Genomic DNA, 72,089 nt, shown 5'->3' with positions numbered 1-72,089 from the left:
GGAAATGGGTTTCAGCTCTGGGACATGTGCTGTGCCAGATGAGAAGGTAAATATGTAAAACGGCATTTGTTCAGGTTGCATCCCTTAGATGTTTGTCTAATCGGTTGATGTACTAATTGCAGAAGCATAGAGTTGAAGAGGTCTCTCAGTTTGATGGGAGATTTGAAGATGAATCTCAGTTTGATGCACCTGTGGATGGTACTGATGACGAGCCTTTCATAGACGAAGGTCCTGCACCTGAGATTATCCAGCCTACAGAAGGAGGCCGTGGACCGAGTACACAGCTTTGCGTTGAAGTGGATGCACGCCCGGAGATCATCAGGGGCGTCCGGGTAGTCTCAAGACCACCCAGCCCTGATGCACCTGTGGATGGTACTGATGACGAGCCTCTCATAGACGAAGGTCCTGCACCTGAGATTATCCAGCCTACAGAAGGAGGCCGTGGACCGAGTACACAGCTTTGCGTTGAAGAGGATGCACACCCGGAGATCATCAGGGGCGTCCCGGTAGTCTCAGGACCACCCAGCCCTGATGCAAAATGTTGAGCTACTTTATGATTCGTACTCTTATGTTCTGGTGCTGTAGTATGTTATGATTTGTACGCCTTTGGCGCTAGATTAAGCATTCAGTGGATGATCGCGTTGCAAAATTCGACACCCACACAATCAGTTCATCGTATGAGTAGTAGCACAATTACTTCTACAACGATTCCTGCCAGCGCATTAGTTGGTAGCATGAAACACTTTCAGGTACTCCCTCTGATTCATATTAATTGACTCAATTCTGTCTAGATATGGATGTATCTAGATGCATTTGTTAACTAGACTAACAAACTTGAGTCAGTTAATATGAATCCGTAAACTCCTTGATCCTCGAGCAGCTAGTTTATTGACTCTGGACTCCAAGCCTCTCGCGGCAAGCCATCGACGAAGCTTTGACCAGATCTTGGCCCGCAATTTTTTGTGTGTGGCGAATAGCAAAGCTTTGACCAGTTCCTCTCGGGATGCAGCACGCCGGTGAGCTTGCACGGTTGCCATGAGCACTTTCCGGCGGAACTTCCTCTTCAGCGCCCTCAAGCCGCTGCTGCGAGACAGCACGCAGTGCCTCGAGGTGGACGGAATTCTGGATCTCCGGGCGCGGGGGCCGCATCGTCCGGGAACGATCTCCAGCGGGTTAACGAGGACATGCATGGCGGCCAGGGGATTTGTTTTTTTTTTGGTTTGAGCTTGGGATTTGGGGTTTTTTCGGATAGGGGAGGAGGAACCGAGGAAGAGGAAGGAACAGCCGCGTGCTTGGCGCGTGGCGGTGTGCTTGAATTTCAAATTTTTGTGAAATGTTTCATTTCTCCGCTACAATTCGGGGGTTTCTTGACGCGCCAATGCGTCCCGCCGGGCAGCTTCAAGTGAATTTGGGGTGCCACGCTATGGGCCCTAGTTTCAGTGAGACATGTAATGACTATAGTCACATCAGTAAGTTCACTGTGTAATAAAATATGTTACCCCTCCCCTTTATGTAGCACCCCTTCTCTCCCGATCGAGTGCCGATTGCCGACGGATGCAAGCCGCTAGCTCGATCCCCTCCTTTCGCCTCCACCGTCCAGGCATCCAGCTTGGAGGGGCAAGCTGCATCTAGACCAAGCGGATTAGGTAGGACTAGTAATGTTCTTTCCTTTCTCGAGATCGGTTCTTTTTTCCTCTCCTCGATATCTTGCGCATCTCTTTCCTATTCTGGGTGAAGGGGTGTCTTTCTGGTCACCCTCGAGCTGGGAGTGATTGATGGGGGTGGGGGGCGGGGGCTACCTTTGCTTGGATTGGGGTGTTCTTCCTTTATTTGTCGACATTTGCAACCTTTGTAGTTTCTGCTGATCCTCACTGTATCTTTTGTCAGCTTGTACAGGAAAGGTAAGACCTCGGCGGTGGGGGCAATGGAGCGTAAGGCCACCACGCATGTGGGCAGTTGGCTGAGCCTGAGCTGCGTCCCCAGCCCCGCGAAGCAGGTACTCCGTTTGCTTATCCACTCTTTACCTTTTAAGTGTCTCTCTGCATCCTCAATCTGTTCCTGTTCTGGAATATGCTTAAAGTAGCACATGTCTTCAGGTGTTTGTGCGTAAAGCCTCTGTGACACCATGCTCTATATTCTCTGTATCAGGTTGGTACCTCCAGGTTCCGTGCTGAGGCTATGGGGAACGAGAATAGCGCGCCACCTGCTGCAGGAGCATGGCCCAATCTGCAGCACAAGAAGCGAAATGCCACTGCCGAGCTGGGCAGGGACCGCCCAGGGGTAATTTTTTAACCAACTTACCATGATGTAGTCTGAATCTGATACTCCCTCAGATCCAAATTAATTGACTCAACTATCTGTAGATACGGATGTATCTAGATGTGTTTTAGCTCTAGATACTACTGCCTCCATCCCAAAGCTTTGGGCTTATATTATTTTTAGAAAGTCAAACTATACCATGTTTGACTAAGCTTTTACCAAAAATCAGTAACATGCAAAATACAAAATTAATATCATTAAATAGATAATAAAATATATTTTCCTACGGTATCTACACAGTATTATATTTGTTGATAGAATGTTCTAAAATTTTGGTCAAACTTTGCTTGTTTTGATTTCTCAAAAATAAATAAGGCTTAAGCTTTTGGATGGTGGTAGTACATTCATATCTAGACAAAGCTGAGTTAACTAGTTTTTTGTCTGTCCATAGCTAGTGTTCACGCTGCAAAAGGCTAAGAGCATCCACTATATGCATCAGTCTATCTCATACAGTAATTCAATATCACTGCTGAGGTCTGCCTTTTGTTTTGCTATTCATATGCAGACTGAAACTTTAGGGCCTTTACTCAAAAGGAAGATCAAAACTGCGGCTGATCAGGCTGCCAGTATGTTGATGCCGCCCCCATCTTCTAAATGCCTCTACAAGCACAAGGCCACGCGCCAGCTGGGTGGTGATCTTTTAATGAATATGGTATATTTTCTTAATCCACAAAACATGCCTTGATTTTTCTCTGTTTATTATCGGTTTTTTCTATGCTTGCCAAAAGTTTACAACAACAACAACAACAACCAAGCCTTTCAGTCCCAAACAAGTTGGGGTAGGCTAGAGTTGAAACCCATAAGATCTCGAAGCCAAAAGTTTAGAAACACCAAATTCGTTTGCTTACAATCATCATACAGTAATGTTCATCTACTCCAGTTCCCCTAACCCAACAAAAAATTATGTTAATTACGATTTTTAGATTAAAAGAGCACCATTAGGCGCTGTTAATTACGACTTTGAGATTAAAATGTCATTTGCAATTGTTAATTACAATTTTGAGACAAATGGTTAGTTTAACCTCGATCTCTTCTGCTCTCCATTTATCCCAACCGAACAAAAATTTAACCATTCCATTCCTCTGAAATGGAACCATTCCATTCCATTCCACGTTGTTTCAGAACCGAACACACCCTTGCATTGTTGTGAACTGTTGTCCATACACGGCCATACCCTTCCACTTACATCCAGCACTATATGCATCAATCTGTCTCAGAGTCATTCAATATCACTGCTGAGATCTGTTCCCATTCTTATGCAGGCTGAAACTGCTGCGCCTTTACTCAAGTGGATGCAAAATGAGGCTAATGAGGCTGCTATGAGGACGATGGTGCCGGCACCATCTTCCGAAAACCTCTACAAGCACGAGGCCATGGGCCAGCTGGGTGGTGACCTTTTAATGAATCTGGTATATTTTCTTAATCCACATACATGATTTCATTATTATCTGTTTAATTACTATTGGCTTTGTCTAATGCTTACAAAAAGTTCAGAAACACTGCGTTTGCTTACAATCGTCATACACTAATTTTTCACTTTTCAGTCTGTCTCATCCAGTATATAAACTGTTGATTTCCATTGGCTTGTTTTGTAATCATTTGCATTGTTGTCGACTGTTCTCTATGCACAACCCTATTCTTCCACTTACACCCGCACTATTTGCATCAGTCTATCTCATAGATTTATTAAATATCAATGATGAGTTCTGTTGCTATTCATATGCAGGATGAAACTTCTGTGCCTCTACTCAAATGGATAAAAAATGATCCTGATGAGGCTGCTGTGAAGACGATGGTGCCGCCACCATCTTCTGAAAACCTCCTCAAGCACAAGGCCACGGGCCAGCTGGGTGGTACCCTTTTCAGTAAGCAGGTATATTTTCTTAATCCTCATACATGATTTGATTTTTGTCTGTTTATTGCCGGCTTTGTCTAATGCTTACCAATAGTTCAGAAACACACACACCTATTCTTACACTTACATCCGGCACTATATGCATCAGTGTCTCATAGATTCATTTTATTTATCACTGCTGATGTCCGTTGCTCTTCAATTTTCATATGCAGTGAAGCGCTAACCCTTCATTGGTCAAAAGGATTGCAAGCTGCTGCGATGAGGCATCTGCAGAGGCTGCCACCAAGTTCTTGTCAGCCCCACCTACGGATGCTTATATAAGCTCAAGTCCAAGGACCAGCCGGGCCGTAACCATCCAAGGGTTTGGGTATATTTTCTTAAGCCACATATACATGCCATGATTTATGTCTGATATTATCACCGGCTCTGTCTAATGCTTTTTGGAATTCGGAAACACCAAATTAGCATGCTTATATTCATCATACACTAATTTTTCACTGTTCAGGTTGTAACATAGTGTTATGCACTCGCTTGTCAACATTTGCATTGCTCTGAACTATGCACTTTACACAACCTAATTCTTCCACTTACATTCAGCGCTACGCACCAGTAGTACCTCCCATGTTTCCTTCACCATCCCGATGCCGAGTTTGCGGGAATATGGCGGGCCCATGTACATACCCCGCATATAACACCTCCTATGGCTCTATCTACCTTTCTAGTAGCTCCTTCACAGAGTTACAGGTATGTATTCTCGGTGGTTTAGCATGAATTGGCATATAGTAAAGTCTTGTTTTTAGTCTTCCTTGCTTCTTACATTTGTATCAATTTTCACATCCAGATTGTACCTTGTGAACTTCGTCCAATGATTAACCGGATGTGTCCGCATGAAGGGTCTTTCACTATGCATGGCAATGGCAAATTGATGAACACCTACACGGTCTATGAGGTGTATGTCTACAAGACGCAGTGCCATCACATATTTGTATGGACATGATTGGAGAAAGTTTGCTTTTGACTACGGTCTGAAGAAGGGCGACGAGTGAGGATCGAAACTCAAACGGGCAGATATACGTAATCGCTTACGTAGTTGGAGACACTTCCAAATATATAATATGTAACTTTTTTCTACTCATATCTTTTGATAACTGCTCTGAGCAGCTTGTTCTAAACCATTCCCTCTGTTCTAGCTTGCTGGGTTTAACATGATCAAAGCTGCAGATCCCCTGATGGAACATGAGCGGATGTCACAAAGGGCAACCACACCAGCACCGGCACCGGCTTCCCACTCTCCTGCATCAGCACCGGTTCCTGTACCAACTCCGTTTACTGCATCTACCCAGCAGTCCCCTACATCAGCATTGGTTCCTGTAGAGGCCCCATATACTACACCTGCCCAGCAGGCTCCTGCATCAGCACTGGTTCCTCTAGCTGCACCGTTCTTGCACCTGCCCAACGATCTCCTGCCATCAGCACCGGTTCCTCTAGAGGCACCATTTATCGCACCTGCCCAGCAGTCTCTGCACCGTTCTGCACCTGCCCAGCAGCTCTGCATCAAGATCGGTTCCTCTAGCTGCACCGTTCTGCACCTGCCCAACAGTCTCCTGCATCAGCACCGTTACCTCTAGAGGCACCATTTATCGCACCTGCCCAAAGAGTCTCTCGCATCGCACCAGCTCGTGTACCAGCCCAGGCTCGCACTGCCCCGGCCAGATCACCGAGGTCTCGGCTCATTGCTGTGGCCACCCGTGTGGTGACCAGGACGCATCACGAAGGCTATGTTCGTGAGTATATGACAAAGCATAATCTGCTCTTATCTTGATGTCTTCTCTGCTCAAAGTCTCACATGGTTCGGTGCATTGGTGCCATTGACTAATTTTTGGTGGTATCTCTTGCTTTGAATCAGAAATTGCCTAAAAGTATCTCCAAGGATCTCAATGCTGGCCGAAGGGGCAAGATATCCCTCGTCATGGAGAGTGAAGGTCTCACCGTGGAGGGACGGTACTCCGTCCGTCCCCGAGATGGCCGCTTGGCTGTTACTTCAGGTGGAAAAAGTTCATTGACGGTGCCAAACTTCGCATTGGATCAAAGTTGAAGGTCAAGATCTTTCGATGCCACTGTGACATGCTGGTCATAAAGTTCGCGGTTGTCTAGTTCTGTTGCCCCATGAGCCCTTAGCAAATGCATTTGTAGTTATACTTATATAAGGTTATCTTATCTGAACTGCTAATTAATTGTATGGGTGGTAAAACTCTGGCAAGCTTTTGCTCTTAGCAAGTATGTATGTATGATCAGCTATTATGATAACTAATGTTTGTGTTCATCTTAATTTGCATTTCCGTTTTAGAAAAAAACTTAATTTCTATTTTGGCTGACCTGTTAGAGAACTATCAGATTGAACCCACAACATGATTCAAATAGATTCATTACACCGAGCCACATGTCTTGACCTTGCTATACACTACTTCCATTAATCAGTGCAAGAAGGCTTACCTGAGCTGCTTGAACCATGGCAGATTCGAATCCACCTTATCTATCTAGAAATACAACCTTTGCGAAAGAGGATTTGCGGTATGGGGAGGCTGACATTGGGGACCCATGAGCCAGCAGCGTCGTCAACGTTTTAAAGGTGGCAGGAGATCGAAAGAAAAAATAAGCCAAAAATCAGTTGGTAAACAAATTCAAGAAAAGAAACATTTACCTTTCTGAGAGGATGACATGCGGGACCCATGAGGCAGCAGCATCCTCAACTATTTCAAGGCGGCAGGGGATCAAAAGAAAAAAGGAAATAGCCAGAAATTAATTAGGGTCAAAAATAAATCCATCAAAGGAAACTTTTATTGTTCATAGAGGATGACATGTGGGACCGACTTGCCAGTTGCGTCGTCATCGTTTCAAAGGGGGCAGGGGATCAAAAGAAAAACGCAAATAGCCAGAAATTAGGGGAAAAAAATAAATCCAACAAAGGAAACTTTTATTGTTCATAGAGGATGACATGCGGGACCCATGAGCCAGCAGCTTCCTCAACGTTTCAAAGTCGGCATGAGATTGAAAGAAAAAGGCAAGTGACATAATATCAGGAGCCAAAAATAATCCAAGAAAAGAAACTTTATTGTACATAGAGGATGACATGCGGGTCCCATTTTGTAGCAGCGGTCTCAACGCTTCCAAGGCGGCACAGGACCGAAAGAAAAATGAAGTAGCCAGAAATCAGGGTGTGAAAAAAAATCCAAGAAAAGAAAGATTTCAATTGGGCATGTATCCGGACATCTGGGCCTTGAACTATCCTGCTGGGCCTTTTGACTCGTACAATTTCAGCCCACTCCAAAACAGGAAAGGTCGGATTTTTCTCAAAAAAAAAAAACAGGAAAGTCCTATGCTTCGCAAAAACAAAAAACAAGGAGATTCAACATATAAGTTTGTTTATGTAGATATAAAGATTTAATTTATCCGTTTGCAATAGCTCAGAGCGAAATACAACGTTTATTGTCTGCAAAATAAAATATCACATGTTTCTTGTACGGGGAGGCTGACATCGGGGACCCATGAGCCAAAGACGTCGTCAACGTTTCAAAGGCGGCAGGAGACCGAAAATAAAAAAAAAGCCAAAAATCAGTTGGTAAAAAAATACAAGAAAAGAAAACATTTATCATTCTGAGAGGATGACATGCGGGACCCATGAGGCAGCAGCATCCTCAATGTTTCAAAGTCGGCATGAGATCGAAAGAAAAAGCCAAGTGACATAATATCAGGAGCCAAAAATAATCCAAGAAAAGAAACTTTATTGTACATAGAGGATGACATGCGGGTCCCATTTTGTAGCAGCGGTCTCAACGTTTCCAAGGCGGCACAGGACCAAAAGAAAAATGAGGCAGCAGCATTCTCAACAATTCCAAGGCGGCAGGGGATCAAAAGAAAAAAAGGAAATAGCCAGAAATTTATTAGGGGTCAAAAATAAATCCACCAAAGGAAACTTTTATTGTTCATAGAGGATGACATGTGGGACCGACCTGCCAACAGCGTCCTCATCGTTTCAGAGGGGGCAGGAGATCAAAAGAAAAAGGCAAATAGCCAGAAATTAGGGGTAAAAAATAACTCCAAGAAAGGAAACTTTTATTGTTCGTAGAGGATGACATGTGGGACCCATGAGCCAGCAGCTTACTCAATGTTTCAAAGGCGGCATGAGATCGAAAGAAAAAGGCAAGTGACAAAATATCAGGAGCCAAAGATAATCCAAGAAAAGAAACTTTATTGTACGTAGAGGATGACATGCGGGTCCCATTTAGCAGCAGCGGTCTCAACGTTTCAAATGCGGCTTGAGATCAAAAGAAAAAGAAAGTTGATTGTACATAGAGGATGACATGCGGGTCCCATGAGTCAGCAGCTTACCCAACGTTTCCAAGGCGGCAGGGGATCAAAAGAAAAAGGAAATAGCCAAAAATCAGAGGGTGAAAAAAATAAAGAAAATAAACTTTTATAGCACATAGAGGATGACATGCGGGTCCCATGAGCCAGGTTCCTCAACGTTTCAAACGTGGCATGAGATCGAAAGAAAAAGGCAAGTGACCAAATATGAGGAGCCAAAAATAATTCAAGAAAAGAAAGTTTTATAGTACATAGAGGATGACATGCGGGTCCCATTTAGCAGCAGCGGTATCACCGTTTGAGAGGCGGCAGGGGTTCAAAAGAAAAAAGAAATTGCCAAAAATCAGAGGGTGAAAAAAACCAAGAAAATGAACTTTTATAGTACATAGAGGATGACATGCGGGTCCCATGAGCCTGCAGGTTCCTCAACGTTTCAAACGTGGCATGAGATCGAAAGAAAAAGGCAAGTGCCCAAATATGAGGTGCCAAAAAAAACTCCAAGAAAAGAAAGTTGATTGCTCATAGAGGATGACATGCAGGTCCCATTTAGCTGCAGCGGTCTCACTGTTTGAGAGGCGGCAGGGGATCGAAAGAAAAAGGCAAGTGACCAAATATCAGGAGCCAAAAATAATTCAAGAAAAGAAAGTTTTATAGTCCATAGAGGATGACATGCGGGTCCCATTTAGCAGCAGCGGTATCACCGTTTGAGAGGCGGCAGGGGATCGAAAGAAAAAGGCAAGTGACCAAATATGAGGTGCCAAAAAAAAATCCAAGAAAAGAAAGTTTTATAGTACATAGAGGATGACATGCGGGTCCCATTTAGCAGCAGCGGTATCACCGTTTGAGAGGCGGTAGGGGATCGAAAGAAAAAGGCAAGTGACCAAATATGAGGTGCCAAAAAAATCCAAGAAAAGAAAGTTTTATAGTACATAGAGGATGACATGCGGGTCCCATTTAGCAGCAGCGGTATCACCGTTTGAGAGGCGGCAGGGGATCGAAAAAAAAGGCAAGTGACCAAATATGAGGTGCCAAAAAAAAATCCAAGAAAAGAAAGTTGATTGCACATAGAGGATGACATGCGGGTCCCATTTAGCAGCAGCGGTCTCAACGTTTCCAAGGCGGCAAGGGATCAAAAGAAAAAGGAAGTAGCCAGAAATCAGGGGGTCAAAAAAATCCAAGAATAGAAAGAATTTTGGTTCATAGAGGATGACATGCGGGACCCATGATCCTGCATCGTAAACGGCTCGATCGGAGAACGTTGAACGAGATGGCGCGATCGAGAAAAAAAACAATGCCAGAGAGGCTGCCATCTGGGCCCTACATCCCTCGGCGGTGCGGATTTGCGTTGACTCGGCCGGCGAACCCGAGATTTTGAGATGCACCACGTCCCGGGCCACCATACGCGACGTTTTGGCCGCTTTCGTCGGGCTAGGTGGCCTCAAAAACGAGAAAAAAAAAGTTTTGACATGCACCACGGAGGGACCCAAAATCGTCGGCCATGGTACACCAGCAACCACGGCGCGACTTCAACTTCGTCGGCCATGGCAACTTTTCTTGTAGTGCTATCTCTTCGCCGAACTAGTACACCTATTAGGTGTGTTGGGGACACAAGAGACTTCTTGCTTTGTGGTTGCAGGGTTGCATGAGAGGGATATCTTTGACCTCTTCCTCCCTGAGTTCGATAAACCTTGGGTGATCCACTTAAGGGAAAACTTGCTGCTGTTCTACAAACCTCTGCTCTTGGAGGCCCAACACTGTCTACAGGAAAAGGAGGGGGTGTAGACATCATGCATCTTCTTTATCGACACGCTCGGGGGCTTGCACCCAACAGCTACCATATATAAACTACCGACAAAATAGAACTTACAAAACAATAAATTTCGCTTTGGTGCAACACACCTCGCAAAACAATACAGACATACAGGAAGATCCAATAACAAGCTCGGGGGCTTGTTCAAACAAAAATAGCTCGGGATAGCGTCTATGTTGATTCCCTCATTATTTGCAGCGCCAGTGCTATGTTCAGCATAACTACCCCTGACAAAGAATTCTGCATCAAGCCGAAGCAGTTCGTCCACCATCTTTTCTGCTACAGGGCGCACAGTGTCGTCAATTTTATCAACGTTTCTCCTTCGCTTCCCCTGTTTGGCCAGACACTTGTCGACAATTTGAGTAAGATCTAACTTTGGGTAGCAGATCTGTATCATAATCATGGCGAATCTTGCCCCAGCTTCTAGTTGAGCCCGCACAAATTGATGAATACGAGGAGCATCTCGAAATTTCTCCATCAAAGCAGGAAGGGTGTCTGGGATTTTGTTGCGAGGAAACATGGTGCTGTAGACTAAGGACAAAGTTTTCGTACAGAAGTCGAGAAAGTCGGGGACCTGACTCGCGCGATCTTGAAATCTGACTATTTGGCGAGTTCGCTCAGGAGTGACCCAAAAATTGGCACCATGCTCACGGGCAAGCCTGACAAGCACGCTGGTTCGGGCTTCAACACGTTGATCTTCGGCAGCAGTATCCAAGAAAGAACCTGTTCCACCGGAAACTTCAGCAAGGAGTAAAAAATAGTAAGGTTAAACTAACATGACCAAGTTTTGCGGAGCATACCCGCCATATCCAAGCTAGCATCATTCATCAGCTCAAGCATATGATTTTTTCGGCGCGTAGCTTCGGCAGCCTCAGCAACTGCAGTTTCCTTCAACGCCATGGCTTCTTGAGCTTGTTGGATAGCTCGTTTCTCATTCTCAGATGATCTTCGAGACTGCTCCATGATCACGAGAATTTGTTTTTTCTTCGACTGAAGTTCTCGACGGAGTTCGTCCAAGTCCTCATTTTGTGCAACACTCGACAAACCTCCAATATATTCGACAGCGGAGGACCTTTTAGGGCAAGACGCCGCAGGCAGGGCAGCCGAGGAGTGAGGCCCAGTGGTATAGTTGTCAAAAATCAACTGGAGAGAAAATAATTCGACATCAATACCTCGGCAACATAGCTTTTTCATTAATAAAGACAGGTATTTACATGGCTATTACAAAGGAAAGTTCCTACTGAACTAATGGGGTAGTTGTCGCCAGAGCTACTATGGCGACAGCATCAAAAGAAAAGTACAGCGAAAAAAGAAAGACAAGGTGGTCTACTTGACCTCCGGCTTCGACGAACTAGGAGACGGAGTTGGCTTGAATCCAAGGAAAGCAAGGATCTTCTTCAAATTTGGCTTGGCAGCCTTAATCAAAGACTGCCATTTCTTCGTCTCCATATCCTTCACATCGCCAACTTTGGCCCAGTCGACATCTTGATGGCTGTTAGCAACCAAAGCTATGGTGCCTTCAACACCAATCTTCAAGCCTTCTTGTCGAAGACTGGGTCCAAGATCTTCCTTCGACTTGAAGCACTGGGCGAGGGCAGTAAAAGACTCGGGTTCTTCTTTCTTCGCGAAGTGGAAGGGAAAAAGCCGAGACAGAACTGTTCTTGCGTCAGTAAGACCTTGGCGTGCTTCATCTCCATGGATCTCAAGAAGGGAGAGCGCGTCGAGGAGGCGATCACCTTCAGGATTCTCTAGATCATAATCTTGCTGCGTCCTCCCTAATAAGGCAAAAATATAGTTCGTCAGGAAAAAAGCACGCCAAGAAAAGCATGGGTATTCGAAGAACAAGCAATGGTTAGACCACTTACTGACAAAACGTCGGCTCTGTGATTCTAATCGAGAGATAATCCCTTCCTCGCGGGCAGTTTGCTGAGTGATGTTTTCGCTCAAAGAATTTTCCGCGTTGTGAAGTCTCTTTCGAAGATCTTCAATAACAGCGGCATTTGATTCAGCCTTCTTGCGAGCATTTTCGCTTTGCTCCAATTGCAGAGCAAGAGCATCAGCACGTTTGTTAGCTTCCGCAAGATTGGCTGGCAAAACAATCGACAATAAACAAGTGTGATGACCCACAAGTATAGGGGATCGCAACAGTCTTCGAGGGAAGTAAAACCCAATTTATTGATTCGACACAAGGGGAGACAAAGAACACTTGGAAGCCTTAACAACGGAGTTGTCAATTCAGTTGCACCTGGAAACAGACTTGCTCGCAAGGGTTTATCAGTAGTAACAGGTTTATAGCGATAGCTGATAGTGAAATAACAGCAGCAGAGTAACAGAGACAGCAGTAGTGATTTTAGTAAACAGCAGGATTAAAATACTGTAGGCACGGGGACGGATGACGGGCGTTGCATGGATGAGAGAAACTCATGTAACAATCATAGCAGGGCATTTGCAGATAATAATAAAACGGTGTCCAAGTACAAAGCAATCAATAGGCATGTGTTCCATATATAGTCGTGCGTGCTCGCAATGAGAAACTTGCACAACATCTTTTGTCCTACCAGCCGGTGGCAGCCGGGCCTCAAGGGAAACTACTGGATATTAAGGTACTCCTTTTAATAGAGTACCGGAGCAAAGCATTAACACTCCGTGAACACATGTGATCCTCACATCGCTACCATTCCCTCCGGTTGTCCCGATTTCTGTCACTTCGGGGCCATCGGTTCCGGACAGCGACATGTGTATACAACTTATAGGTAAGACCATAAACAATGATTATCTTGATGAAACAATAACATGTTCAGATCTGAGATCATGGCACTCGGGCCCTAGTGACAAGCATTAAGCATAACAAGTTGCAACAATATCATCAAAGTACCAACTACGGACACTAGGCACTATGCCCTAACAATCTTATGCTATTACATGACCAATCTCATCCAATCCCTACCATCCCCTTCGGCCTACAGCGGGGGAATTACTCACACATGGATGGGGGAAACATGGCTGGTTGATGTAGAGGCGTTGGCGGTGATGGCGGCGATGATCTCCTCCAATTCCCCGTCCCGGCGGAGTGCCAGAACGGAGACTTCTGGCTCCCGCGACGGAGTTTCGCGATGTGGCGGCGTTCTGGAGGGTTTCTGGCGACTTCGACTTCTCCCCTGGCGTTTTTAGGTCGAGGCCGATAAATAGTCCGAAGGAGGGCGTCGGAGGCCGGCCGAGGGGGCCACACCACAGGGCCGCGCGGGCCCCCCTGGGCCGCGCCGCCCTATGGTGTGGGGCCCTCGGGCCTCCACTTCAATTGTCCTTCGGCTCCGTCATTATTCTCGGGAAAATAGGGCTTTCGCATAAATTCCGAGGATTTTCCCGAAAGTTGGATTTCTGCACAAAAACGAGACACCAGAGCAGTTCTGCTGAAAACAGCGTTAGTCCGTGTTAGTTGTATCCAAAATACACAAATTAGAGGCAAAACAATAGCAAAAGTGTTCGGGAAAGTAGATACGTTTTGGACGTATCAACTCCCCCCAAGCTTAGCTTATTGCTTGTCCTCAAGCAATTCAGTTAACAACTGAGCGATAAAAGAACTTTCACGAACACATTTGCTCATATGATGTATATATTCTCATGCTATGGCTAATACTCGAGCAGTTCATAATGAGATATATGCAAATAAGATCATCTAACAGCTATGTCAATCATGGAGAGGTACCAACAATTAATAAGAAGCATCATGAATCATGTATATAAGCAGAATTGTAATGTTCATAAGAGAGCATGATAAAGTGGTATCTCGCTTACCTGTATTTGGTTGGCAAAACATAAATGCCCGGGCACCTTTGGAGTTCATAGAAAGACTAGAAGTAGTGATTGTCAAAAGATAAATGCATCAAAGTTATACCACAATCAATCATATTTTGAGACAAGCATATTATACTAAGAATGACAGTTGTGCTCTCAAGATAGTGCTCAAAGAAATAATGGAGACACAACATAAAAGTAAAAGATTGACCCTTCGCAGAGGGAAGCGAGGGATTAACATGCGCTAGAGCTTTTCATTTTTATAAAGACAGGAGTAAAATTATTTTGAGAGGTGTTTGTTGTTGTCAACGAATGGTAATGGGTACACTAACTACCTCGCCAACCGGACTTTCAAGAGCGGCTCCCATGAATTATTGCATATTTATTTGGCACTCCTTCCAACCTTTCTTGCACAAACCATGGCTAACCGAATCCTCGGGTGCCTGCCAACAATCTCATACCATGAAGGAGTGCCTTTTTATTTTAGTTTTATTATGATGATGACACTCCCCCCAACCTTTGCTTACACAAGCCATGGCTAACCGAGTCCTTCGGGTGCCGTCCAACAATCACAAACCATGGAGGAGTGTCTATTTAAGTTAATTAATTCGGGACTGGGAATCCCATTGCCAGCTCTTTTTGCAAAATTATTGGATAAGCGGATGTGCCACTAGTCCATATGAGAGTCCGTCAAAAGTAAATGACAAGGTTGAAAGTTAAACACCACATACTTCCTCATGAGCTATGAAACATAAACACAAATTGAGAAGCATTTTGAAGGGTTTAAAGGTAGCGCATGAGAATTTACTTGGAATGGTTTGAAATGCCATGCATAGGTATTTATGGTGGACACTCTGGAATAACTTGGTTTTCATGTGTTTGGAAGTACGAGCAGCGTTCCCGCTCAGTACAAGTGAAGGCTAGCAATAGACTAGGGAGCGACAAATCAAGAGAGCAAAGATGCTGTCATAATCATGCTTGCGGCAAAATAAATTAACGGAGGCATAAAAGTGATACAAGAACTCTGAAGCAATATAATCATCGAGGCTTAATTGACTTTTTGTTCAGTCATATGCATGCGTGAGCATGTGCCAAGTCGATATAAATGAATTATTCAGAGGAGGATACCACAATGCCATACTTACTTATGAATAAAACAATGCAAACAAACATACATGACATGCTACTCATATTAATAAATTGGAGCTAAACATGAGAGGTCATGAACTACTAGACTTTCCCAAATAACATATACCTCACATGAACCAACTAAGCATGCTCACATGGATGAGTATATGTACAAAAATGAAAACAAATAGAGTTCATACCAGCCTCTCACCACAATCAGATTGTCGTAGATCGTCATTATTGCCTTTTCACTTGTGTAGCTTGGATAATATGAAATGAAAACCACGCTCCAGCCACCGAAGACCATTGAACTCATAAAGAACTTTACAAACCAGAGAAGAACAGCAAATATTTTTGGTGTTTTCAAATTGCAAATAAGAACAAGAGGAAACAAACAAACAAAGCAAAATCTTTTTGGGTTTTCTTATAGCAAACTAGCAATAGCAAATAAAGTGAAACAAATGCAAGAAACTAAAGCAAACAAATGGTGAAGAGAAATAACAGAAATATTTTTGGTCTTTTTGTGTTTTGGGAAGGAAACAAAGCGAAATCAAGAAATAGCAAACTAAAAGAAACACAGAAAAGCGAAATGGCAGAAATCTGCCAAAACCTGACAGCAGTACAGAAATCGATTTTAACAAAAATCTTACGATGCTCAGATCGAAAAGTGTTCAACTAATGAAAGTTAGAGAACAACCTGGGGAACCTGCACAAAAATTTGCAGCTCAAAATGACGCTCTGGCTATTTTTTGATGATTTTTACAGTAACGTTCCAGAATCTGTTTTCAGGCAGCACTTCCCCAAATATCATCTTCCTCTCATTAGAAAACCACTCAAACGAACAAAACAAGTATGTGCGAGTATCCAGCAACCATAATATGCAAAGAATGAGTGATGCCGGTATACCTCCCCCCAAGCTTAGGCTTTTGGCCTAAGTGGAGTTCAATCCCATCGATCCCATGAGGTAGTGTCTCCGTAATATGAAGATGGGTCGTATTCCGGGTATGTGCTAGAAGAAGCACCCGGATATGTGACGGTGTGGTCGTAGGAGGTCCCGACGTCCTCGGAGTTATGTTGCTGGTGGAAGTCTCTTATCTTCAAATGTTCATCCACCTCCTCCTTAGTGCACGACCATGACTGCCTGTCAATACTCAACAAACTAGGTTGGGGAAGAGGGATTTCCTTCTCCTCCCCATCAGAAAACAACATTCTATACACCATACTATCTAAAGTAGAGTCAGTAGTAACAAAATGATGACTCTTCATAGCAGTAATATCAAGTCTCCTAGGGGCCAATGGCACATCATTAGGATCAATAGGAAGATTAAGATATGTTAAAACGCGCAGTGCAATGGTTCCTCCAAAAATAGGCCCCCTGGTAGTCAGGCGGCGAGCAATAAGAGCACCAAGGTGATAGGAGGTTTGACCAGTAAGTGCAATATTCAGGAAAGCAAGATGGTAGCTAGAGATATTGCTAGTGTTCTCCCTACCAAGAATGCTAGTAGCAATGTAGTATGCAAAATATTTAATGGCGGGGAGTTGAATGTTCCTTATCTTGCCCCGCTGAATGGTGCGACAATCATCGTCGGTGATCCCACGGTAGAGCTCCAGCAAGTCCCGGGGGTTGTCATCAATCCTACTTGCTGTACCTACAGGGGCAATATCCAAGGCACAACAAAAATCCTTCAATGGCATAGTCACAGTATTACCATAAATCCTGAACGCAACTGTTGGCTCATAGTGTTTGTTGTTGAACTGGAAACTCTCGACGAAGATTTTGGTGAGCAAGTAGTATTGCTCCCTTTCATCGCCCATATAAGTGGTTAACCCTGCCCTGTTGACAAGGGTTAAGAAATCCTCCAGTATCCCTGCATTCCTTAGAAAATCATAACATGGAAAAGTAGAAGCATTAGGAGGACCGTTGTCCTCTTCAGGCGCGAAGCTAGGCGCGAGGATGTCTTCATTGTATGATTGCCTAATCCGGGTGGCGGCCCTAGAAGGCCTCCCGGTGCTGGTTGTCCCCTTCTTGAACAACTCTCCAAAGCTAAACTTCTTCATAGCTTCTCTGAAATTTTCAACAAATGACATAAAATTTTTGATTTGGTGACATATAATTGAGGGAAACTGCCATAGGAACTTGCTAGAGTACTAATCATGCATCAAAACTAGTTTCTACCACTTAGAACAAGCATGCAAGCTCACTAAACATGTTACCTACAGCAGCAAAATATTCAAGATATACTCAACCAAACGAAATTCTACTTGGATGGGTGGAGGAGTCACATACCGAAGAGCAAATGTGCCAAATTTCAGACAGAAATCTGGGCTGAGCAAAGAGATCGAAAAATCCGGAGCTCTGGAGCAAAAACGCGAGTGAGAGGAACTTGGTACGAGTTTTTTCGGGAGAGAGACTGTTCTGGGCGAAAGAGATGACAAAGTGGGGCAGAGGGGGACCCACACCACATGGTGGCGCGGCCACCTCCTTGGCCGCGCCGGCCTGTGGTCTGGCCCCCTCTGGTGCCCCACAGGTCATCCTCTGGTGCTCCCAGGTGCCTCGTCGAAAAATAGGACCAACGGTATAATTTTTGTGAATTTTTGAAAACTTTGAAAAACGCACATTTCTGGGTATTTAGTTTATTATTACTGGCCAGGAAAAATTTTGAAATCTCCAATTAACTAAGGAACTTTGCAAAAAATGCTACAGCAACTAGAGCAAGTGGAGGAAGAAAGAGATGTTGTTTACCTCCTCTATGCATATAAAAAGTATTTGTTAACAAGGTTGATCAAGTCTTGCCACCAAATAAATTTTACATAGCATAAGAAGAAATAAACCTCAAATCAATCATGTTACCTTGAAATGTATTGATATGGATCCGATCACGAGAGTTTGATATTCTTCTTTAGGTTCATATATAGGACAATCAATAGTTCCCACTTTGATAGTTCTCACATTAGAAATAGTATTAACTCCACACGCTTTCTCAATCCTCTTGGGAAAATAAACGGTATGCTCCCTATCATCAACATTGAAAGTAACCTTTCCTTTATTGCAATCAATAACAGCCCCTGCGGTGTTAAGAAAAGGTCTCCCAAGAATAATAGACATATTATCATCTTCAGGCATTTCCAACACAACAAAATCAGTTAATATCAAGCAGTTAGTAGTAACTTGAACAGGAACATCCTCACATATACCAACAGGAATAGCAGTAGATTTATCAGCCATTTGCAAAGATATATCAGTAGGTATCAACTTATCTAAGTAAAGTCTCTTATAAAGAGAAAAAGGCATAACACTAACACCGGCTCCCAAATCACATAGAGCAGTTTTAACATAATTATTCTTAATAGAACAAGGAATAGTAGGTATACCTGGATCGCCCAACTTCTTTGGAACTTTGCCATTGAAAGAGTAATTAGCAAGCATAGTGGAAATTTCCTCATTGGGGATTTTCCTTTTGTTAGTAACAATATCTTTCATATACTTTGAATAAGGAGGCAATTTAATAGCATCAGTCAAAGGGATTTGCAAGAATAAAGGTTTCATCCAATCACAAAATTTATTATAGTGTTCTTCTTCCTTTGATTTTAGTTTCTTAGCAGGAAAAGGCATTTGCTTTTGCACCCAAGGTTCTCTTTCATTACCATGTTTCTCAGCAATAAAATCTTCTTTAGTGTACTTTTTATTTTTAGCATGCTTTTCAGGTTCTTCTTCAACCTCCTCTTTATCAGGAGTATCATTCTTATCATTATCATTATCATTATCATGTTCATTACCACTTTCAGTTTCAGCATCAGAAATAGAAATACTATTAGGATCATTAACAAAGTTCGAGAGGATTCTACAACATTTTTATGTTTCTTCTTCTTTTTCTTCCTAGAATGAGCACTAGGTTCAATGCGTTGAGAATCTTGTTCAACTCTTTTGGGATGCCCTTCAGGATATAGAGGATCCTGGGTAGAGACACCACCTCTAGTTGTTACTTCATAAGCATGTTTCTCTTTAGAATTATTCCCTAACAAGTCATTTTGCACTTTAGTGAGTTGATCAGTTTGAGTTTGAATCATTTGAAAATGTTTAACAAGCATCTTAACATCATTGGAGGTTCTCTCCACAATATCATGCAATTCACTAATAGCTTGAGAATTTTCCATTAAATGATTCTCTACTCTCATATTAAAATTTTCTTGCTTAACAATATAATTATCAAACTCATCTAAGCATTGTGCAGGAGGTTTCGAATACGGAATATCTTCCCTAGTAAAGCGTTGAAGGGAGTTTACCTCAATCATGGATGAAGGGGGAATTATCTCACATATATCTTCAATAGGAGGTAGATTCTTCACATCTTCAGATTTAATACCTTTCTCCTTGAGAGACTTCTTGGCTTCCCTCATATCTTCATCATTCAATTTAATTAAACCCCTCTTCTTCAATATTGGAGTTGGAGTCGGTTCAGGCGTAGTCCATTCATCATGATTCCGGCTTATCTTAGCCAATAATTCTTCAGCGTCGTCTGGAGTTCTTTTCCTGAAAACACAACCAGCACAACTATCCAGGTATGCCCTAGACTCAATGGTTAGTCCACTATAAAATATATCAAGTAAATCATGCTTTTCCAGATCATGCTCAGGTCGAGCTCTAATAAGAGAGCAAAATCTCGACCAAGCCTCAGGCAATTTCTCTTCATCTTCCTGATTAAAATTATAAATTCTCTGCAAAGCAATATGTTGAGCACTAGCAGGAAAGTATTTGCGGAAGAAAACATCAAGCAATTCTTTCGGACTTTTAATAGAATTAGGTGGCAAATTATTATACCAAGTTTTAGCGTCATCCTTTAATGAGAATGGAAATATTTTAGCAACAAAGTAAGTACGCATCTTGACATCATCAGAAAACAAGCTACTAAGAGTAGATAATTCAGTCATGTGTTCAACAGCACTTTCTTTTTCAGTACCACAAAAGGGTGTTTTCTCAACAATAGCTATATGAGATAAATCAAGAGAAAAATCATAATCTTTATCCCTAATGTTTATAGGAGATGTGGCAAACTTAGGATCAGGAGACAGTTTATATCTAACAGCATGTTACGCAAGCACCTTTGTAATTTTGCTTGCATCAGTAGTCGCATTGCCTATTTCAAGAAAATCATCATTAAGCTCCCCATAAGCGTCCTCCGGATCATCACCAAAATAATCACGGTCAGGTGACCTAACAGGTGTAGTAGCATTAGGAGTTTGATATTTTCAATTTGTCTAGACCTAGCAATTGTAGCATCTAGAAAAGATCCCAATGAACCACTATCATCAAGCACAAAGAAACATTATCAATATTATGAGAGTGTTCAGATTCAGCAGATGTACCCGCATGCGAAGCATGTGGCGGTGAAACAAGTTTATCAATCACAGATGGTGAATCAAGAGCAGCGAGAGGTATTCAGAATTGTACCTTTTCTTGTAGTGGATGGTAATATGGCGATCTTAGTATCGCGAGGTTTACCCATGATGGAGAATTTGCAGCGAACAATATTAATCCAAGTGAACTTCCAAATAAAGCTATGCTCCCCGGCAACGGCGCCAGAAAATAGTCTTGATGACCCACAAGTATAGGGGATCGCAATAGTCTTCGAGGGAAGTAAAACCCAATTTATTGATTCGACACAAGGGGAGACAAAGAACACTTGGAAGCCTTAACAACGGAGTTGTCAATTCAGTTGCACCTGGAAACAGACTTGCTCGCAAGGGTTTATCGCAGGTAACAGGTTTATAGCGATAGCAGTAGTGAAATAACAGCAAAGAGAGTAACAGAGACAGCAGTAGTGATTTTAGTAAACAGCAGGATTAAAATACTGTAGGAACGGGGACGGATGACGGGCGTTGCATGGATGAGAGAAACTCATGTAACAATCATAGCAGGGCATTTGCAGATAATAATAAAACGGTGTCCAAGTACAAAGCAATCAATAGGCATGTGTTCCATATATAGTCGTGCGTGCTCGCAATGAGAAACTTGCACAACATCTTTTGTCCTACCAGCCGGTGGCAGCCGGGCCTCGAGGGAAACTATCGGATATTAAGGTACTCCTTTTAATAGAGTACCGGAGCAAAGCATTAACACTCCGTGAACACATGTGATCCTCACATCGCTACCATTCCCTCCGGTTGTCCCGATTTCTGTCACTTCGGGGCCATCGGTTCCGGACAGCGACATGTGTATACAACTTATAGGTAAGACCATAAACAATGATTATCTTGATGAAACAATAACATGTTCAGATCTGAGATCATGGCACTCGGGCCCTAGTGACAAGCATTAAGCATAACAAGTTGCAACAATATCATCAAAGTACCAACTACGGACACTAGGCACTATGCCCTAACAATCTTATGCTATTACATGACCAATCTCATCCAATCCCTACCATCCCCTTCGGCCTACAGCGGGGGAATTACTCACACATGGATGGGGGAAACATGGCTGGTTGATGTAGAGGCGTTGGCGGTGATGGCGGCGATGATCTCCTCCAATTCCCCGTCCCGGCGGAGTGCCAGAACGGAGACTTCTGGCTCCCGCGACGGAGTTTCGCGATGTGGCGGCGTTCTGGAGGGTTTCTGGCGACTTCGACTTCTCCCCTGGCGTTTTTAGGTCGAGGCCGATAAATAGTCCGAAGGAGGGCGTCGGAGGCCGGCCGAGGGGGCCACACCACAGGGCCGCGCGGGCCCCCCCTGGGCCGCGCCGCCCTATGGTGTGGGGCCCTCGGGCCTCCACTTCAATTGTCCTTCTGGCTCCGTCATTATTCTGGGAAAATAGGGCCTTCTGCATAAATTCCGAGGATTTTCCCGAAAGTTGGATTTCTGCACAAAAACGAGACACCAGAGCAGTTCTGCTGAAAACAGCATTAGTCCGTGTTAGTTGTATCCAAAATACACAAATTAGAGGCAAAACAATAGCAAAAGTGTTCGGGAAAGTAGATACGTTTTGGACGTATCAAAGTGTCATGGCAAAAAATGAAGGAGAAGCAGGAGAATTTATTTCATAAGAGAAATAAGAGAAGCAGCAAAACAAGTGTCAAGTACCTTCCAGCTCTTTGCAATGGTCACGATACCCGACGAATTGGGTACCGAGACGAAGAAACTCCTTCATCAAAGGCTGCAAAAGAAAAGTAGAGACAGAAAAATCAATATAGGAATTGAAAAATTCGACAGTAAGAAGCAAAAAAGAGGGGAGTCAACAGTATTGAAATCTTCGGGACGCAAAAAAGAGGGGAGTCGACAGAAGTGAACTTACATCATCCAGTGAAGGAGTTGTGGAACTGCCAATTAATTGGGAGAGTTCCTTGGCTGGCTCAACCCTAGCTCTCTTCGGTGAAGAGGCACGGGGGCTCTCAATTGGAGCAGTGAGCTCAATGTCCTGCTGAGGAGGCGAAGTTTCCTCTTCATCAGGTTGAGCTTCGGAGACGACTAAAGTATGCGACATACTCGTTCGAGCAGTCGCGTCAAGGGGTGGATTTTCATCCACGTCGCCACTACAATAAAAGGCAACAAAGTAAGAAACAACATAGACAAAATATCGAGAGCAGACAACAAAGAGCAACAGAGAACTTACGAGCTGACAAGGATCCTCGTAAGGGTTGAAAGTTGTCCTTTCTTCAGTAGGAACAACTTCTTCGGCAGGAGGTGCGCCGGTCTTGGAGGTGCCAGAATCGTCAACTTCGTCCCTTTTTCTCTTGTTTCTTGGAGAAACAGCGGAGGGGAGGGAGTGTGTCGATGCGGTAGCCTCAGAATCTTCTCTTTCAGAAGAAGCCGCGGATTTCTGAGAACCCGCGATTTCACTCTCAGGGCGAGAAGTACCCTGGTTGTCGTCAGTGACAACAGCCTGTTCTTCGACTTCCCCATCTTCAGGAAGAGGAGGAAGAGAAGCTAGAACTGGATGATTCTACAAACACAAAGGATATCGACAAAGAAGTTACGCAGGGGATGTCATCAAAATAGCAGTCGACAAATAGTAAAACATTCGAGAAGAAAGTACCTTGGGAAGAGGGTTGGAGACACTATATGGCTCCACACGGCAAGAAGATGGAATAGGATCTTTCTTGCTGAGTGATGAAATTCTTCGGATAAGTTTCTCCAAGTCCTTTACAGAAAGGTCCTTGGAGATCCTATTAGCATCTTTTTCGCCAGCATACGTCCAAAGGGGATTTTTGCGAGCCTGCAGAGGCTGCACCCTAATCCTAAGGAAGTAGGCTGTGATTTGGATACCCGACAGTTCCTTGCCGCGGGTATTCTGAAGCTCATGAATACGAGACATTAGCGCCTCTGTCGATGCTTTTTCTTCTTCGGTAGCTTCAGCGTCCCAGGAACGGCGGCGAAGAATCTTGGCGCTTCCGTTAAAAGGAGCTATGTTGTACTCCCCTGAGTTGGCGCTTTCTTCACGCACATAGAGCCACCTTCTGCGCCACCCTTGAACGGAGTCGGGGAATTTGACGTCAAAATATTCGACATCAGGGCGAACGCAAATAACAACACCGCCTATGTTGTAGGCGAAGTTGTGGGAGCCATTACGGCGGAGGTAGAAGATGCGCTTCCACAGAGCCCAGTTAGGAGGGACTCCGAGGAAGCATTCACAAAGAGTAATGAAAATGGCGATATGGAGGATGGAGTTGGGACTTAGCTGATGCAGCTGCACCCCATAAACAAAGAGAAGACCGCGGAGGAAATCGTGAATGGGGGTAGAAAGGCCGCGAATGAGGTGGTCGACGAAACTGACCCGATACTCAATTGGAGGCGAGGGGTAGCTTTCGTCGCTGGGGAAGCGCAGCGCGTCCTTCGTCTTCGTGAGCCCGAGTTTCTTCATCAAGTTCATGTCTTGGTGGGACATCTTGGATCTCTCCCACTCCAGATCTTCCGCCGCCATCTTGGATTCGGGAGTGGTGTGGCGAGTGAGCCGCGCGCGTGGTGGCATCAACAATGGTGAGGGCGCAGGCGTGCGAGTGTGGTTGAGCTCTGGGCGCAATGGGGATTTTTTTGCAGAGGAGAAGCAGAGGTGCGGCGCAAGTGAAAGTGTAAACGGAGGAAGAAGAAGATCTTATATAAGGAATTGGTGAAGCGGCGCACCGTTGGATGGAGTAATTTTGGCGGTGGATGTTGTACACGTGGCTAAGGGGTAAAAGAGTATTTTCACTGTGAAGGAATGGAACAGGCGTTACAGTGCGTGCGCCAGGAAAAGCGGAGGAGGTGGGTCCCCCACTTGCACAACGTGTAAACGTGGTGAGGATTCTGGGCCCGCAACAGAGAAAGAGCAGTACTCGCGTTTTTCCGATACACTGGTCGTGGTTATCGTCAGTAGTGACGATATTGACTAAAGGAAAATCTCGGCAGTGAGGAGTAAGGGAATTGGCGGTAGAGAAAAATTATCGATTATTTCGAGAGCCTTTGATCAAATACAAGTTTTTGCCCAAATGCTCGGGGGCTACTTCGGAAAAAAGAAAAGTTCGAGTATGACAAAATAGAAATGGCGAGAGCCTATGATCAAACGCAAGCATTTGTTCATAGCCTCGGGGGCTACTCCCATCGGGAGCGCTGGTCGCGCACCCGATAGACATAAAAAGCTCGAGAGAGATTGACAATATAGTGGCATAGGATGTTGAGCCTACAACCAAGCACAAGTCCTTGGCTGTAGCCTCGGGGACTACTCCCATCGGGAACGCTGTTCGCGTGCCCGATGAAATTATAAAAAATATAGAGAGAAAGAAGAAGTGAGCATATTTCGAGTTATACAAATAACTCGAAACATACTCCCATCGGGAAGGCAATATAAGTCATCCGTTGACTCAATAAAATGTGCTATTCCAACAGCCGAAAAAGCACTCGACAATATATTCTCAGAGCGCCAAAGTTGCGAATAATCTCTGAATGCCGCAAAACTCTGCGAAGGTAAGACCCCAGATCCGTTCTGAACGGCGTGGCACCGTCTCTGACGTCGGTTTGCTACTTTTTTCCCGTATCAACAGATACAAAGAAAAATCCTAACGGACGCGTTAGGTACCCGATAAAACATGACTGGGACTCGGCTGAATGGTAAGACCTTAAGCAGCACCTGTCGAAGTTTACACCAGTATCCCGAGATCATATCCAGGGACGTGATCTTGAAGTAGGTTTTTGCGGATTGCCACTAGAGCAGTTAACTAGTACCTGATCCGTCAGATGAACTAGCCCCAACTACCATTATCCCTGTACAATATATAATTGCGTATCCAAAAGATATGTGATAAATTTGATAGTTATTGAATGATTAAAGTTGGAGATTTTCCCTGATTCTTCGATTCAAGCAAAATCTCGGGGGCTACTGACATAGGCATCCCCAATGGGCCTGCCGAAGATGGTACCCGGGGTTTACTGAAGGCTCACGACTCGATGAGTATGGAGATTCGGAAGCCCAAGTTAGTATTAAGGAAAGCTAGAAAAACATACTTGTAAATCTTTCGGGATGAGTTAGAAACCTTCCCGGACTCTGTAATGTGTGTACTACGGATCCCTCGACTCCACCTCCTATATAAGGGGGAGTCGAGGGACAAAGAAAGGATCGATTCATTGTCTCACGCAACCTTAGTTTTTCACTTTTCCTAAGAAACAGCTAGCTGTTTTGCAATTGGTGAACAGCTATTTTTTGGAGCGTCCGATATGTGTCTTCTGTCACAAATCTCCGCGCGTTGTGTCTGTTTTTTTTTGTTTTTGGTTTGGGCTTAGTCAACGTACCTTTTTTGGGTCTTTTCTTTATTTCAGGAGAGAAGGGGAGCAAGCACGCGCCATGGCGGAGAGTTCAGCGGCAACCCCTCAGCCGGTGCGGCCAGCGACGTAGGGAGCGGTGCTTTCGCAGGCAGCCGCCACCGCCTTGGAAGGCACAGGTGTCTCCGCAGCCTGCTCGGGCGGCATCGGCAGGGGGCGTCGGGGAGCGCTGTGGGTCGGGAGGTTGTTCGATCCATGCCGGAGAGACCAGCGATTCGCGACCTTCGAAGACAGGGCTGCTGCTTGCGAGACGGGTACTCCCGATTCCTGCTTTTTGTTCTACATCGGTGTCCTCTGATTTCAGTTTATCTCTAGCTCGATCATACGCGCTTTCATTTTGGGCAGCCAGTGATAATTCAGTGCCTTGTGGGTAGCTCGATCCGTGCCTTGAAGGATAGAATTTTTGTGCCTTGTTGGCGCCAGATCTGCGTAGTCAGTGATAATTTTCTGCCTTGTGGGTAGCTCGAATTTTTGTATGAGGTAGCATTGATGCTGTAGTTGGAGACCCGATGCCGCCATTCGCTTCACCATCATGGTAAGCATGTAGAGTGATGTGTTAAAGGCGGAGGTTGCTGTGGGGAGTAGGACGCCAAGCTCTATGGTTTCGTGTTGAGGAGGTGACCGAGCTCGCTGAAGTTGGATTAGTGTTCATATTAGGGTCATCTGTTTTGTGTTCTCTGTTTGTGTGAGTTCCATCTGAACTTCAGATTTCAGGTATGGGTAAGATCGTCTCATTATATTAGGGTTTAGTTAATTTTCAGGGTATGTTATTGTTACTTTGCTTGAGCTAATTTTTCATGTCTTCTAGTGTGCTCACAGCTTGAATAAGTTAGGTTTTACTTCTGTGGTTTCAGCATAATTTTTTCGTGATGTATGTTTTTGTCACTTAGGCGATTGTTGTTGATTGTGGGTCAGTTCCACACGTTTATTATTATTGATATTTGTGTAGGTTGTGAGCATAGGTTGTCACTATTCAGCTACTAGATGCTCGTGTTGAGTATTTTGTTTCTTTTACAGGAGGATAGTGTTACCATTTTTTTTTTCCTTTTAGGAGTTTTAATGCTCAAGATCCTTGTTCTCCTTGGAACATTTTTTGATGAAGTATGCCTTATCGGTTCACAGAGGTTGTTAACAGTAACGCTGGAGAACTACTTTTGTTTATTCTTGTTGAGTATCTTGAAGAGCAGGTTGTCACTATTCAACAGTAAGTATATGATCACTATGAGGCAACATGGATCTTGTTTTTTAATCTTGTCACTATCTTGTAGGTGTTTTGGTGGTGCTTTGGCTGGTGCTCATGTTGTTTGTTGTCCATTTTTGTCACTGGTTTTGTTGAATTTTGGGTTTTTCCTGTGGGGTGCGGTAGATGATCTTTTAATTCACTGCAATTTATCGGTGCAGTTAGCTATGTGCTCCATTGTTTTCTCTCTTTTTTTTTCAGTCACTCTGTTATCTTCATTCTTCTGCTCATTAGTTATTCATTCCTGCAGTCCCTCTGACTCTCGGTTTAGCGGCGTCTTAGTTTCTCAATTAGCCTTTGTTTTTCAGCTATCAGTCCCTCTTTCTTTTGCTAGTTAGTTTGTCATTTGTTCAGTATTTTAGTATTGCTATCTTTAATTCCATTAGTCCTCAGTTTTGTGGTCTTTCGGTCCATCTTAATTAGCTCATTCAGTTTATTTGCTTAGGCCTCTCTCTTTCAGTCTATCTTATTAGCTCAGTCAAGTATTCTTTCAGTCCTCTTAATTACCTCTGTCATGCAATTTCTTAGTATATCTTATTATTTCAGTCTTGTAGTCTTTCAGTCAATCTTAATTAGCTCTGTCAATGTTCATTTCTCAGTTTTGCATTCTCTTAGTCCATCTTATTAGCTCAGTATGTTAGTCTTCCAATCTCAGTTTTTCCCCATTCTTTAGTCTTTCAGTTTGAATATCATTTCTGTTGTTCATTTCTTTTATTTTCTCTCAGTCATTCTTCAGTCCCGGTTCTTCTTTAGTTCCTGCTGATGTTCAGGTCCTTTTAGCAGTTCTCAATCCTATCCTTCATTATTTATTCTTCATTTTTCATTCTTTGATCATCCAGTTTGCAGCTGCCCAGTTCAGTTATTTTGTTCTTTCTCAGTCCTCTCAGTCTTCAGTCTTGTTCTTAAGAGTGTAGTGTAGTGTTGTTTCTTTTTTCTGTTGTTCTTAAGACTGTAGTCTTGTTCCTCTCTTTCTTGTTACTTTCTTCGGACTTTATTATCTACATGTTTTCCAGTCAATTTTCGTTAGTCATCTCTCAGTATCTTATTGCCTCAAAGTTCCTCAATTCTTCAGTCACTAAATCTTTGGCTTTTCTTTTTTCAGTCATATGTTGCTTTCTTCGGCCTTTGTCTTCGGCCTTTCTTTCTTCTTTCTTCAGCTGAAGTGTTCGGTCAAAATGTTGCTATATTTTCTTATTCTCTTATTTCTTCTTTCTTTCTGTTTTTCTACTCTTCGTTCAGTTCATTTTTTCATGATCATTTTGTAAGTTCATGTTCATGATTTGTTCGTCAGTTCGTTCACATTTTACATTTTTTCAGTTCCTAAATATTATTTTGCATTTTTTAGCTTGAATTCTCCACTTCTATTTCTTCAGTTTTGAGTTATATTTGTCCTCACTCTTCAGTTTTATCGTAGAACGGTATCCTTGTTTTACATGCAGGTTCATTACACAACGGGTAATCCACGGTGGATCGAGGTGGCTGGAGCAGTGTCTATAGTGTGTTTACGTTAGTCTGATTCTTCCTCTAGATTAGTGTCATTCTGTTAGGAAAAATAAGCCAAGCAGCCTGATGAATGTTTCCAGCTTGCTCGTTGTGTTTGTTTTCTGGTAGAATAGGATGTCACTGTGATCATGTTGTGTGATGGCATGAGACAACGGGATCATGGTGGCTTAGTAGTGCGACATATGATTGAATTTGTGATGGTATTGTCCACTAACTCAGTCCTGGCCTGTTGAATAAGTAGTTTTGTAGTTAAGTCTGTAATATCACATCAGTATTTATTCAGTTCAGCTAAGTTTGCAGTCGCCCTTACTCTTTCAGTTTGCATTACTTTCAGTAAGTCTCTGAACGATTTTATTTGTTTCTACCTGCAGGCTTTTTTTTTTTTGAACGTGTGCTTATATTGATTAAATAACATTGTTATGAATACAATCACGCTCGGAAAATTCCATCACACACGAAGGAACCGATCCAATCAGTACTTGCCCACCCAGCTCACTACGACCAATTCTAGCCAGAACATGTGCAACTTCATTGCAGGATCTGTGAACTTTTGAGAAAGCAAAATCTGGGAACAACCGTAGAAGATTTTTGATCTCATCCACATTATTAGCAATAGCAGACTTGCTCTTCTCCACCATCTTCACTTCAGACACCAGAGTAGCACAATCGTTTTCAACAAGAATTGGGCCACTGTAGTTAGGAATGACATACTGAAGAGCAAGAATACCAGCAGTAGCTTCAGCAATTTCAGCATTTTTACAATGGTTGATTTTTCCCCATGCAGAAAGGATAATACCTCCCTTGTTGTTTCGAAGAACTGCACCCCAGGAACCAGAGTTTGATTGTTCATTAAAACCTGCGTCAAAATTAAGTTTAGCCCATCCTTCAGGAGGTTTTGTCCACTGGTTTTGGGCCTTACTTTGCTTCTCACTATTCGCATTCAACTGAACCAACATCGGTTGCTTTCCTTTTGGATCTGCAGTTACCTCAATCTCCCTACTACCCAGCATAGTATGGAGGTAAGATTGAAGAAAAATAGCAGATTGTTCAATGCTACATTTACCGTCCCCAAAAATCATGTTATTTCTGAGATGCCATGTTCTCCACCACATGAAAAGCAACTTTGACCTCATCTGATCACTGACGTGACTCAAGAGGATTAAAGCCCAATCAGGACCAGTATATCTGAAGAATGAATCATCAGGAAGATTCCACTCTTCATAGAGTGCTATTGGGAAAGCAAACTTTTTTTTTTTTTGAACGTGTGCTTATATTGATTAAATAACATTGTTATGAATACAATCACGCTCGGAAAATTCCATCACACACGAAGGAACCGATCCAATCAGTACTTGCCCACCCAGCTCACTACGACCAATTCTAGCCAGAACATGTGCAACTTCATTGCAGGATCTGTGAACTTTTGAGAAAGCAAAATCTGGGAACAACCGTAGAAGATTTTTGATCTCATCCACATTATTAGCAATAGCAGACTTGCTCTTCTCCACCATCTTCACTTCAGACACCAGAGTAGCACAATCGTTTTCAACAAGAATTGGGCCACTGTAGTTAGGAATGACATACTGAAGAGCAAGAATACCAGCAGTAGCTTCAGCAATTTCAGCATTTTTACAATGGTTGATTTTTCCCCATGCAGAAAGGATAATACCTCCCTTGTTGTTTCGAAGAACTGCACCCCAGGAACCAGAGTTTGATTGTTCATTAAAACCTGCGTCAAAATTAAGTTTAGCCCATCCTTCAGGAGGTTTTGTCCACTGGTTTTGGGCCTTACTTTGCTTCTCAATTACACACATGGGGGTTAATTCTCTCATTTGGTCAAAAAAGAGCAGCTTTGTTAAGCCAGGGTGGAGTAATGTGGGTGGATTAGCGGCTGTAGCAAGTCAGTCTTATTCTTCTTTAGTGAAGATTATTATCATGGTATCATTGTCTACTTCAAGTTCTTTTTTTATTCTGATGTGTTCCACATTTCAATGCTCATATCATTTTATTCAGTCAAAACTGGGAATAAGAACGAAAGTTTTTGACACGCACATATATATAGGACGAATTCATATATCACAGCACCACTTTATCCAGCAGCATCTGGGCTAGTAGTGTATATTGATGCTTCTTTACTTCTGCTTAGCACACTTTCGCTCTGAAATGCACTCTTAAAACGCCAAATACTGTCATTGCTTTCAGAAGATGATGACTAGCTCCTGCCTTCTTTATGCAACTTTTCAATGTGGTCATCATTTTATTTTTCAAGAAAGTGAGTATTTTTGGACCTCCAAGAGCTTCTGATGTGTATTTAAGTTTTTAGATTCGTTGCTTTTTTTCATTGATTTCTTGCCATACCTCAAATTGTCGGCTTCATATGCATAGTTCATATCCAGTTCACCGCGCAGACGCGCCATGTATGAAAAGCTACCCTGCATGTGTTTACCAAAGAGCATTTTATTCAAAACAATCAAAATCTATGTGCATAGAAATGAATATATACCCTTCAAGTTCGTCATTTCATCTTTTATTGAATAGATTAAAAGGCATCTGGAAATACAGACCTTCATTTCTGTCGTTGTTATATACTTCTTGCTTGATGTCAGCTACGACAACCTGGAAACAAATAATAATTGATTTTTCAGTCTTCCTTCAGTCCGCAGTTGTTGTATTTGTTTGCATATAAGAACTTTGTTTCAGTCTTCTTAAAACTTTTTTTCGTTGAGCTTAGCATCATCTTATCTCGTTTTTGTTGATTTCCATGCATTCTTTCATTTTATTCCATGTTTTTCTTCTTATGCAGAGGATCACTAAGCGATTTGTGAAGCTCTCAGCCTTCCAAAAGACGGAGTTGCAGTTCTGGCAATGTATCAGGGAAATACCATGGAAGTAGACTTCTACATGAGCTCTGCCATAAGGGTTAGCTTCAGACCGGATGGAGTCAGTTTGCCCTGATGAATGATTGGATACATGACTCGATGTACTGATGTTGTTCCACAAGACAAAGGCACTGTCACAATATCATTCTATGTGCTGTAGGTGTGAAGCTGTGTGGTGGGTGGGTGCCCATTGATTCTCGGTATTTTGGGAAGTTGCCATGTGTGTGTTCGCGCAGTAAATTGTATCTGACGACGTTCTACTGAATTTTTATGTTATATGCTTCGCACGTTGAGCTTGTCGAGCCATTCTATCAAACTTGTAGTATTCTGGGTTTGGTCATTCCAATGCGAACTCGCTGGACTAAGTTGGATGCAAGTTTGTTCAAAATGGTCTTTTGTGAATAGCTTTCTAGATGGTCTTCTCTGTTTAACTTTGCTCACTGTGCTTCATTTACCATGGGACCCCTCCTGTTTACCCATCAACTAGAACTGGAGTAGGCAATTTGCATAGAAACACTAGGTTCATCATTTTTTTTCTCTACCTATTGTTTCTACTGGCTGTTATATTCGATTGTTGGTGCATGTTTGATGTACTAGATCATAAGGGTTTTGATTCGAGAGTTATCTGGGCTTGCAAATTGTCTTTTATGTCTTGCAGGTCAGCTCTATCTTCAGACAGAATTCCTTGTTCTTTTTGTACCATCTCTGGTCTGTATCTTGTTTCCCTTTCATTTCCTGTTCTATTCCCCTTTGCTAGATCCTTGGGTCTTTCCCGTACGATTTACCACCCAACAGCCACACCGTGGTGTGTCTTGGTGGCGAAAATCAATTTTCCCTTTCTATTTCTGTTACTTTGGCATTGGTGTGCACGTTTCCCTCTTTTCTGTTGAATTGGACCGAGTCTAGCTTAGCCCAGCAAAAACACCAAAGCCTGTGCAATGTGTTGGTTGGTACTAATGGGCTTTTACAGGCTTAGTTTCTTTTTGCCAAGCACTCAAACGGACTAGAAATCAAAGACTGAGCCCGCCATGCTAAGATCTGTCCGTTTCGTAACCTAGAAACAGACAGATTTTACTTATTCTCTCATTATATCAGTCAGTACAGCTGCTATTTTCTAATTGGCTATAAAAATCTGTCTGTTACCAAATTGAAAAACAGCTAGCTGTTCATTAGGCACTCCCTAGTTTTTACATCGTCGAGTACTTTTCAGCTGAAACTTTCGAGATCTACTTGCCCTCTACTTCCGCTAAAACCCTAGTCTACAATCCGTAGGCATTGATAAGTTAATCCCTTGTCACCTGGGCAACACGTGACAGCGACCAGTCCTGCATCTGCCGCGCACCACCACCGCGGCTCCAGGAACCGGCTTCTCCCAGCATCTACATCGATTTCAGCGCACGTGCCCATCTACGCCGACTTCTGGAGCATCGGCATGCCGCCAGATAGCACATGGTCGGCGGCCTGCCGGCCTGTATCGGCCAACAGGGCCAGGTTCATCTACGTACCCGCCTTCAACATGTGCATCAGCGGCGCCACAATCGGGGAGGCTCTCGCGATCTTCGCGGAAGTGCTGGACCCTGGTGACCCCCACGCGCTGCTGATCACTTCCGACTGCTGCAGACCCGACGCACCAGACGCCAGCACCAACGCCACCGGCCGGCCGAGCCTGCTCCAGCCACGTATGGCACATAACGGGCACGTACCTGTAAATGTACAAAATATGCACATATACGTGCATGTGGACTCTAGCCTGGTGCACACGCGGGCGGACACACCTCCAGCTACACGTCGGTCCAGGCATTATCAGCGTCGACGGCACGGCGCCTCAAGGCAGCGATTCCACGGCTCGTCTACATCAACACTTCAGCAGCGACATCGGAGCTGCACCGACACGACAAGCGCCCTACGTCGACCTACGTGCATGCACCAGACATCACCGAGCCGAGACGCGACGTCAGCTGTACAACTACAACATGCTACTAGTCAAGATCTTCGTCGAGTATATACACGAGACGCGACATCACCATCCACGCGCCAGGCCGGTGTGGATTCATCGCCGACTTCTCAGGGGAAGCATGACATCGACATTATCGTCGCCACGAGGGATGCCTCCAAGCGACACACACCGTCGACACGTTTGCTGCTCCGACATTGCCAAAACATCATCGACAAGGTCTACATCACCGTGGTCATCATCGACATCGTCGTCCACACCACGCCGCCTCCACACAACATCATCCACATTGTGGACATACAAGATACAACTATGACGCCCTCTGACAGTATAACTGCAAGGCACGACAACGGCATGGCTGCGTCCACGACACCGACGACGGCATTGACCGTATCCGACGGCTAAGACTGCATCGACAATCCGGCATCACTATTGTGATAGCCCCTACAACCGCGCACATGGTTCTGGCAAAACCGTGTGTGCTTGGTGGGCTTCCTCCAGTCCTGGCAAAACTGGTGGTCTCACCTACGACCGCGTCCTCTGACATCTGCAAGACGCCTCCGACGGTACCTCTAGAAGGTGCAAAACGTCCGAAAATCGCAGCTCCATCCAAAAAAAAAGGAAAAAAAACCGCGCAATTTTTTGCGCCTCCGGCGAAGGCAGCTACACCACATACGACGACTACATCATTGACCACGACTACCTCGACCACGGCTACATCACGATCGGCTACCTCGACATCGACATCAAGGCTACGTCTACAGTGACACATTGGCAACAACTCCAGTCGACAGCGTCCGCGTCGTCACTTGCGTCCATGACACTCCCGCTGTGACTGTGGGAGGGAAGAGAAGGCACCAGAAGGGGACGCCGATGATGACAAGGAGGAGAAGAGGACGAAAGTGCAGAACTTCAAATCCAGTCGCAATCGTCCGCTTCACTCCCGCTACGACTGAGGGGGAATGTTAGAATACGTATAGGACATAGAAATAGACTATGAATCTAGAGATATCATCCCCTCCTGTACTTCTATATATACCCCATGAGGATCACCGAAATAAACAACGAAACGAAACAAATTATTAGGGTTCTACAAATTTCTACACCGTTCTCCGTTTGTAGGGTCAAAGTTTGTAGGGGCGGCGCTCAGGTGGTGGTGGCGCCGCTTCTTGCAATAAGATCTCCCCGGCTTCAACCTCATCTCGATGGCACCATCGAGAGGCTTGTGGGAGTGGTGTCGTCTTCGAGGTTTTCGTCTGGCTGTGGGGATCTTCGGATCATCAAGGAGCTTCAGCGGCAGTTCATCCTTCTTCTTCTTCGTCTTCGGAACGGATGTGGTCTTCTTGACTCGTTCGGCGACTTCCCGTCCGCAACCAACAACGTCATGCCGACTCAGGGAGGAGCGGCAGCGGCGGCGCGTCGTCGACACGGTCTGGAGGTTGAAGTTGAAGGGCTTCTCAAGATCACGTTGTAATTTTCGTTTTTCTTGGGCTGCATTGTACTGTTCGTTGTTTCTTTTAATGCCAGTGTCCTATTCGCAAAAAAAGTAGTGTGAACTGCTTTCGAAAATTTAAGCAGGAAAAAAAAGGAAGTGGTCGCTTGCTGGTCCTGGGCTTTTTCGTGACGATGATGGGCTTCGGCGCCTCGGGTTTATCGTAGCACAGACCACGCCACGCCCAACGAGGGTTCTTCGGCGCCAGCCGTTACCAAATCCGCGGCCACCGCTCGAGCTCGCCACAGTCGTCCGCCATGGCCTCTCAGCTACCGCCGACTCCGCTGCTCCCCAGTCCTCCTCCGCGAGACCTTCCTCTGCCTCCCCGATCTCCCGAGCCTCGTCCGCGCCGCCTTCGCCTGCCGCGCCTTTCGCGGCTCCGTCCGTTCCTCCCCGCCTTCCGCTGCAGCTTCCGCGCGCTCCATGCGCCGCCGCTCCTCGCGCCGTTCCTCGAGTCCAACATGGAGGTCGTCCCGGTCATCCCCTCCTGCTCGCGCCGCTCCGACCAAGGCCTCCTCGCCGCCGATTTCTTCGGCATCCGCCTCTCACGCCACGGCGAGCCCCACGCCACTGACCACGCCTCCTACAGCCCCCTGACGCAGGGCCTGGATCTGTCCATTTATCAGCCATTCACGCTCTCCTCTGAAGATGGCCAGGACCCGTATCGACGTATCGTGTGGTATGCGTCCGCCATGAACGCCGGTCGGCGGAGAGCACTGCCATCGTCTTCTCATCAGACACCATGGAGTGGCAAATTCCACGGAAGGCTACTCTGCGGCTCCAGAGTCGAAGTGGATCCTCGTTGATGTCATACGACTACACGACTGGGAGGCACCTCCAGTCGTTCCGCGTTCGTGGATCTCGATCACCACCCAAGCAAACCGTGTGAGAAATGGGAGATTGGCGGTGGCGGCTCGGTGGGGGGCGCATTTCTCAGCAGACGTTTCTCCGGCCGGTCATACCAAAAACGGCCGCAGTCAACTATTGAACGAAAATGGTTGCACTCTACTGTTAGATGAAGTTTATGGATGCGGAGTGTTGAGTAAGTTTCGTGTTGTATGAATCATACAATATACACATAGAAAAACACACTACGCCACTTATGATAGCTAGAATACCAGAAACCAAATAGGTGAGCGAGAGCGAGTGAGCGAGAGTGAGGAGCGCCGGGCGCCCCTCCGCGCGTCCGTCGGCCGCTGCTCAGCGGCGGTGTCCCTGGTCCGCCATGGGTAGCAGGGTGGCCTTGTCCGACTCTGACCTCAGCGCAGGCTCCGTGTCGTCCCGTGCTCCGCCACCTCCCCTTCGCTCGCTGGTCGTTGTGCCGGCGGGCTATCAGCTGGGGTCGAGGGGGTGGGACGCGGGCACTGGGCCGAGCCGTCCTCGACATGAGCATGGCGCGGCGGCTTTGGGCCGAGCCGCCCCCGTCGTGAGCAGGGCGCGGCTGCGCCAGGGCATGGTGGTCGCCCTTGGCAGGTCAGGCAGTCTCGGCGGGCTAGGAATGCCCGTCGCGCGGCGGAGCGCGCTCGTGAGGCACGGCGACCTCTCCCTGCGGCCCGGCCGCCCGGTGGCAACGCCAACAGGATCCCGGCGGCGCTCCACGGGTGCTGCTACAACTGCGGCTTGCCTGGCCACATCTCTGCCATGTGCACCAATGACACTGTGTGCGTCTGGTGCGGCGGCACGGAGCATACCTCACGGGACTGCAAGCGGCCGCGGAGCTCCCCGGAAGCTTCTCCACCAAGGCCGGCGCCGCCGCTCCGTCTTGCGGCAGATGCGGGTCAGCCGCGCGCTCGGGCCGTGCAGCCGCGAGCGGCGCCGCGCGCCCTTGGTCCCCTGGTGGTGCAACCACGACTCCAAGCGGCGCCGCCGCTGCGCACTCAGGCTCAGCTGCCGCCGGTCCAGGCCGCTGCTTCCCATGCGGCCGAGGCAGTGCGTACGTGGCGCGACGTTGTATCTTCAAGCAGCGACCATGCCGCGGACTCTGGCGGTTCGTCGTCTGCTGTGGGGTTCTCTGCCCCATTCGCGCCGTCTTCTCCGTCCACAGCGCCGCCCTCTGCTCCGGCGAGCCCTGCGTCTGAGCGGCTCGACATGTGCTACCTCAGGCCATCCCAGGGGATGTTGCAGCTGGAGGCTGACCTTGGCCGCGCGGTCATGGTGACGGTGGTTGGCCCAAGGGTTGAGGTCACGCTGGAGGTGGCCGCGGCGGAGATTCGCGTGCAGCTCAACCTGCCTCCCAACGCTTTCTCCATCCGTGCGTTCGAAACCGCCGACTTTCTCCTTTTGTGCGAGTCCATGGAGGTCCGCGACTGGCTCATTCATGCAGAGTCCGTTGGATGCCCGGAGTTCTCCCTCCACTTCGACCCGTGGTCGCGGAGAGCTGGAGCGGTGCTCCGGGAGGCCCCGTTCCTGGCGGACGTGGAGGTCTTTGGAGTGCCGGGCCACGCTTGGGAAGAGCGGACGGTGACGGCGCTGCTAGATGGCTGCGGTGTGATCGACGAGGTGGATCCAGAGACGGCCAGCCGTCGCGACATGTCCTGCTTCCGCATATCTGTGTGGACGCACGACGTCGCCGCCATCCCTGCGGTGCGCTGGCTCGCGGTGCCTGAGCCCGGCTCCGGCCGCCAGCTGCAGGTGGCAACCTCCAGGCCACGGTTAACGTCGCCAAAAATGCTTTGGTACCGTGTGCGTTTTTGGGTCGTGCGGTGGCTGGTCGGAGAGGTTCCTTCCTCCGACAAGTCTGGTGGAGGCGTTGCTCCGGGCAGTCCTGGCTTTGAGGCCGGTGATCATGCTGATGGTGCCGCGGCGCCACCGGCCGGCCCTGCTGCGCGTAGGAGACGCCGCCGTGCTCACAGGAGGCGTAGGGCGCGCCATGGTGCGGATGCAGAGGACGTGGTGCATGAGGCTCCCGGCGACGCTACGCCGGCCGCCGGTGGTGCCTCCGACCGTTGGTTGGTGGGCCGCAGTCCGGTGGCGCAGGACCACACTCCTAGGGCTGACGTCAGCCCTACTGCCATGGGCAGCGCGGGTGCTATCGCGATTTTGGCGGCATGCCCGCTACCTTCCGCGCATGGGCCTCAGTCGCCGGTCGCCGATCCAAGTCTGGCTGATGTGGGTTCGGCGCCTTGCTCCCGTGCCAGTTCGCCAGTGGATGGTAGCGGCTTGGACTCTGGTTGCGATTGTCAAAGCATGGGCTCTGCTCCCCTCTGTCGCACCACGCCGTGGACCTCCCCTTGTCTGCGAGGTGATGCTTCAGCGCTGGCAGCCGCAGAGGCTTTCCTGTCGGGGCAAAGGAGCCCTGCGCATCCGGGTTCCACTTCTCCGGGGTTACCCTGCAGTGCCCCCGACGTGTGCTGGTCGGGCCGCGTGCCTGTGGGCCAGGCCTCGCCTGCGTCGCCATCAGGAGGTGGGGTGGCACGCATGCCTCATGCGAGCCCGTGCTGCCCACCCGTGTCCGTGGATGACGCGGCCCACATGCCGCATGCACAGGCCTCGCCTGCGTCACCGTCAGGAGGTGGGGTGGCACGCACGCCTCATGCGAGCCCGTGCTGCTCACCCGTGTCCGTGGATGACGCGGCCCACATGCCGCATGCACATGCGGACGTGGGGCTACCGCCCGATGGTCATGCAGCGGCCACGATCGGCTCGCCCGTGCCGGCCGGTGCAACCCGTGCTGAGGAGACCGTGACCCTTTCGGCACTGCTGCGCCAGTTTTGGCTGAGGCTGGATGATCCCCTGCTGCGCCTCCCGGACCCAAAGATCGTCCGCCGACGCCTGTTTCAGGTTCCCTCCATCTCGGCGCGCCGTAGCAGACGGCTAGCGACCAAGTATAGCAGCGGCGTGGCCTCTCCGGCTATCAAGAGAGCCCAGCAGATCCTCATGAAGAAGCTCGGTCTCAGCTGCGCCGAGGAGCGGCTATCGCAGCAGCAGCTGCAGGAGTACGCGACCATTTTCGCCTCGCCGCTAGGCCCGGAGCAAGTGCGCGCCATCACTGCCATGTTTGGACTCAGCGTTCCCGGGGCGGTGGACGACACGGCCGACACTACGTTGGAGGTGGCCGACGCTGTCTAGTGCAGCGCTGCTCCCCGTGTGGTTGCCTTTGGTAGAACTAGTCAATGGAAGGAGAACAATGTACTAGCATCGCTGTGTGGAATGCCCGGGGTCTCAATAACCCGGCGCGGCGGGCAGTTGTTAAGGTTGCGGTGACTGACGCTAGGGCTAGTCTCGTGTGTATCTCTGAGACCAAGCTTCACGCTGTAACCGCCTTTGATATAGTGGAGTGTTTTAGACCCCGCTTTGACGGGTTCGCCTACTTGCCTGCTGTTGGTTCTGCCGGTGGGGTTCTGGTTGCTTGGGTGTCCCAATCTGTCCGTGTGCTCTCTAGCCGCGTCGACAGGTTCTCTGTGTCGGTTCAGCTGTGTTGCCCCGGTGGCTCCACCTGGTGGCTAACCTCTGTTTATGGGCCTAACGCTATGGACCTAAAGCTGGTTTTCTTGGATGAGCTCCGGCAGCCGCGACTTGCTTGTGCTGGGCCTTGGGCCATTGCGGGCGATTTCAACTTGATTTTGGCTGCATGCGACAAGAACACTCCCATTGTGGACAGGCGCTCCATGGGCATGTTCCGCCGCTGCGTCAACGACCTGGAGCTCCGTGAGGCGCCTTTGCTTGGGCGCAGATTCACCTGGAGTAATGAGCGCGCCTCTCCCACGTTGGTCAAGTTGGACCGGTGGTTTGCGTCGGTAGAGTGGAATGAGTTGTACCCCGAGGCGTCGCTCTCGGCCGTGTCCTCATCCCTCTCGGATCACTGCCCTATCCTCATGACCATGAATGCGCAATCGTTTGTCGGCCGACGTTTCCGCTTCGAGCGGTTTTGGTTTAAGCTCGAGGGCTTTGCGGATGTGGTGAAGGGTCTTTGGGATGACCCCTCCGGCGATGTGCCTGCGGATCCTTTGCGTAGGCTGGAATTCAAGTTTCGGAGGACCAGTCGTGGCCTGCAGAGTTGGAGTCAACGCAAGGTTGGCTCCATCCGTGACCTCATTCTTGTTGCCAACGAGGTCGTTTCGCGCCTTGATGTGGCACAAGAGGGGCGCCAGCTGTCTGTGGAGGAGCGTGACCTCCGTCGTGGGTTGAAGCTCAAGGTTCTGGGCCTCGCTTCTCTGGAACGCACCATCTCTAGGCAGCGTGCTCGGGTGGCAGGGATTGCCGAGGGAGATGCGTCTTTCAAGTTCTTCCACATTATGGCATCAGCGAGGCGGAGCCACAACAGCATCACCGCGCTGCGCTCTGGGGAGCAGGTGGTGACTGATTTGCCTGGCAAGGTGGAGCTGGCCACAGATTACTTCGTGCGGTTGCTCGGGACGGCGCAGCCAAGGGACTTTGCCTTGTCTCTTCAAACCTTGGGCCTCCAGCCTCTGGATTTGTCAGCTTTGGAGGGTCAGTTCTCTAAGGCCGAGGTTTGGGTGGCCATCTGCGCCATGCCCACCAACAAGTCCCCCGGGCCGGATGGTTTTTCTTGGGAGTTCTATCGGCATTGCTGGCCGATAATCAAAGTGGATGTCTTGGCTGCTCTGCGCGAAGTCTAGCTTGGTAGAGACCAAGGTTTCGAGGGTCTGAATGAGGCCCTTATTACCTTGCTGCCCAAGAAGGAAGGGGCGATCGACCTCAAGGATTTCAGGCCGATCAGCCTCGTGCACAGCTTCGCGCGCCTCCTCACCAAGGTTCTGGCGCGTAGGCTGGCACCACGGATGCCTGAGCTTGCGGATTCGAATCAGTCGGCCTTCATTCGTGGTCGCTGCATCCAAGACAATTTCCTCCTTGTCAGGAATTCGGCCAAGCTCTTGCACTCGATGAAAACCCATTCATTTCTGCTCAAAGTGGATGTGGCCAAGGCTTTCGACAGTATATCTTGGTCCTTCCTCTTCGAGGCTCTCAGGCAGCGGGGTTTCAGTCCTCGGTGGTTACGGTGGATGGCACTGCTTCTGCGCACGGCCAGCACATGCGTCCTGGTGAACGGTTGTGGGGGTGGAGCGTTTCGGCATGGCCGTGGACTCCGGCAGGGAGATCCCATCTCTCCCTTGTTATTCGTCATTGCCATGGATGTCCTTTCGGCCATTCTCCGGGTTGCCGAGCGAGCTGGTGTGCTTTCCGACCTCACTCCTCTTGGTTTGAAGAGCAGGGTCTCGCTGTACACCGATGATGTGGTTATCTTCGCCAAGGCGACGGTCTAGGACCTCCAGGCGGTATGGAGCGTCCTCGACTGTTTCGGCGCGGCCTCGGGTCTGAAGGCGAACCCAGCCAAGAGCACTGCGGCTCCGATTGGTTGCTCCGATGACTTGCTTGCTGTGGTGGCGCCGTCGTTGCCGTGCCCTCTTGGGCTTCTCCCTTGCTCCTACCTAGGGCTACCGTTGTCCATTCGGAAGCCTAGGAAGGCGGAGCTTCAGGCCCTTCTGGACAAGCTCGCGGCCAAGCTTCCGTTCTGGAAGGCGAGGCTCATGACGCGTGAAGGGCGGTTGGTGTACATCCAAGCCATCATGACGGCCTCGGTTGACGGCTTCGGTTGTCTATCACCTGCTTGCTCTCGATGTGGATCCTTGGTTCATCAAGGCTGTGGACAAGCTACGACGCGGCTTCTTCTGGGCCGGCAAGGATGATGCTAGGGGAGATTGCTGCATGGTTGCTTGGCACCTGGTTTGTCAGCCCAAGTCCCTCGGTGGATTGGGACTCCATAACCTCTGCTGGCTCAATGTTGCTCTTCGCACGAGGTGGCTCTGGTTGCAGCGGTCCGACGGATCCAAGCCGTGGCAGGGCCTGGACGTGCGGGTCAGCGGCGAGGCTCGTGCTTTGTTTGATGCCTCGGTGCGGATCGAAGTTGGGTCTGGCATTGCTGTCCGGTTTTGGGAGGATGCCTGGATCAGCGGCCTCACGGCTACGGCCATCGCCCCTGACCTTGTCAAGCTCGTCAGGGTGGCCGTGCGTCGTCAGCGCTCGGTTCAGGAAGGCTTGCCGGGGAATGCATGGGCAGCGGACATAGCCAGCGAGCTCTCCATGGCGGCGGTTGTGCAATACTTGCACCTTTGGGCGGCCATCGCAGAGGTGCCACGGAGCGGGGCTGCGGAGGACCGGTTCAGCTGGAAATGGAGCAACGACGGCCAGTTCTCCTCTAAGTCCGCTTACCGCATGCTCTGGCACGGGACGTGCGGGCTGCCCGGGGCGACGTTGGTCTGGGATTCTTTCGCGCCTCTACAGTATAAGCGGCATGCCTGGCTGGCGCTGCGGCGTCGCTGTTGGACGGCGGATCGAAGGCTGCGCCACGGCTTGCCGAGCCACACGTTGTGCCCCCCTGTAATGTCGCCGATGAAACGCTAGACCATCTCTCGCTCTCTTGCTCTTTTGCACGGGGGGTGTGGATGGGTTTGGTGGCTCGGCTAGGCCTCCCAAACATCGTTCCCGCCGGGGATGATGGCATCAACGACTGGTGGCTTCGGGCGGTCCGTCGGTTTCCGCCGGCGGATAGCAAGAAGGCCAACACACTCATCATGCTTACCCTGCGCATGCTTTGGCTAGAACGCAACGCAAGGGTCTTCGATGGGAAGTTGTCCACGGTCAATGTTACTTTGCACTTAGTCCTTGAGGAGTGGAGGATTTGGTGTGAGTGTAGAGGTAGGCGGCTAAGAGATGTTCACTAGATACGCCCTTGTTTTTAGGGCGGTATGTGTGGTGGCCTCTCTGTGTTTGTATGGGACATCTTGGTCCGCTTCTTATGCTTAATACAATGACACGCAGATCTCCGGCGGGTTCTCAAAAAAAAAAGATAGAATACCACAATAGTTGGTTAGTTTGGTGATGCATTTGAACGATCACTTGAAATATCACGAAGGTTTGGGAGACACATCAGTCGAGGACTCACTGGCTTTATGCAAGTGTTTCATTCAGCTTGCTTCTTCAATAGCCAACAAACACCGTTTGGTGCTACTTGATACTTTTGTGGTACCAGACGATGCACGTAAGTTTCTTGAAGGATTGCATCCGATTCCTTCCATTCTCATAACACTTCATGTCTTGTTCTTGATGAGGAGCCAATATTTAACATTCAATACACACAGTATTGGCATGTTTTTGTAGTTAGTCATCTAGGTTTCCCAACTAAACCTATATCGTGATGATAAGACACAAACATGGAGCGTGGGCTACAAAATTGGCAGCTAACAAGTGAAGGGGTTATATAGTTGAGCGGATGTTGTTATGGGTATATATGGTAGTTGGGAGAGTGTCGATGAAGAATTAATGCACACCGTGTTTCCATGAAGAGAAGTTGGGCATTACCTATTAATTGTAGGTGGGTGATATGTAAATAGTTTTTTCCCTTGTGAAAATTAATTGCAACAATCAAAGACCATGGTACATATAATCCTGTCAACCGAAGAAAGGAAATTGTTCTTTGAGAGATGTGGGTGAATGAAATTTATTCTTTGAAATAGTATAAAAATGACAACCAAACAGAACATCATCAGAAAGTTTGTTTGGGCGATATATCTGAGTTCCTCATGTTAAGGATTGACATAGTTGGCGGACCATAGGATTGTCGCGATGACTAGGCGGACAATTTTTTAGACCACTAAGGGCAGGTGTGCGATGACGCGCCTCCATTTCCTAGGATATTCGATGCTTCGCTTCTTCTTTAGGTGGAAATTTAGCTACGACAAAGGGACGCGTCAAACTAGTTGGGGGCTCAACGATGGAAACCCTAAGGGGGCTTGTTCGTAAGGTTTCCATCTATGAGCTTCTTTGTTGTTGTACCAGTATATTTATCGCAACTACGTTCTTTATATCGAGTAGCATGTGTTTCACGCTCTCCATAGTTATCTTTTACTAGCAGCCACACGGATTTCAAGAAATAGAAAGACGGTTTTCAAGAAATGTAAACTGTTTAACCTAGACAAATCCAAAATTAAAATTGAAGAAATTCATGGCATGACAACATTTGTCTGCTTCATAGTGGTCACAAGATGTTTGAAGCGTGTCGCCTGGAATCCTGAGTAATAACCATACGTGTACTAATTGTAGTAGTCCATTATAGCATTGAACATAATCTTATGGCACATCAGTTGAATGTGTTTTACGAATACAAATATACATTGATAAAGAGTAGAAGAACAAAGCATCACTTGCAGCAATATACCATGATGCATTTGGATGATTCCCTGACATAACTCAAAGATTCAAGAGCAAAACACTAGCAGAAAAAATAAAAAGAAGAGCCAATGTTATTTCTCTTGCACATCCAGACTTTCGAAAGATACATCCTTGGCCTACCACATTTCGGAAAAGTTTTTTTGTGAAAAGCTTCTTTCTTATCTTAGGTTTAGACAGAGTAACATGTCCGATTTGCATACATCATAGTTGTAGAATTCAATCTTAGATTGTACATTAGTATGCAGATGCAATATTTTGAGTTTTACCATGGGGTATTGTGCTGTTTACATGATAGCACAGTATTTTATATGGCGCTGCACTGCAAATATTTGAGGTTTGGATTTTTTTTCTCCACTAAGGCTTGTTACACACACTTTGCTGGTGCTTACCATTATGAGATGGGACTGGTAGAACAGTGTCATATTTCCACCTTAACCCCTTGTGTAAAAGCTTACATAAATTGCTCTAGATCATGGCTTTCACTAGTTGTCTGTACAAAACCTTTAATTCTTACTTAGACTGAATTTCCTGTCACAGGAGGAATCAGAAACTGAATTCATCAGAGGCAGCGTTGCAGATGATCGTCCTGTGTGCGCAAAAGAAGCCTCCACTGTTCTTGTCACTGCATTGAAGTCATTCAGACAAGCTCTGATGAATTATAGTGACAGTAACAAGGAAATCGTGGCAGAGTTAGAGGCCTTCTTTGGTCCTACCGAGGATAATGAGGGCTCTCTTATTAGAAAAATGGCTATTTTGGATGCGCAACTGAGGACTGCAAGGGACCATATGTTGAGGATAAGGGCATGACTCTGAGATCTTCTTTGCCAAGTACAGAAAGGGAAAGCTGGTAGTGATGACAAAAGTGTCAAGGGGAAGCAGGTTGTAGCCACCGTATTCGCCAGTTGGACTAGCCTATTGCAAGTGATCATGGTGTATGTGTCTGTTGTGTGTTTGTTCAGATGGTACGGGCTGTTGTTGAGATTGTTTGATACTTAAATTTTCGGATGGTGTGAAAAGCGTATGTCGATATGTGTATGTTAGTTTGATATAACCAAGTCTGAGGATGAATATAACTGTGAGACTACTACTTAAGCCATGGTGAGCCTTTTATTCTTGCAGAGGGGGCTATCTATCTTGCCACTTTATTGTCCAGTTATAAGTGATCAGGGTGACATGGTGCATGTGTGTGTTTGTAGTGGTAATTCAAGTTTTGTTTAAATGGTTTGGTACTTCAGTTTTTTCGATGGTGTGAACTGTAAAGTCTGTATCCTAGTTTTACATAACAGGTCTGAAGAATATAACCATCAGTCCGTCTGTACTACTAGTTGGCAAGGGCTTCATGCCATGAATGTTTTTTTTATTTTATTTTAAAATCTCCCCAGCTATCTATCTTGCCTGCTCTACGTGTCAGGAAATAGAGGCGTGAGTGAATATATTTTACTTTTAACTTATTGATTTATGAGCTTCGGTTTGTTTCCTCAATTGCGAGTATCATCTTCAGAAACTGAACCCGTTTCATGCGTTCGGAACTGAACATCTTTCCTTTTGTAATTGAACATTCATCTTTCCTTTCATGTTGGCTCCTGCTAGATGAAATATTATTATCACTACCAAAAAATCAAATTCTTTTTATTTAATTGTGTCTGTTATTTGAAGAAAAAAAATTAAAGGCTGATCTAGGAGAGGGGATTGGCTTTGAACCCGTCTGGACTGGAAGCCGGATAACAACGAGGGTCTAGAGTTGAAGTGGATCCCGTTGATGATAGAATACCACAATATTAGTATTTAATTAGTTAGGTGACGCATTTGGACGATCACTTAGGCCATTTCCAACGGGAAGACCCAAATTGAACAACTTTTTCGTCCTAATTTGTCCGTTTTTGTGGGCTCGGAACAGATGGACATCCGGTTGTCCGTTTGGGGCCGTGTACAGACCCCAACGCTGCTACCTATTCTATTTTCTCTCTCAAATAGTAGTTGTGTTGGGGTCGTGTCCAACTACGGGCATGGAGGGCGCCGTTGTGTTGCAGGGGGCGCGCCGGAGGGCGGAGAATGCCGGCGTGGAGCTGGCCTCCTCCACGCACTACTAATACTATGGCAAAAAGCAAACATGGGGGGCAGAGGAGAGAGAAGATGTGGGGGGTCTGTGGTTGTATTTCCTGTCACTTGCAGATGGGCCAGGAGCGGACGTGTGCGGATAGGAAGGGATGCCCGCGCTCCTCCGGCTCGCTCCAAAAGCCTCCCAGATTTGAGCTAGCTTTGGGTCGTGTCGGACGCTGCAGTTCGTTTTGGGTTTGGGTCCGAGCGCTGGGTGCTGCTTTTACCCAACTGGATGCCCGTAGACATTTGGGATGGGTTTGGGTCTCCCCATTGAAGATGGCCTTAAACAAGAGGAAGGTTTGGGTCTCAATAGCTTTATGCCAAGTGTCACTTGCAGGTATGCAGATTGGTTTTCCAACAAATACAAACTGACCAAAAAGTACACCCGAGCAACTTTGGAGGCATTCTGACTTGCGATGCGGCATCTACGAAGTTGCTAGCTAGAACTTCCACACTAGCTAATTGTGAGCCGACAATACCGCACGCACAACCTTCAGTTAACGTAGATGATAGCAGGTGTACTATTGGATTTGCTATTGTGTCACACGAAGCTCATCTTACACGAGCGACCAAGCACCGTTTCGTGATACTTCACACTTTTGTGATACCAGACGGTGCACGTAAGTTTCTTGAAGAATTTCATCCGATGCCTTCCATTCCCATATCACTTCATCTCTTCTTCTTGATCAGGAGCCAATATTTAACATTCAATACATGTAGTATTGGCATGTTTTTGTAGTTAGTTATCTAGCTTTCCCAACTAAACCTATCATTATAGTAAGACACAAACATGAAGTGTGGGCTACAAAATTGCCAGCTAACAAGTGAAGGGGGTATCTAGTTGAGTGGATTTTGTTACGGGTATATATGGTAGTGGGGCGTACACGTGTCGACGAAGAAATAATGCACACCATGTTTCCATGAAAAGAAACTGGGCAGGACTTATTAATTGTAGGTGGGTGATATGAAAATAGTTTCCTCTCCTGTAAAAATCAATTGTAACAATCAATTACCATGCATGGTACATATAATCCTCTCAACCGAAGAAAGGAATTGTTATTTGAGAGATGCGGGTGAATGAAATTTATTCTTCGAAATAGTAAAAAAATGACAACCAAACAGAACACCATCAGAAAGTTTCTCGGGCCAAGATATCCGAGTTCCTCATGTTAAGGATTGACATAGTCGGCAGACCATAGGATTGTCACGATGACTAGGCGGGCAACTTTTTAGGCCACTAAGGGCAGGTGTGGGATGACGCGCCTCCATTTCATAGGATTTTCGATGCTTGGCGTCTTCTTTAGGTGGAGATTTATCTACGACCAAGTGACGTATCAAACTAGTTGGGGGCTCAACGATGGAAACCCTAAGGGGGGCTTGTTTGTGAGGTTTCCATCTATGAGCTTCATTGTTGTTGTACCAGTATATTTATCGCAACTACGTTCTTTATATCGAGTAGCATGTGTTTCATCATGTACATAGTTCACTTTTACTAGCAGACACATGGTTTTCAAGAAATGGAAACACGTTTTTCAAGAAATGGAAAGTGTTTAACCTAGACAAATCCAAAACTAAAATTGGAGAAATTCGTGGCATGACAACATTTGGCTGCTTCATAGTGGTCACAAGATGTTTGAAGCGTGTCGCCTGGAATCTTGAGTAATGACCTTAGCTAGAGTAACTGTATGTTTAGTAATTGTGGTAGTCCATTATAGCATTGAACAAAATCATATGGCACATCATTTGAATGTGTTTTACGAATACAAATATACATTGATAAAGAGTAGAAGAACAAAGCATTGCTTGCAGCATTATACCATGATATGTAGTAGATGATGCATTTGGATGGTTTCTTGACATAACACAAAGATTCAAGAGCAAAACACTTGCAGTAAAAAATAAAGAAGAGATCAAATACATCAGACTTCCGAAAAATACATCCTTGGCCTACCACATTTCGCGAAAAAGGATATGACTCACTTTAATTTAAGCCAATGTTAGTTCTCTTCCACATTTCCTCATCTTTCCTTGCTTCCATGGTGCTTCTAGAACAAAATCAAAAATTTATACCGAGCAAAAAATTGCATCCTCATATTTCCAAAGATGCTTTAATGGCATGCAAGGTCTCTAGGAGGTTTTTGGTTGCAAATCTACAAGATTGTATGCCTCAATCATGTTTCCTTGTAGCCATTAATTAATATGTGCAATGTTCTACATGGTACTTGTCCACATCACACTTTATATACCAGAGCAAACAATGCACAACATAGAGGTACAATGCTACAAAACGGGATACTATACCTTGCCGAGATGTTGTTTGCAACCATGTACTCACAAAGAGGGGTTACATTTTACTCATTGTAAGATTAGTACTTACTACAGTTCAACTATCCAAAGGATTTCCCCCGATGCCTTCTATTCTCAAAGCACTTTGACATGCATGCACTAGGAACCACTATTTAGCATTGAAAAAATGTAGTATTGATACATAATTGTAAAGTCATTTAACTTATCTTTGTTATGTAATTAAACCCTATTATATTGATTTTAAGGCACAATGCGCCAAATTCACACTACAAAGATTCATCACATAACAAGTGAAGGGTATATATAAATGGGCCAATGTTGATATGGGTATGGTAAAAGAGCAAGTGGGTGAAGAAAGAGTGTATACATGTTCCATCATCATTGATGGGAGCTTTTCTGTTCTAATGGTAGAAAATAAACATAAACACTACGCTCCAATTAATCTACAAAGAAAATTAGAAACTGAAGATACGAAAATATGTCAGGAGTTAAACGACTGACTTACCACTAAAGGTTTCTCAAGAAGATAATTCAATAAGCCTCGATGAACTACATTTGAGGAAAAACTTTCCTCATGGCCTAAAATCATCAGGTTTCCTAGACGAATTGCACACAAGCTTACAATATGACATAAGTAATAAGAGATTTGTTTGATTTTCATGTGATGACACAACTAACGTCTTGAGAAACACACAACAAGGTAATCATTTTTCTTAAAACTTAATGATGGATTCATTGCACTCTAGAAAAGTATATATTATACCCTATATAAAAGTTGAACAGATTAGAGCACCTTGATTAGTTTGGATACTGTAGATAGCCTATTTTCCGTGTCTTTCCTTTACCCCTAACGTGATGCGTGCCTCCCTCATTTATTACTTTGCCTGGTCATTAGTTCAGAAAAAATTTACTTCCTTTTTTTCCGGGTGCGGTGGTTACCGGCAACCGGCTACTACGATTTCTTTCCTTTCCTTACTATTGCTGGGAGGCTCCCGGTAACCGTGGTGAGGATTTTTTTTGTGCTTTGCCACTTTATTTTACCGTGGTGAGTAGTTGTTTTTGGACACACCGCTTTAATCAGGTCGGGAGAAGTCCCACTCTTCGATTGGATCCAGAGAGCTCTCTTCCCCACACGACCTCCTGGTCTCCACCATGAGTGGCCGCCTAATTTGCCTCGGTCGAACTGCCCAGCGAAGTCCTCCTGCTCTCCTCCTCTCGCCGGCGCTGCTGAAGTGAACCAGCCCGCCACCGGAGCTCCAGAGTTTCCAGCCCTCTATCCCCTCCCATCTCTCCCTTCCCCTCTCCATCTCCGACACTCCCCACCCATGGACGCCTCAACGCCTCTCTATCCTCATACGTGACCACCACTTCAGAGGGGGGCATAGCCGAGGGGTGATCTGCACTCCTCTCCAATGACTCCGCCACAGCCAAATCCGGTTTTATGAACAGCGGCGCATCGACCATCCCGTCGGGTGTGTGGCTAGAGGGCATATCCAACTGGTGTCCTTGAGTGCAGCGCGGGTAGAAGGTGGGGATTGTGGGCGTCAACGGCGCCGGCAAAACCACACATCTCCACACCATCGCCGGATGGAGGAGCTCGACGGCCGCAACGTCGTAAAGGCCAACGATAGCCTGAAGTTTGCCTTCCTCAGCCATAAATTCGAGGTCTGCGCCGCCCGGACAGTAGGGTGGAGTTTCTCAGCTCCTTCCAGGAGGAGATGCCCGTGAAGGACTGCCTCAACCTGCTCCAGGGCTCTCTAGCGCGCCACCGAGGATATGGGCCTCATGGGGTCAAGGGTAGGCTCCTGGATTTGGCTCTTGCTTATTTACCAAGGTATTAATATTAGAAAAAAGATTTAGTCCCTGATGGCATCGTTTACAACTCAGGATTTGCAGCTCACCATCATCGACAAGAGAGACTAGCTCAGACTATTGGTGCTCTGTGTTGTTGAATTCTATGCAAGGTGACTGTCTGGCAGTAGTGTCTGGCAGTAGTGAACGCTTCGTAAGTGTGAGCATAAGCCCTCCTTATGTAGCAACCAGTGAAAAGATTGTATTCAACAGGTTGTTCATGGAAAAAAACAAAATGAAGGTCTACTTAATTTAGTGATTTGGTTTTGGTTCTTCTGGATTAGTGTACTTTAAATTTCAGATTTCCTAATTCAACAGGCTTAGCTATGAAAACCCAGCAATACTATCCTGTTTCAGGTTTGCAGTTTGTCAATACACATTCTTTCTTTTATTTAGCGTTTATTATGCAATCCATAACTACAGTTCTGATTTTCCCAGTAAAAGTGTTTCAACATCTCCACTCCCGTGGCTGAATTGGTCAAAGATTTTCAATACTAGGTGAGTGCAGATAGTACAGCGGGAACTAACAGTACCATGGGCAGAGAGTTTTGTTGCTAAGGTACACATGTTGATTTCAGCTGCGTGCCACATGAGTCCTTAGAGATTGTTGAGTGATTTTCTCTGCCAATAATGTTCATTTATAATGTTTGGAAAACATGGTATTTTATATCGATTCTATGAAAAACTCCACCCACATTGTGCCATTGTTCTATTTGTCACACTCATCACCCATGGTGTTCTATTTTTAGTTTCATGCCAAGGTGATGAGGACGCACTATACCATATTCTCGGATTCATGGATAAGAAAGGTCAGTGAGAAAAAATGTCGTGTAAAAAACATATGTGATGGATATATAAAACGAGAAGAGACATTATATTTGAAATAGCGTGGGGTCGTCAGTAAACCTGAGGTGTTGCACTGAGCTACAAAGCATGTTGTTTCACTGGCGAGTTTCCAAATTTTCACATGGTGGATTCTAGATTACTCTGCGGTATACATTTACGGATTCCCTAGCTTTTTCCTCCATAAACATTAGGTAAGTATATATATATATTTAAGTATGTGGTTAGATAACTTTCTATGACTATTGTGTGCCTCTCTTGACTTACTGGGAGAGCAAGCTGCTAAATTTAATGGCTGGAGCAATTTTTGTTGGCGCATTGGTTCAGACATACACTCTTCCATTTTTCTGAGTTACGCGTTGGCTAGATATAACTAGAGTAACTTTATGTTCAGCTGCATGCTTACCATTTCTGTAGTATTTTCATTCTTCTCAGTCGTGTTGACTAGGTTTCTAACTAATTGGTGTCGGACATAATGCTTTCGGACATCCCTTAGTACTAGACTCGAAAATTTAGTTTTCGTTATGTACCTCTCTTCTTATAATTATTGCAGATTTTTTTAGTCCAAGAAGCATTGAAATCTTACTTCTATCCTAGGGGAACAGAATAGAAGGATGCGCACCAGCTAATTGTATAGTCCAATTCAAGCCACCGCTAAAAGAAGGTTCAGTTTACACTCTTCTATTTTTCTGAATTACACGTTGTCTAGATATCTCAGTACTAGAATAACTTTAGGTTGAGATGCATGCAATGATTATCACAAGTACCATTTCCATTTCAGTAATATTTTCATTCTTCTGAGTCACATGTTGAAACTGATTGGTGTCGGCAAGGTAATTATGTTTTCAGGCATCCCTCTGTACTAGACTCGAAAATTTAGTTTACGTTGTATACCTCTCTTAATATATTTTTTGCAGCAGATTTTTTTAGTCCAATAAGCATTGAATCTTATTTCTATCCTAGGGGAACAGAATGGAAGGATGTGTGCCAGCTAATTGTATAGACCAATTCAAGCCACAGCTAAAAAGAGGTTCAGTTTACACCTTATAAACGTTCATCTTTGCTGATGTGTGGAAAAATGCTGAGGAAGACAGAGGAGAAGCATTAGCGAGATTAACTGATGTCGTTTTCCGTCGTTCTTTCTTTCAGATTTAGCTTTCTACTAGAAGCACCATTCTTCCGTTGGAGTTCCTCGCATCACTAGGCTTATGGTAGCTGATACTGAAGTTCACATACTGCTGGTCATCCTCACTGAGCTCTCTTAAGTTCATAGTATATCTTAAGAGTTTGGTGTTTGCTGAAACATATAGAGTGCTTGGTGAGGTGTAGGTGTGTCAGTTCGCATGTGCAATTTTCTTTTTTTTCCTCTTGCACACTCTACATGTGTACTAAGCCATAGTAAAATTTAAAATGGTTGGTGCTGATGTGCAAGCACTATCCGCGGTTTTCGCTCAAGTATGTTGTAACTAGGCGTTTTGTCTTTGTAAATGCTGCCGAAGTGTTTGAAATTCAGTATTCCAGTTAGCCACGGCAGTTTGTGTCAGTTAAGTAGTGTTTGTTACTGAATTTATTGTCAATTCAGTGAGTTAAGCAGATCACAATCAAAATTCAGAACATTGCAGCTACTTTGTCCTGCTTGCTTTAATTCTTTGTTCCCTGGATGGATACAATGGTATTAATGAACACACAATAGTTTAGTCATGAAAAGTTGCCTATTAAGACAGGGAAAAAGCTTAGCTACAATATTTTGTGTCAGAACAATTATCAAAACATATAGTTTCAGTTTCAGATTCGGATTACACTCAGAGTTCCAGCGCAGAAAAGATACATTTCCACTGGTAGAAACTCAAGAAATAGGACATACCAGATCAATCCCCAATCTTCGATTCGTCTCCAGCCATTGTCCATTCGTCACTAGCTGTTGTCACCAATCGGTTCTTCTTCCTCGGTAAGCCGACCAGCCAGACTGGCCATGCCAACGCAATAGATCTTGGCCCGCGGAGCACCGCTGCAGACGTCGACGAGTAGAGCTCCTCACCCTACTATCAACGGATTGCTTCGCGTTTCCCCTTTCTCTCCCTACTCTACGGGTTGCTTTGCCTCCCCCTTTCTCTCGAATCCTCTGGTTGCTGCTGGTTACCCTTTTTTTTAAGTGGGGTTGCTCTGGGTCTTTTTCTTTTTCTGATTGAGAAGCGTTGCTCTGGTTACCTATACAGACCAGTTGCTCTGTCTTTTTTTCCTCTATGTCCACGATCTTAAGAACTGACGGTACCAAATGTGGATCAAAATTGTCAATGCACCCATTTAGATGGACCAATATATGACTGAATGTAACTAACTCCATCCATCAACGTACTAGCCATCCGATACAATTACAAGTAAAATAAAACTCGCTTTACTATATATCTTAGAAGGAGCTAAGAGTAACTATGTATGCTAAAACTATAATAATACCACGGGCGCGGCGGCACCTATGCTTCCTAGTATTTTCTTAAAGACGTGTAGGAAAATGAAATAGTTGGACAGCAACACATTGTCTCGAGTAAGATATATCTGAATTCCTTCACCCCAAGTCCCATTGTTTCTTGGGTCATGAGATTATGTATCCAAATTGCATGGAAATCAATGGACCTTGATGTGAATGCCGAAGTTATTGGACATGTCGAATTCATCATAGGATCTCTACTGGTGCATTCCAGTCCTGTATGGCCATTCCAATTCATTTCTTTTCCAAGTTTTTTTAATATTTCTTTTGTAAGAAACCTATCTATTCTACTACAGAAAACAAGGAATGGATATATCTAAGTATGGATGCACAAATCAGGAAGAAGGCGAAGTGCAAATATAGTGGAAGCCGCCAGCCTGGGAACATGTTAGATGTCAGCCAGGGGCATTTAGATATACCATCTTACGGTAGCTAGTAAGGAGTAAAGGAGCCATTAGTGTGGAGTGCTTTCGAGAATTCATGATAAGATGTTATGAAAACATACTCCTTTTCGAAATGGGGACCAGAGCCCCAGCCAGATGTTATGAAAATGTATGAATGAAAAGGTGAATGTTTCCTTTGGATGAAGTGTCGACATGAACATTCCGAGAAAAAAATGTGGCTAATACCTATGCAACTTGAAAAATGTAGGATATGTCAAAATGATGGTCTATATGTGCAAAATTGTTTTTGTGAGTGATCTGCATAATTTATCCTGTGATGCACAATAAAAAATAGTGATATATTGTGCCGCGGAGTACTTTTTTAGATAATGAAGACACTAGTTCGTATTATGACTTCTCCAGGTTGTAGGGGAACCCACTGAACTTGACCGGACTGATCTACTTGACACTTTGCAAGAGCACCTTCACGGGTGAGGTTGAACGAGGTGGTCTCATTTCATCAATAGTACAACAAGGACTGGGAGGTTGGCCATGGCAGTGTAGCGGAGGGTGCTGAGCAAGGTATGCAAATCTGGTGGAGCCATGTCGGCTAGCGGTGGTGCGCGGTGAGGGCTCTCGAGTTTGGGCGTGAGAGAGAAGTAGGAGATAAAGAAGGAGAGGTTTTGCGCTTGAGCGAGTTAGTGAGACAACTGTTAGCGGACACGTGCTGCCTCATCGGCCTCTCTCCCCTTATTGTTGAACTCTCTCACCTGGTAGCTGTCTTTGATTCATGTCAACTTGTTTCATGCGTATCTACCGCCGGAGAATAAACACGAAGAGAAAAAATGTTCAACAAGATGACAAATTAGACAAAAACAAGTGTAACTCATCGGAATGGAATTTAGTGAAGCCTAGAAGTTCACTAGAGTGACAAACTGACGATAGGGCCAAATTATTAGTCTATTGCATTTCTAGAGGAAATCAGTAAGTCTCTTGAGAAGTCGGTCTGTACTGCATGAATTAGAATGTACATGCATAGAAAAAAATGCGAACGACAAACATTGGAATATCATGATATTGTGGATGAATCGTCTAAACGATCGCTACAGACAAGTGAAGATTAATTTGGGAGCAAAGTACTTTCAAAACGAATAAAAAAAAGGAGAGAATACATCAATCTTTGCAAAGACAAGTTAGGTGTGGTGGACTCACTACAGTGCAGGGTATGCCAGCTGGTGTCATTTATTCAGCCCACTTGCTAGCACTCCCTCGTTTCTATGGTATTTTCTCGACAAGCTAGAAATTTTCTACTGAGCAAAGCAGTTCATCCACGCCATATACTCATTCTTAAAAGATTGCTAGTTGGAAGACGATGACTTATTGTTTGCAAGTCGGCAAGACCGCACGCAGAAAAAATCTTTCAGTAGCCAAAAGCAGGTGCGATATTCAGCGATGTACCATGTCACATCATACTTGTCGTACCAAAGCAAACAAACTCCGTTTAGAGGCACATTGCTGCAAAAGTGATATGAGACCATGCCCAAATGTTATTTTGCATCCCCGTATTAGTAAATATAGGCTCACAATGTACTCATATATATTACTAATACTTACCATAGTTGTCTCGCATGTACGATTTCTCCAGACGCCTTCCATTCTCAAAACTCTTCGCTATGTTCTCGACGAGGAACCAATATTTAGTATTTTGTAAACTAGTATTAGCATGGTTCTTGCAGTTAGTCATCAAGCTCTTTCTGGTGTACAATAGAACCTATTATAGTGATGTTCTGAACTTCTGATACATAAGCATGGAGTGTTGACTACATAGTTCATTGGCTAGTATGTGGAGGCGATATATATAGGTGAGTGGGTGTTGCTAACTTGGTACCGCAGTGGTAGGAGGAAAAGTGGGTGAAGAAATAATAGTCCTACACGATGTTACACAATATGTACACCATGTTACATAAATATATTGGGGGCATTACTTACTATGTGGCTTCGTTGGTGATATAAACTTTGGTTGCCTGCCTATTAGTTTGAGGTCCATTTTATAGTACATTTACTAGTGCTAGGAGGGGACTGGAGAGTAGTATGAATTGATCGGATGGTTGATAAGTGTGGATATTTTAGGCATTTCCCTAGATGGAGATGAGTTCCAAGAGCCCTTTAGGCATAACTCCAATGCAACCAATCCTCGGAGCAAACAAAATATTACACTAGTTTTTTTTATTTAGTTTTTGCATCTATCTAGCCTATCTCCAAGAGACTTGTCCCCGGCAAGTCTAAATAAGAAGTCTACACAGGGTACTAAACGCATTCAAATTCTAACTTAGATCTTTGTTCAGCAAAACATGTTCAATGTTGTCGAAGTCCCTGTCGACTTCAACATCATATTTTCTCGTCGGTGTATAAATGGGTGTTTTTTCTCATACAAGCTAGTGACATTTGTTTGGACTTACAGAAATTCAGCATGGCAATGTGGTTTTGTTCCAACCGTGGAACCTGTAAGTCAAAACTTTGAAGTATCTTTTTCACTATGGTTAGAGGTAAGAGCAACCCTAGCACATCCCCACAAAAATATCACTCTAGCAGATTCTCTACAAGTCGATGATGTGCCATCTCAATGTGGTCGCGTGGTGCCAAGTGGTGGCTACCCCGGCTGACCCCTCTCTGCCCAGCTATGTATTATCCTACCATTCATACCAGCTTCATATGTAGTTCATGAGTGCTTGAGTTTTAATGGTCCAATGATTTATCTTCTTGAGAAACATTACATCAATTGCTTAATACTGGCATTTGTCTCTGTCTTAAGCTCTTAGGTTCAGTTTAAGGTTATTGTACCATTTTTTTTTGAGAAAATATTGTACCATGTTCAACTTTTGTTTAACACACGGATTCATTGCTTGCTGGACTTGACCGCAACCGCAATGATGATGGGCCTTGGCATTTAGGCCCGGACCTGACCGCGTGGAGCTTATTCTAACGCAGCCCAGGCAGAGGAGGGCGATCACCAAATCCGCCGTTCGAGCTCGCCGCCGTCGGCCATGGCCTTCCAACCTCCACCGGCGGCCGCTCCAACCACCATAACCGATCTCGGCGACGACCTGCTCCGCCAAATCTTCCTCCGCCTCCCGGCCCTCCCGAGCCTCGTCCGCGCCGCCTCCGCCTGCCGTAGATTCCGTCGCACCGTCTGCTCGTGCCCATCCTTCCGCCGCAACTTCCGCGCGGTCCACGGGCCGCCTCTGCTCGCCCTCTTCCTCGACACCTTCATGAAGGCCGTCCCAACCTTCCCTTCCCCACCCCCCTTGCGCCGCCCCGACCGGGACCTCTTCGCCGTCAATTTCTTCGACGTGTTCCGACCACGTGCCGCCGGCCCTGGGTGGGAGGTAGATGCTAGCAATATCCAAACCAACTGCGGGCACGTCGCCCTCGTCAACGGGAGCACCGGCCAGAGAGCCATCTACAGCCCCCTCACACAGAGCCTCAAAGTCTACCCCCGGCCGTCGACGCCCGGGAAGAGCAGCATCCTCCACGGCACGCAACTTGAGTTCCACACGCTCACCGCCGGTGAAGATGGTCAGAGGCCGTCCCGTGTCGTCTGTGTCCGTCACAGCCACTTATGGGCGCGGCCGCGTGTCGCCGTCTTCTCATTGGACACCATGGAGTGGCAGTTCTTCCCAGAGACCACCAAGACGCTGTTGCACGTGAATGAGACGGCCATGGACGCCACGGTGCTGCGCGGGTTCGTCTGCTGGGCACACCGGAGGAATGAGCACATTCTCGTGCTCGACGCGGCGACCCTTCGGTTCTCTCTAATGGACCTGCCAACGTGCTGCGGATGCGGATGCACGACACTGAAGCTCGGCGAGACCGAGGACGGGAAGCTTTGCGTAGTAGGTATAATGGAGAACGCTTGCGTTGCTTGGTTGTGGGCAGGCAGTGATGCCGGTGCCGGCGAGGAATGGACGAAGTACAAGGTGTTCCCATTGGGCCCGATTGTTAAGGAAGCCACCAAGTGCTCGGAAGAGGAAGAGGGTCCTATCCCGGTCGAGGTTGTAGGAGTCGTCGACGGCTTTGTGTACCTTTCTGTCTTCTACAGCAATGGTTATGACAAAAAATATAGGATGCTATTATCCTTATGCATGGAAACCGCGGAAATGAAAGAGGTGTTAAAGAATGGAGTTTGGTATGCTGAGCATGCCCATCCCTACATCATGGCATGGCCTCCCTCTCTGGTGGTACAAATCAAGGTGAGCCTGTACATATCTGTCCATCCACCATCTTCTCTATAGGTTTACTTTTAAAGCATCGGATTACTGTGTTGTTGTGAAAAGCTGCTACTAGCTCCTGTCTCAGGTTTAGAGTTAGACACAGAAACATGGATGTCTGATTTGCGTAAATTATAGTTCAAGAATTCAATTGCAGAGAGTATATATTGTTACAAGGATGCAATGTGTTCAATCTTTGGCATATGTTTTTGTGCCAATTATATGATATATTCACCTTCACTACTTGTTTAAAAACTGATGGTGTATCATTGGAATCTACAGCCTTCCACAATTTTGGAATATAAATGCTTAGTCTTACTTACACTGTAAACCATTTCTGTTTTAGGAGGAATCAGAAACTGAAGTGACTGAAGACGGTGTTGCACGCGATGCTCCTATGGACATGCTAAAATCACCCTCTGTTCTTGCCACTGCATTGCAATCATTCAAAGAAGCTTTGATGAATGATGACGAAGAAAATTCCGTTGAGATGGTGGCCTTTGTACTTCCTGTCGAGGATGAGAAGAGCTCTCTTGTGAGCAAAATCACTACTTTGGATGCACAATTTACGACCCTTAGGGACCTTATCTTGAGGACAAGTGCATGACTCAGAGATCTACATGACAGGTAGATGACATGTGTGCATGGGAAAACTTTGGAGAGTTTGTGACCACTTTCTAAACTGGACCAGACTATTAGGAGTGATCATGATGTAAGTTGGTGTTTCATTTTTTTTCTTTATTTTCGATGATGATGATGGATGTAACCATCAGTCCAACATGAATGAGCTTTTTTTTTTTATCTTTTCAAAGGTTGCTATCTATCTTCCTTGCTCTCATGCTGACCGCTGGGTTTGAGATTCCACTCTGCTTCGTTGGTTCAAAGGTTTTGAGGCAGTTTCAAGTTTGTTGGTTACTTGGTTCCCCTTGCAAAAGAAATGTCAGAGAATGGAGGTATGAACGCCTCATTTTTTTGGAGAATTATGAGAATCAACTTAGAGATTGAACATCCTTTCATGGTGGAGTAGTAATCAGTCTCTGGTAATATCTACGGTATAGCAGAACCATCAATAGCTTTGACAAGGGCTGCTTGTGATGTGTAGAAGTGATGAAGGCATGAGAAAAGCAGACTGATGCCAAGGATAAGTTAAGTTTTTTGGTTGCCTCCTTTTCACGTAAGGAGGATGGGACAACCGGAGTTGGGAGGATTCTCCGTTATTTCTCTGGCTTCAGTATCTTCTCTTCATGTCGCTCAGTTCTGGATTGCAGCTTGGCCATCAAAGCCAAGATGTGTGTGTGCAGAATGGGTCGCTCTAGAGCATCAGTAGGGCACTTGATCGGGATGGATTGCTCTCTGTCATGTCAGGATCACTAGCAGTGCAAGAGACTGCTCCAGCCTAGTTTACAGACTTCACAACTCACACCATATAGAAAACTGACGTACCAAATCATTTCTACAAAAGCTTGTATCATCGTGACAAACACACACACACACATACACCATGATCACTTACAGTAGGCTACTCCAACTGAAAACTAAAGTGGCCAGATAGCAAGTTCCGGGAATATAAGTGGCTCATTCATGGCTGAAATAACTACTATATTAAACCTTAACGATCTCGATTTTTCTCAGATTTTTGGGTTATTTTCGGATTAACAATTGATTGCCACGTATGTTGTTTCTTGGTTGATTTCGTTGCAATTTGCTTGCGTGCATTCTCGGCGTCCTGTTGCATTTTTTCTGCAGTCCATTTCTTTGGTGGTCTGTGGCGAGCTTTCTTTGGCCTGGGTGCACGTAGTCTTTTAGTGGTCTGGCCTAGGAGGTCCCACTGGTAATGATGATTTGCACGTTTTGTGCTGTATTCGTGTCATTTTTGGTAGTCTCTAGATTCATCCGGACACCGCTTTGACCATTATTTTCTTATCTCGATTTCCTCCAATCTCTTCATCATCATCTTCTCCACCGGCCTAATCCTCCCCGACCATCTACGCCTCCGCCGGCCTCCCCCTGCCGGAGCTCCTCCTTCCCATTCTCCCGCACCTCCACCGATCTCCAACTCCAGCGTCAGCTCCTCTTTACCTGATCCTCTGCCCATGCGAATTTCCTTGAGCTCTCCATGATCGCCGGTCTCATTTTCCCCGTCCCCAAATATGGAGCGACGCCGCCACCGGCCGGGAGTTCCACATGCCCCCCGTAGGCCGGGACTCACGCGCACCACCAGACCGGGTTCCCAGTTCGCCGCCGCTCCATGTCGCCGCCGCTATAATATCACCTCCTCCTCGCTCTCAGGTGGCGCAGGCAGCGAGGACGGAGACGGCGGCCTCAACCACGTCCCCAGAAGCGACGCCAACAGCTACGGCGTGATGGAGAAGGAGCATGAGGCCGTGGAGGTGGGTCTGCCGGCGACAGCGCGGTGGAGGGGCGGGCATGTGGTGGTTGGTTTGCACACAGTGGAGGTGTGGGGCGCGCCCGTGGTTGTGGTTGGTCTGCCGGCGAGGACGCGGCGGAGGCGCAGGGCGAGCGTGCGGTCGACGCCGTCCTTCTGGCAACAGCGTGGTGGAGGAATCTACATCTCGCACATCACCCTTCTATTTGTCTCTCCGCGACGCCGGCTGTGTTGGCCATGATCTTCTACCAGCGCGGCGCAGTGCCTCCACAGATGCATGGGCGGAGCAGAGCCGGGACGGTCCCCTTCTGCTTCCACTGTCTCCACGGTCGCCCACCTCCATGCACCTGCTAATGCCCCTGCCCTGCAGCCAACCGCCAGACTTGATGCGGTTGATGTCCGCCGCCGTGTTCTGCTCGATAACCGCAGGGTTTGATCCTGCTCGACAACTGCAGCCAACCGCCACACTTGATGCAGCAACTGGCCTTGCCGACGACGGAGAAAGCAGGTTAGTGCCAACTGCTGAGTCTTCTTCTCCTTTCGTGGTTCTGGTTCGTTTCTAGCTTCAATCTATATTTCTTGAGCTTGGCTGTGTATTTGGAGCTTGACGAGTTTAGGGACGCAGGTGCAGAGCGCTGTCGGATTTGGTCGAGAGGCTGGGCTCGGTGAGGAGGCGGCTGTGGCGGGTGAGTGAAGAAAACTCTAGATCGGCGACGGCATGAACTCCAGAGCCACCAGGATCGAGGAGCGGCATAGAGCGGTGGACGCCATCTGGTGAGCCCAGTTAAATAAGCACGCAGGTCAGTTACCACCGGCCATCCTCAAAAATTCCCTGAACCGAGTCCTAATTATCTTTTCTTGGTTTGCCATTTTATAATGCAGTTCGAAAAGAATTGAATTCAATTTTTTTCTTAGTTCCACATCTAGATTGCAGCTGATACGATTCTCTATTTTTTCACATTGAAATCATGCTTACATGTCACAACAGTATCTTCCTAATTGATGCCCTGCTAGATGTTTGCAAGATCCAAGGTAACATGGAGTTGCTCTTACAGTAGAATAATACAGATTGCTTTTTTGGTAGTGCAGGCTGAAACGATGAGCTGCATGATTGGTGTCCATTTAGTGTGCATTTCTGAACTCTGAATGATGAGTGTCCTTCTTAGTTTTTGTTGTTCAATATAGAGTTTTGCCGATTTGGGCCATACTCAGTACACTGTAACATGGCTCGCTCCGACCACGCCTTGTTTGCCACGGTCGCCTTAGCTTTGAGGCCATGGAGGTTGTGACCATGCGACCCTGGTGGCGCCCTCTCCAGCTTAGGTACGTTGCCACTACCTTTCTTTCCGTTGGGCTGTCTTCCGCATTTTCTCTATTTTCTCTCATGTTGTCACTACTTGTGACAATCATGCTTCGAGCCAAGCACAAAAACATTAAGAACATCTGCACGACATGGGAGCTTACTACCATCAATGAACATACGGGAGGTTGCTAGCATCAATGAAAGAGGCTGGCTGTAATTGTCTGTGCTCTGTGATGTTGAGTTATCCAAGCTGTCTGCCTTATTGAGGATTGCAAAAATAAGTGTCAGTAAGACTTCAGTGGGAAAGGTGTGACAGATTATGTGTTTCATTTTCTTATCTGTCAGTTTTCCCCGCTGACTTGAATTGAGTATTGATTGGATTCGTTAGTTCTTCCTACTATCCTAATTGATTTATATGCATAAATTGTTATTTGAGCAGGAGATTAGCTGATGTGTCTAGGTGTGCCATTCTGTCATATATATATAAACTAATACTTGCCTCTTTATCATCTTGGATCGTGATTCCTATTTTATGCATTAAGGAAACAATACGTATGAAAATATGCACTTTTATTTACTTTAAATATATTGATGAAGTGCTTCAGTTTTAGCTACAGTTTTAGTTCCCATTTGTACTTCAGTTAGGTCCTTATGTCTACAAGGAGAGAAATTATTACTTAAAGTTCTGAATTGGTGTGCATATAATACAGTGAGATGTACCTCTAACTGGTTCTTCCATTTCATTTCTGTCCTCCCTTTAGATTAAGTAAATTGATGAAAACCTGTTTTTTTTGCTTTATCTCTTCCTTTACTGTATGACATGAGAAGACAAAAAAATCAACCAGCTGATGCCATTTAAACGACCTTTGTGATTTGTAAAATAATATAATCAATGCATCAGATATAGAATTGGTCCCGGCTTAACTTCAAATAGTCTGTTCTCCAACTTTGTTACTTAGGTTTCCCCCCATGATCAGTGGGTCACTGCTGATTTGGTCCTGGTGAAGTGTGTTGGGCTAGGAGGGGCGCAGTGACATTGATGCTTACTTGAGGACAAAGGTCGCTTGAGAACGGATGGAGGAGCTGATGCATGCAAGATAATAGTATCTTGCCAAGGTGAGTCCAATCTTGTTTTTTCTGTTACTAGCCGTTGCAAGATTATTAGCATTGGTATGACCAATACACACGAGGTGAGCTGTCTGCCATCTTTTTAGTATTTTCATTTGGGTTTGAATAAGTATGCAGATTATTCCAGAAAAACTGTCTGTGTCTACATGTAGTTTCAGAGAATTCCAGCGGTTATGGTGCATTATAACTTCCTATTCATTAGCTTTGTCTTGAATCCAAAAGCACGAGAATATTTACATTTTTTTCTTTCCGAGAGCCACCAAAATTGTACTTTCGCTTCAACATTAGCAGGGTGACAGACTTCCATTTGTTTTATGCATACATGTAACTTAATTATTTCATCATTACCACTAACTGACAAATAAAAAAACTTAGACAGTGGAGATTGTTACTTCCATATATATAAGAATATACTTAAAAAAATATATAAGAAGAGTTTTGTTCTTCCAAGTTCTTCTGTTACCGGTGCAACTTAGTCTAGGCAAAATATGAGGGAGACGATATTGGTCTTGGAGGCATGCAAAACCAACAAGTACTCTTTGCTAGCAAGCTCGATTGTTTCCTATATAGAATAACTCATAAGATTTCGCAAAAAAAAAAGAATAACTCATAAGATTATTTGTTTACATTTCAGGCAAATACAATGTAAGACTTCACACCAGACAATTCCATTGATAATTTCAGAGGACGGTTGAAGGAAGGTTCAGTTTACATGTTTGAGATGTTCAACGTGATTCATTTTTTCCGTCTCATGTGCATGAGCTTGCTTCTTCGCTGGCGTGGTATTATGTGCTTTCGGATTTACCATCTGGTCTGCACTGAGATGGGCATGAATGCGTGATGTTTGGGTCACTGTCTCTCGGAGCTTTCTTTTATTCTCCATCAACCTGGTCATGTTGTTATTTCCGATTCGATTTCCTCTGGGCTGTCGTTTTATTTTGGGTTCCACCTGATGATTTGTTGCCAAACATATAAAACCAAGTTAGCTCCTATTAGTCCCTTTTTTAAAATGAAAAGTTGTTGTCACCCATGTACTACTTGTGTATTGTAGTGCAGCCCACCAAATAAGACAATCGTATAGCCCGTTCAATTGCCAAAATGTCCCCGTTCCCTTTTTAGTACACCACACTTTCATCCTGGCACTGTAAATAATCAAATAAACTAACAATTCAAAAAGAAAATGTAGCGACACAGGCGCGGCGTGCCGTTGCGCCTTTATTTGCTAGTATACATTACAACGAACTTCTCATTTGGGCTGTTATAACACCAATCAACATGTAATTCTGAATTAAAGTAAACTGTACCTACTTAGAAATCAACGGTGGGAGCCTTTGTAACACATGTTCAATATATTAACTTTGTACAGAAATGGGTTAAATGGTATTTGGAAGTTGCCGTGGACTTATTGATTATCCTAGAAGGGCTGTTCATGTACAGTGCGCTGGCTGTCGAACGCCTAAACCTTGTACTGGAAGGTGCGGACCATTTCTACTTTGCTTAACACTTTTGACTTTCCCTATTTTCTTGTCATTCATTTTGTTTCTGTATTGTGACTTTCAGTGGTAAAACTCCAAAAGTTCTATTTTCACTCTATTATGTACTTCCTGTAAAATTCTTATTTTGTCGTCAAACATAATGTGTCTCTTATTTCTGGATAATAGTTTTCAAGTTGTGCTGGTGGAACATAATGTGTCTCTTACCACAATGAGATGGTGCTGGTGGAACGATGCCATATTTCACCTCCCTGTGTTAGAGCTTAAAATAAATTGATGCTGCATCATGCCTTGCACTATTTGACTATGCAGACATATTAGTTTATTGCTTGCACTGAAATCCCTCTTTGTCACAGGAGGAATTTTACGTTCAAACACATTGGTATCTTACCTTTATATCTGTGTTGCAACGCATGAAGTTCGCAATGTACGCTGTGGACAATGTGAGATATTGTTCAATATCTGGTGGAGGTAAAATCTTCAACCTCTCGTTGGTGATTGGGTTTCAAACGCATACAAACCTGTCTTGGATGCAAAAATTACGTGCACCATGGCCTATGGCATGATTGAATACAAATTCACCATAATGTCCCTATGGTTTAATAAATAGCAACGGAAGAGGACAAACTAGTTACACCATCTTTGTTAATCTATCGAACACTAAAATATAATAACTTCTCTAAAATAGTTACATGTTCATTAATTTTTTGATTCAGATAATCTTGAAGTTTTACGGACACTGAAATTTGTACTCCCTCTCTCTCACAGTTTATTAGGCGTGCGCGTACTCCTAGGTCGCAAATTTGATCAAGTTAATATTAGTTATATGTTATAAAAAATATATTATTAGAAAGTTTAGATATTCTATTTTCTAATGATATATTTTTTGCATTATATAATTAATTTAAATTATATAGATAAAATTGGCGACCTAGGATACAGGGAAGACTAGTAAACTGTAAATTATATAGATAAAATTGGCGACCTAGGATACAGGGAAGACTAGTAAACTGAGAGGGAGGGAGTATTAAAAAGGGCAGCGCTGAGCGTTCCCCGGGGGATCAAATCCCCGATCCCCCGGGTCGCTAGCCCTACGATGCAAATGATAACAACCGTCAGATCCGGGTCAACGCTCTCGCACGGAGGGCAGCGCTGAGCGTCCCCCGGGGGATCAAATCCCCGATCCCCCGGGTCGCAAGCCCTACGATGCAAATGATAACAACCGTCAGATCCGGGTCAACGCTCTCGCACGGAGGGCAGCGCTGAGCGTCCCCCGGGGGATCAAATCCCCGATCCCCCGGGTCGCTAGCCCTACGATGCAAATGATAACAACCGTCAGATCCGGGTCAACGCTCTCGCATGGAAAGAAAAATGGAAACACATCCACGGAAGAAAAGAATCTCCTCCTTCTCCGACCCGCAACACGGCAGACCATGTCGAGTCCCGCCGGTAGAACCACTGCGACTCCCGCAGCACCGCCGCCCGCTCCGGCAGAAGCCGCTTCGGCAGCACCGCTCCAGCTCTGGCAGCAACGCCGTCCTATCCGGCAACGCCGTCCTGCTCCGACACCATTGTCGCCCACTCCGGCAGTAACGCCTACTCCGGCAGCACCGCCGCCATCCTGGGCTTCAAGCTTCGCCGCCGGCCTGGCAGCACTGCGCAGGCCTCGCCGGTCTCCTTGCAGCACGACGGCACCCTGTTTGTAGCAACCGCCACCGGCGTTTGCAGCAACTGTCGGCGCCGCTTGTACAAATTCGCTGCCCCTTTGCCGTCGATTGTAGCATCCGCCACCGCCACAAGTAGCAGCTGTCGCCGCCCTTTGTAGCAGGTGGCCGCGCCCTTTGTAGCAGCCTCCGCCGCAGAAGTAGCATCCGCCGCCGCCACAAGTAGCAGACGCCGACGCCCTTTGTAGCAGACGTTCACGGCGATTGTAGCAACCGCCGCTGCCACAAGTAGCAGATGCGAGCGCGACACCCTTTGTAGCAGACGCCGATGTCCTTTGTAGCAGCCTCCGCCGCCACAAGTAGCTGACGCCGACAGTTGCTCCACGTCTTGGCTGCCGTTCCCTGATCTTCGTCGCTGCTACCCACGGCCACCTCGTCTGCTACGAACAATGGCCTCCGTTGCTACTACCGGCAACCAATTGTAGCTAGGACAGGCTCCGCCGCCGCTGCAAACAGCCTCAGCCGCTGCTACCCACTGCGGCCGCAGTTGCTTCAAACGGACGCCGACGCTGCTACCCATAGCCTCCGCAGCTGCTACGAACGCCGGCGCCTTTGCTGCGAAGGGCCGCCGCCGCGGCTACCCATGGCCTCCGCGGCTGCTACAAACACCAGCGGCCGCTGCTGCGAATGGCCGCCGCTGTTGTGACCCATGGCCTCCGGGGCTGCTATGAACGTCGGACGCCGCTGCTGCGAAGGGCCACCGGCGCTGCTACGAACACCCGCCACCGCCGCTGCTACAAACGCCGGCCACCGCTGCTACCCACGGCCTCCCCTTCTGCTACAAATGATGGCCGTTGTTGCTGCAAACGGCCGCCGCCGCTGCTACCCGTGCCCCAACAAAAGGTAGTGATGTCTACGCCCCCTCCTTTTCCTGTAGACAGTGTTGGGCCTCCAAGAGCAGAGGTTTGTAGAACAGCAGCAAGTTTCCCTTAAGTGAATCACCCAAGGTTTATCGAACTCAGGGAGGAAGAGGTCAAAGATATCCCTCTCATGCAACCCTGCAACCACAAAGCAAGAAGTCTCTTGTGTCCCCAACACACCTAATAGGTGCACTAGTTCGGCGAAGAGATAGTGAAATACAGGTGGTATGAATAAATATGAGCAGTAGCAACGGCACCAGAAAAGTGTTTTGCTATCCAGGACTGGCGTGTGGATGATGGTGGTAATATTGCAGGCAGTACAGATGCAGTAAAACAGTAAACAAGCAGCGATAGCAGTATTTGGAAACAAGGCCTAGGGATCATACTTTCACTAGTGGACACTCTCAACTTTGATCACATAACAGAATAAATAGATAGATGCTAGACTCTACACTCTCTTGTTGGATGATGAACACCACTAACTGTGTAGGATTACGCGAACCCTCAATGCCGGAGTTAACAAGCTCCACAATATTCGATGTTCATATTTAAATAACCTTAGAGTGCATGACAGATCAACATAACCAAACCAAGTACTAACATAGCATGCACACTGTCACCTTCACACTACGAAAGGAGGCATAGATCACATCAATACCATCATAGCAATAGTTAAATTCATAATCTACAAGAGATCACAATCATAGCCTACGCCAAGTACTATACGATGCACACACTGTCACCATTACACCGTGCAGGAGGAATAAACTACTTTAATAACATCAATAGAGTAGTACATAGATAAATTGTGATACAAAACACATTGCAATCATAAAGAGATATAAATAAGCACTTCACTATGCCATTCATAACAGTGAATAAGTATTCTGTGAAATATAGCCTAAGAGACCCACACGGTGCACACACTGTCACCTTTACACACGTGGGACAAGGAGTCTCCGGAGATCACATAAGTAAAACCCACTTGACTAGCATAATGACATCTAGATTACAAGCATCATCATATGAATCTCAATCATGTAAGGCAGCTCATGAGATTATTGTATTGAAGCACATAGGAGAGAGATGAACCACATAGCTACCGGTACAGCCCCGAGCCTCGATGGAGAACTACTCCCTCCTCATGGGAGACAGCAGCGTTGGCGGTGGTGTCGATGGAGAAGCCTTCCGGGGGCACTTCCCCGTCCCGGCGGCGTGCCGGAACAGAGTTTCGCGATGGCGGCGGCTCTGGAAGGTTTTTGCGGGTTTCGTCGATCATCATAGGGTTTTCGCGACGGAGGCTTTAAGTAGGCGGAAGGGCGACGTCAGGGGGCTTGTGGGGCCACCAGACACTAAGGCGGCGCGCCCCCCCTCTGGCCGCGCCAGCCTGTCATCTGGGGCCCCTGTGGCCCCCCTCTGGCGACTCTCGGGTGTTCTGGAAGTTTCGTGTGAAAATAGGCCCCTGGGCGTTGATTTCGTCCAATTCCGAGAATATTTCCTTACTAGGATTTCTGAAACCAAAAACAGCAAAAAACAGGAACTGGCACTTTGGCATCTCGTCAATAGGTTAGTTCCGGAAAACGCATAAATATGACATAAAGTATGCATAAAACATGTAGATATCATCAATAATGTGGCATGGAACATAAGAAATTATCGATACGTCGGAGACGTATCAGCATCCCCAAGGTTAGTTCCTGCTCGTCCCGAGCAGGTAAACGATAACAAAGATAATTTCTGAGGTGACATGCCATCATAACCTTGATCATAATATTGTAAGCATATGTAATGAATGCAGCGATCAAAACAATGGTAATGACATGAGTAAACAACTGAATCATAAAACAAAGACTTTTCATGAATAGTACTTCAAGACAAGCATCAATAAGTCTTGCATAAGAGTTAACTCATAAAGCAATAATTCAAAGTAAAGGCATTGAAGCAACACAAAGGAAGATGAAGTTTTAGCGGTTGCTTTCAACTTGTAACATGTATATCTCATGGATAGTTGTCAATGCAAAGCAATATAACAAGTGCAATATGCAAGTATGTAGGAATCAATGCACAATTCACACAAATGTTTGCTTCTTGAGATGGAGAGAAATAGGTTAACTGACTCAACATAAAAGTAAAAGAAAGGCCCTTCGCAGAGGGAAGCAGGGATAAATCATGTGCTAGAGCTTTTCAAGTTTTGAAATCATAGAGAGCATAAAAGTAAAATTTTGAGAGGTGTTTGTTGTTGTCAACGAATGGTAATGGGTACTCTAACTACCTTATCAACCAGACTTTCAAGAGCGGCTCCCATGAAGGACGTTATCTCTACCAGCAAGGTAGATCATCCCTCTTCTCTTTTGTTTACACATGTACTTTAGTTTTTATTATTGATGACACTCCTCCCAACCTTTTGCTTACACAAGCCATGGCTAACCGAATCCTCGGGTGCCTTCCAACATTCACATACCATGAAGGAGTGTCTATTTGCAAAATTAAGTTGCTTACTGATGAATCAGAGCAAAACATGTGAAGAGAATTATTAATGCAAGTTGTAATTAATTGGGGCTGGGAACCCCATTGCCAGCTCTTTTTGCAAAATTATTGGATAAGCGGATGAAGCCACTAGTCCATTGTGAAAGTCTGTCAAAAGTAAATGACAAGATCGAAAGATAAAACACCACATACTTCCTCATGAGCTATAAAACATTGACACAAATTAAGAAGCATTTTGAATGTTTAAAGGTAGCACATGAAGTATTTACTTGGAATGGCAGAAAATACCATGTAGTAGGTAGGTATGGTGGACACAAATGGCATAGTGATTGGCTCAAGGATTTTGGATGCATGAGAAGTATTCCCTCTCGACACAAGACTTAGGCTAGCAAGGTTATTTGAAACAAACACAAGGATGAACCGGTACAGCAAAACTCACATAAAAGACATATTGTAAACATTATAAGACTTTACACCGTCTTCCTTGTTGTTCAAACTCAATACTAGAAATTATCTAGACCTTAGAGAGACCAAATATGCAAACCAAATTTTAGCAAGCTCTATGTATTTCTTCATTAATAGGTGCAAAGTATATGATGCAAGAGCTTAAACATGAGCACAACAATTGCCAAGTATCACATTATCCAAGACATTTTAGCAATTACTACATGTATCATTTTCCGATTCCAACCATATAACAAATTAACGAAGCAGTTTCAACCTTCGCCATGAACATTAAAAGCTAAGAACGCATGTGTTCATACGAACCAGCGGAGCGTGTCTCTCTCCCACACAAGCATTTATTCAAATAAAAACAAAAACAAACACAAACAGACGCTCTAAGTAAAGCACATAAGATGTGACCGAATAAAAATATAGTTTCAGGGGAGGAACCTGATAATGTTGTCGATGAAGAAGGGGATGCCTTGGGCATCCCCAAGCTTAGACGCTTGAGTCTTCTTGAAATATGCAGGGATGAACCACCGGGGCATCCCCAAGCTTAGAGTTTTCACTCTTCTTGATCATAGTATATCATCCTCCTCTCTTGACCCTTGAAAACTTCCTTCACACCAAATTTCTCATAAACTTCATTAGAGGGGTTAGTACATAATCAAAAACTCACATGTTCAGAGGTGACACAATCATTCTTAACACTTCTGGACATTGCTCAAAGCTACTGGAAGGTAATGGAACAAAAAAATCCACCCAACACAGCGAAAGAAGCAATGCGAAATAAAAGGCAGAATCTGTCAAAACAGAACAGTCCGTAAAGACGAATTTTTAATAAATACTTCCGTTGCTCAAATCAGAAAACTCAAAACTAATGAAAGTTGCGTACATATCTGAGGAACACGCACGTAAATTGGCATATTTTTCTGAGTTACCTACAGAGGAAACAGCCCAGATTCGTGACAGATAGAAATCTGTTTCTGCGCAGAAATCCAAATCTAGTATCAACCTTCGATTAGAGGCTTCACTTGGCACAACAAATCTCAAAACTAAGATAAGGAGAGGTTGCTACAGTAGTAAACAACCTCCAAGACACAAATATAAAACAAAGTACTGTAGCAAAATAACTCATGGGTTATCTCCCAAGAAGTTCTTTTCTTTATAGCTATTAAGATGGGCTCAGCAGTTTTAATGATGCACTCGCAAGAAATAGTATTTGAAGCAAAAAGAGAGCATCAAGAGGCAAATTCAAAGCACATTTAAGTCTAACATGCTTCCTATGAAAAGGAATCTTGTAAATAAACAAGTTCAAGAAGCATAATGCAACAAGCATAGAAAGATAAAACAAGTGTAGCTTAAAAAATTTCAGCACATAGAGAGGCATTTTAGTAACATGAAAATTTCTATAACCATATTTTCCTCTCTCATAATAATGTCCAGTGGCATCATGAGCAAACTCAACAATATAACTATCAAATGAAACATTCTTATCATGAGTCTCATGCATAAAATTATTAGTCTCCACATAAGCATAGTCATTCTTATTAATTGTAGTGGGAGCAAATTCAACAAAGTAGCTATCATTATTATTCTCATCAAGTGTAGGAGGCATAGTATAATCATAACAAAATTTACTCTCCATAGTAGGTGGCACCAAAAGGCTACTATCATTATAATCATCATAAATAGGAGGCATATCATAATCAA

At 45.6% G+C, this 72,089-nt stretch overlaps 1 protein-coding gene and 3 long non-coding RNA genes across 7 annotated transcripts; all 4 read left to right on the top strand.

Annotated features, from left to right (window-relative positions):
- Positions 1–30,603: 30,603 nt before the first annotated feature.
- On the top strand, positions 30,604–32,067 carry LOC127323674 (uncharacterized). Its single transcript, XR_007865867.1, has 2 exons — positions 30,604–30,738; positions 31,604–32,067. It is a non-coding gene; the product is annotated as an uncharacterized lncRNA (long non-coding RNA).
- Positions 32,068–49,785: 17,718 nt separating this feature from the next.
- On the top strand, positions 49,786–52,988 carry LOC127323673 (uncharacterized). Of its 2 annotated transcripts, XR_007865866.2 has the most exons (5): positions 49,786–50,518; positions 50,609–51,131; positions 51,322–52,079; positions 52,379–52,445; positions 52,565–52,988. It is a non-coding gene; the product is annotated as an uncharacterized lncRNA (long non-coding RNA). The 2 variants fall into 2 exon arrangements; XR_007865865.2 differs by having other exon boundaries at positions 50,609–52,079.
- A 4,317-nt stretch (positions 52,989–57,305) lies between these two features.
- Positions 57,306–59,366, top strand: LOC127323683 (uncharacterized). Its single transcript, XM_051351789.2, has 2 exons — positions 57,306–58,533; positions 58,898–59,366. Exons 1-2 carry the CDS (start codon positions 57,328–57,330, stop codon positions 59,156–59,158), a joined length of 1,467 nt encoding a protein of 488 aa, XP_051207749.1. The 5' UTR covers positions 57,306–57,327; the 3' UTR covers positions 59,159–59,366.
- Positions 59,367–60,509: 1,143 nt separating this feature from the next.
- Positions 60,510–64,454, top strand: LOC127323682 (uncharacterized). Of its 3 annotated transcripts, XR_011742376.1 has the most exons (6): positions 60,510–61,445; positions 61,563–61,737; positions 62,027–62,260; positions 62,361–62,547; positions 63,175–63,356; positions 64,003–64,454. It is a non-coding gene; the product is annotated as an uncharacterized lncRNA (long non-coding RNA). The 3 variants fall into 3 exon arrangements; XR_007865886.2 differs by having other exon boundaries at positions 62,027–62,547; positions 63,200–63,356; XR_007865885.2 differs by having other exon boundaries at positions 62,027–62,547.
- The last annotated feature ends 7,635 nt before the right edge of the window (positions 64,455–72,089 follow it).

Source organism: Lolium perenne, chromosome 4 (genome assembly GCF_019359855.2).
Source record: "Lolium perenne isolate Kyuss_39 chromosome 4, Kyuss_2.0, whole genome shotgun sequence".
Classification (NCBI taxonomy): Eukaryota; Viridiplantae; Streptophyta; class Magnoliopsida; order Poales; family Poaceae; genus Lolium; species Lolium perenne.
Note: the sequence above shows the minus strand (reverse complement) of the source record. Positions and strands in the feature narration are given on the sequence as shown.

What these genes read in the sequence shown, in the direction of transcription:
- LOC127323683 (XM_051351789.2), top strand. Translation starts at nt 57,328, where the DNA reads ATGGCCTTCCAACCTCCACCGGCGGCCGCTCCAACCACCATAACCGAT. An exon ending in CTCTGGTGGTACAAATCAAG is followed by an intron (nt 58,534 to 58,897) that starts GTGAGCCTGTAC and finishes TTTCTGTTTTAG; the next exon opens with GAGGAATCAGAAACTGAAGT.